This window comes from Panthera pardus, unplaced genomic scaffold (genome assembly GCF_024362965.1).
Source record: "Panthera pardus isolate Hobbes unplaced genomic scaffold, ASM2436296v1 HiC_scaffold_15, whole genome shotgun sequence".
NCBI classification, from domain to species: Eukaryota; Metazoa; Chordata; class Mammalia; order Carnivora; family Felidae; genus Panthera; species Panthera pardus.
The window spans coordinates 24504896-24576984 of record NW_026526710.1 but is presented as its reverse complement, the minus strand read 5'-3'; the positions used below and the strand labels follow the sequence as shown (position 1 = coordinate 24576984).

The 72089-nt window shown below is 46.5% G+C and overlaps 1 non-coding gene and 4 gene segments (V, D, J or C); all 5 read right to left on the bottom strand.

Annotated features, from left to right (window-relative positions):
- Positions 1 to 1448: 1448 nt before the first annotated feature.
- LOC109261432 (immunoglobulin lambda variable 1-40-like) lies at positions 1449 to 6446 on the bottom strand. The segment is given in 2 exon segments: positions 1449 to 1840; positions 6289 to 6446. Coding segments are annotated over 2 exon segments (438 nt in total).
- A 5452-nt stretch (positions 6447 to 11898) lies between these two features.
- On the bottom strand, positions 11899 to 12002 carry LOC128777137 (U6 spliceosomal RNA). Its single transcript, XR_008422336.1, has one exon. It is a non-coding gene; the product is annotated as a U6 spliceosomal RNA (small nuclear RNA).
- Positions 12003 to 39818: 27816 nt separating this feature from the next.
- On the bottom strand, positions 39819 to 40449 carry LOC128777050 (immunoglobulin lambda variable 1-40-like). The segment is given in 2 exon segments: positions 39819 to 40219; positions 40331 to 40449. Coding segments are annotated over 2 exon segments (444 nt in total).
- Positions 40450 to 51122: 10673 nt separating this feature from the next.
- LOC128777051 (immunoglobulin lambda variable 5-37-like) lies at positions 51123 to 51878 on the bottom strand. The segment is given in 2 exon segments: positions 51123 to 51626; positions 51748 to 51878. Coding segments are annotated over 2 exon segments (420 nt in total).
- Positions 51879 to 60947: 9069 nt separating this feature from the next.
- On the bottom strand, positions 60948 to 70381 carry LOC128777123 (immunoglobulin lambda variable 5-39-like). The segment is given in 2 exon segments: positions 60948 to 61300; positions 70318 to 70381. Coding segments are annotated over 2 exon segments (399 nt in total).
- Positions 70382 to 72089: the final 1708 nt, after the last annotated feature.

The window sequence follows — 72089 nt, the reverse complement described above, 5'->3', positions numbered from 1 at the left end:
AGTGAGATTCTTTCAGCATCATTGAGACCAAGTCAGATGAAAAATAAAGACAGAGAAAGCCTAGGACACATGCAGTTACACTTTACTGCTCTCACCCTGGTAATTACATCCGCAACAGTCTCATTTCCAAATAGGGTCTCATCCTGAAATATGGGAGTTTTTAGAACTCTTAATCACATGAATTGTTGGAGACACAGTTCAACGCATAACAATTAATATCCCCAGTTTATTCAGATTTTCTTAGTTTTTACCTAGTGTCCTTTTTCTGTTGTAAGATCCAGTTTATGATTCTTTGTGACATTGAGTTGTGAATTGTCTTTAAGCTTCTCTTACTGTGACACTTCTTCAGACTGTCCCTCTTTTGGTGATTTTGTGCATACTTACTGAGTGGGGGTTATGCCTGACTTCATTCAAGCCAAGGGATTACACCTGTTCCATGAAATCTCTGGATGGGAATGTGTCTCATCTGATTCCATTTATTTATACCATCAGTTAACAATATGGACGGCAGATACATGTGTAGACACTGAGTTACAACCCAATCCTTTTATGTTCTTGTGGTTGAAATCTTTCTTGTTTTGTCTCATGGGGGCCCTTTAAGTTGGCTCGTGAACCCCTAGACACACCCTGTCCTTGTGTGTGTGCTCACACGGGTATGTGTGGTGGTTGTGCGCTGATTTGCTGGCGTTTGTTTGGGAGACCATGACAGACAATGACAGAGTGTCATTTAAGTGCCATTAGTATCATATAGAATAATTCTGTGGCTCAGAATGTTTTCCTCTGTTCACATGATTAATTCTTTTTCAGCGTTTAGCAACCCCGCGACCTACAGATGTTTGCAGAGTTTTGCTTCTTCCAATGTTGGATATAATTATCAAATTATTTATAAAAGTGACACCTCCTTGGTGACTTCTTAGTTGGTTCCTGGTTTGGGTGATTATTTTAAACCTAGAATAAATATCCATGTGCCAAGTTTAGGTTGCTTTCAGGCTTTCGTGATTAGGAATCAGTTGTTATAAACATTGAAGTGCAGGGGTTTTCCTATGGACAAAGGTTTTGAAACTTATCTTCATAATTTTATAATTTTATATTGGCATTTTTTCACAAATAATAGATAAGAAGAAGAGACTAGCCACTGCCATGGAAATAATAGTACCAGATGCAGATAAGGCTGACTTATTCTTCAGTCACCACATGGGTAGACTTCAGAGAAAAAACAAAAATGCTTCATTTATTTTTACATCAGAAGGAAAAATTGATAAGATCTGGCCTAGAAGTAAAATACCTCAGCTGATAAAAGAAGAGATATCTCCTTCATGAACACTCTTTGTGTCGGAAGGGTTTTCTGAGAGTGACTTTGAGGACAGAAAGGACAGGAGGAACCTCACTCATGGGAGGTGCCCTTGCATGGACCTGCGCCCAAGTCATCAGCCATGGAAGGAGCAGAATCACAGGCTAAGCTGAGGAGGCAACTCCTGATGTGTTTCCCTCTTTACAGATGAGTAACTAGGTTTTTGTCTCACTTCCCCACAGGCCTGGACCACTGTGTCAGCACTGAGACTGCTGTCCCATGATGAGCAGTAATAATCAGCCTCATCCTCGGCCTGGAGCCCAGTGATGGTCAGGGTGCCTGTGCTGCCAGACTTGGAGCCAGAGAATCGATCTGGGACCCCTGACGGTCGATTGTTATTACCATCAATGATGGCTTTGGGGGCCATTCCTGGGATTTGTTGGTACCAGCCCACGTAACTACCAACTCCAGTGCAGGAGATAGTGACCCTCTGGCCCAGGGCCCCAGACACTGAGAATGGTTGATTCAGCCCCGACTGAGCCCAAGACCCTGGAAGGAGAAATAACAGAGAGGATATTCCTGGGGTCTAGAGACAAGAGGAGGAATCAGGCCCACACCTGTGCTTCCAGGGTCCCTTCCGTGTCCCCACATCAAGTCACCTGTGCAGTGAGCGAGGAGGGTGAGAAGGAGAGGGGACCAGGCCATGGCGGAGGTCAGCACCGATCCTGCCTTCTGTTGCCTCACAGCTGAGCAGAGACTCCCTTCACCTCTCCCTTCACCTCTTCAACTGTTGAGAGGGGGAGGGCCCAACCATGCAAATGTGACCCCCCTGTTTTCTGACTCCTCACCGACTTCTTTAGGTGCCTCTGTGTGAGTATGTCAGGGGGATGGGCAAGGGAGGGGCAATTTCAGGGCAGGGGTGGGGAGGTCACAGATGTGAGCCCTGAGCCAAGGGCACAGACAGTTGAGGGGGCACTTCTCAGCTCTGATCTACTGTGACCCCTCAGAAACAGGCCTTGAGTGCCCCTTAGTGTCCAGACACAGACATGCCATTATAGATGTGAGCAGAGCCCATCAGAGACCACTTCAGCCTCCCCACTGCTCTAGCCTCTGTCCCTGGCTAGGGCTAGGCCAGGTGTCCCCACTTGTGGCCCCCATCGCCTCAGGGCAGACTCTGTTTTACTCAGACTCCTGGGGGTGAGCCTGTCCATGGCTCCCTTGACTGTTCATGGGTCACGCCTGAGGAGGTGTCTCTACACACATTCCTCTAACAGTAACGGTGTACCGATAGGGGAAGGAGTGAACTGGATATGACAGCGGACGCAGGGCTCCAGGCGCCCGTGCCAGTGCTGAAAGCAGCAGAGAGCAGAGGGCAGCTCCCATGGGGGAATTTGGCAGATGGGACCTGACCCTGGTGAGATCGTTCTTAGATGTGCTTCTTACCCAGATGGAGTGTGTTGATTCACACTCTATCCCGGCATCTATGTCAATGTGCTCATTGTCAGACGTCTGAGTCATTCCAGTTTTCTCTCCCAAAGTGCATCAGGAAATATCAGTGAGATCCTAAGGATCCCATTTGGGGCATCTGCTCTAGGATTCATGTATATTCTTTCTGAATTCCTTCCCAAATCCATGGTAGCTCTGTTCCGGAGACCTTGCAAAGGACCGTTTTTAGCCTATGCCTTCCCTGGTGGTCAAGAGGAACTTGAATGACTTTCTGGTCCTTTTATTCTATGGCATTAATCTATGTGTCTCTTGAGAACAATACCACATTGGTTTTCATGACTACAGCTTAGTAATATAATTTGAAAGTACGAAGTTTGGTTTCTCAAGGTTTGTTCCTTCTCAAGATTGCTTTGGCAGTTTGGGGTCTTTTCTGGTTCTATACAAACTTCAGGGTTTTCTAAATTTCTGTGAAAAATGTCATTGAAATTTCCATGGGGATTGCATTGAATTTATAGAGTGCTTCGTGTTGTGTGGACATTTTTGCATTATATTTTGTGGAAATCCCTGGATTTAGGAATTACCTGGAGGCTGTGTGTGAGGCCTAAGGGTTTGTCTAAGATGACCTCCATCTCTATGCTTAAAAATGTGGATGGATTATGATGATTCAAATGAAAGGAGAGATACTAGTTTTGGCAATAAGGTAAAGAATGTGGATATGTGTATTTTTTCTTTTCTTTTTTTTCACTGATGTATTCTTTTTAATTCAAAACCTTTCCTGGCCACCAGCTAAGAACTGATATGCTGCAGATACATAGTGCTGCGAGGACAAATAAAACTGTCAAGGTCGTGGAGCATGTTGGGTTTTCATGTGAGTCATTATGACAGACAAGGAGGAGATGTTTCATGGGAGGTATTCAATGGGAAGCATTAAATATTTATAGGACTAGAGCACACGGTTCTATGTTAACTGAGTGTCGATAACTAGAAGTGCAAGTGTGTATAACTGTATCTTATGTTTTATTTATATGTAGTTTGTGTTATATTTATATATATATATATATATATATATATATATATATACACACGTGTGTGTGTGTGTGTGTGTGTGTGTGTGTGTGTGTGTGTGATATAACCCCCAGCAGGTATATCCTAGATGTATTGTCAAGAACAGCGCAGAGATGGATTACATAAACCACTGGGGAAAATAATTGTATGAATATTTACAGTAGGAGTAGAACCTAGTGTGACACAAAGAAGGACTGGAGACTGATCTGGTGTGAGTAATTATAAAACATTGCACACTGAGAAAGGAGGGCTTAGAGCACCAGGAACTTCTGGGTCATGGGACTGAGCCCTGTCGGATAGTAAGGTCTGTCTGGAAAATACCTGTTCGGGTATTTTCCTGCTGGCCTGCCTCACAGCCCTGTCCTCTCAGTGCCAGTGTGAACAGGCTACCGCTGACCCCAGTCCTGGTCACCCAGCTGCTCTGACAACACACAGCATCCCTAGAGGACACTCAGACCTTTCCTGATGGATATTTGAGCTTTCAGTGTCTAGGGAAGGAGCATGAGTGCATCCTCTCCTGGGTGCTTGGGATGGAGACATTAATTTTCTTCAGGTCCCTAACAGCATCCAGGCTGCTCACCATAGGCTTAGTTTACAGTGTTTATGTTCCTGGACATATTAGTGTTCCCTGATATTGGGTTTGCTTGCTGCAGGGCCCTAGCATCACTACCAGTCTCCAATCTGAATTTGTTTTAATGTTTATTTTTTTTAAGACATAGAGAGACAGAAAGACAGAGACAGAAAGAGCAGGGAGTTACAGAGAGAGAGCGGGAGACACAGAATCAGAAGCAGGCTCCAAGCTCTGATTTCGTAAGATCCACTTAAGATTCTTTCCAACATTGAGTTGTGAATTGTCCTTGAGCTTTTCTTACTGTGACACTTCTTCAGACTGTCCCTCTTGTTGGTGCCTTTGTCCATACTTACTGAGTGGGGGTTATGCCTGACGTCATCCAAGCCAAGGGTTTACACCTGTTCCATGAAATCTCTGCACGGGAACGTGTCTCATCTGATTCCATTTATTTATACCATCAGTTAACAATATGGACGACAGACATATGTGTAGACACTGAATTACAACCCAATCCTTTTATGTTCCTGTGGTTGAAATCTTTCCAGTTTTGCCTCCTGGGGGCCCTTTGGTTGGCACGTGAGCTAGACACACCCTGTCCTTGTGTGTGTGCTCACACAGGTATGTGAGGTGGTTGTGCGTTGATTTGCTTGCGTTTGTTTGGGGGACAATGACAGACAATGACAGAGTGTCATTTAAGTGCCATTAGTATCATATAGAATAATTCTGTGGCTCAGAATGTTTTACTCTGTTCACGTGATTAATTATTTTTCAGCGTTAGCACCCCCGTGACCTACAGATGTTTGCAGAGTTTTGCTTCTTCCAATGTTTGATATAATTATCAAATTATTCATAAAAGTGGCACCTCCTTGGTGACTTCTTAGTTGGTTCCTGGTTTGGGTATTTACATTTAAACCTAGAATAAATATCCATGGGTCAAGTTTAGGTTCCTTTCAGGCTTTAGTGATTAGGAATAAGTTGTTATAAACATTGAAGTGCAGGGTTTTACCTACAGACAAAGGTTTTGAAACTTGTCTTCATAATTTTATAATTTTAAATTAGCATTTTTTTCACAAATATTAGAAAATAAGAAGAAACTAGCCACTGCCATTGAGATAATAGTTCCAGATGCAGATAAGGCTAACTTATTCTTCAGTCACCACATGGATACACTTCAGAGGAAAAACAAAAATTCTTCACTTATTTTAATATCAGAAGGAAATATTGATATGATCTGGCCTAGAAGTAAAATACCTCAGCTGATAAAACAACAGATTTCTCTTTCATGACAACTTTGTGTCGGAAGGGTTTTCTGAGAGTGAGTTTGAGGACAGAAAGGACAGGAGGAACCTCACTCATGGGAGGTGCCCTTGCATGGACCTGCGCCCAAATCATCAGCCATAGAATGAGCAGAATCACAGGCTAAGCTGAGGAGGCAACTGCTGATGTGTTTCCCTCTTTACAGATGAGTAACTAGGTTTTTGTCTCACTTCCCCACAGGCCTAGAGCATTGTGTGAGCTTTTACACTATTGTCCCACGATGAGCAGTAATAATCAGCCTCGTCCTCAGCCTGGAGCCCAGTGATGGTCAGGGTGCCTGTGCTGCCAGACTTGGAGCCAGAGAATCGATCAGGTACCCCTGAGGGTCGGTTGCTATTATCATAGATGATGGCTTTGGGGGCCATTCCTGGGATTTGTTGGTACCAACCCACGTAACTACCAACTCCAGTGCAGGAGATGGTGACCCTCTGGCCCAGGGCCCCAGACACTGAGGATGGTTGATTCAGCCCCGACTGAGCCCAAATCCCTGGGAAGAGAAACAACAGAGAGGATATTCCTGGAGTCTAGAGACAAGAGGAGGAATCAGGCCCATGCCTGTGCTTCCAGAACCCCTTCCTGTGTCCCCACATCAAGTCACCTGTGCAGTGAGCAAGGAGGGTGAGGAGGAGAGGGGACCAGGCCATGGCGGAGGTCAGCACCGATCCTGTCTTCTGTTGCCTCACAGCTGAGCAGAGCCTCCCTTCACCTCTCCCTTCACCTCTTGATCTGTTGAGAGGGGGAGGGCCCAACCATGCAAATGCGACCCCCCTGTTTTCTGACTCCTCACCGACTTCTTTAGGTGCCTCTGTCTGAGGATGTCAGGGGGATGGGCAGGGTAGGGGCAATTTCAGGGCAGCGGGTGGGGAGGTCACAGATGTGAGGCCTGAGCAGAGGGCACAGACAGTGGCAGGTGGCAGTTCTCACATCTGATCTACCGTGACCCCTCAGAAACAGGCCTTGAGTGCCCCTTAGTGTCCAGACACAGACATGCCATTGTATGACATGAGCAGAGCCCATCAGAGACCACTTCTGCCTCCCCACTGCTCTAGCCACTCTCCTCTATCTAAGCATTAGACCAGGTCTCCCAACGTGGCCCCCCATCACCTCAGGGCAGACTCTCTGTTCTACTCAGACTCCTGGGGGTGAGCCTGTCCATGGCTCCTTTGACTGTTCATAGATCAGGACTGAAGAGTTGTCTCTACACACATTCCTCTAACATTAAATGTGTACCAATAGGGGAAGGAGTTAACTGGATATGACAGCAGAGGCAGGACTTCAGGCACCCATCCCAATGTAGGAAGCAGCAGAGAGCAGAGGGCAGCTCCCTTGGGGAACTTTGGCAGATGGGACCTGACCCTGATGAGATTATTCTTTACATGTGCTTCTTACCCAGATGGAGTGTGTTGATTCACACTCTATCCCGGCATCTATGTCAATGTGCTCATTGTCAGACGTCTGAGTGATTCCAGTTTTCTCTCCCAAAGTGTATCAGGAAATATCAGTGAGATCCTAAGGATCCCATTTGGGGCATCTTCTCTAGGATTCAAGTATATTCTTTCTGAAACCCTTCCCAAATCCATGGTAGCTCTGTTCCGCAGACCTCGCAAAGGACTGTTTTCAGCCTATGTCTTCCCTGGTGGTCAAGAGGAACTTGAATGACTTTCTGGTCTTTTTATCTATGGCATCAACCTATGTGTCTCTTGAGAACCATACCACGTTGGTTTTCATGACTACAGCTTTGTAATATAATTTGAAAGTACAAAAAATGGTGTCTCAAGGTTTGTTCCTTCTCAAGATTGCTTTGGCAATTTGGGGTCTTTTCTGGTTCTATACAAAATTTATTTTTTTTTATTTCTGTGCAAAACGTCATTGGATTTTTTATGGGGATTGCATTGAATTTATAGAGTGCTTTGGGTAGTGTGCACATTTTAGCATTATATTCATTGTGGAGATCCCAGGATTTAGGAATTACCTGGAGGCTGTGTGTGAGGTGTAAGGGTTTGTCTAAGATGACCTTCATCTCTGTGCTTAAAAATGTGGATGGATTATGATGATTCAAATGAAAGAAGAGTTACTAGTTTTGGCAATAAGGTAAAGAATGTGGATATGTGTATTTTTTCTTTTTTTATTCACTGATGTATTCTTTTTAATTCAAAAACCTTTCCTGGGCACCAGCTAAATACCGGTAGGCTGCAGACACTCAGTGCCTCAAGGACAAACAAAACTGTCAAGGTCGTGGAGCCTCTTAGGATTTCATCTGACTCACTATGACAGACAAGGAGGAGATGTTTCATGTTAGGTATTCAATGGGAAGCATTGAATATTTATAGAACTAGGGCACACGGTACTATGTTAACCGAGAGTCGATGACTAGAAGTGTGTGTGTGTATAACTGTATCTTATGTATTATTTATACGTAGTTTGTGTTATATATGTGATATAAATCCCAGGAGATATATCCTAGATGTATTGTCATGAACAGTGCAGAGATGGATTAGATAAACCACTGGGGAAAATAATTGCGTGAATATTTACAGTAGGAGTAGAACCTTGTGTGACACAGAGAAGGACTAGTGAGGGATCTGGTGTCAGTAATTATAATACATTGCACACTGAGAAAGGAGCGCTTAGAGCACCAGGATCTTCTGGGTCATGGGATGAGCTCTGTCCTTACAATTCCCAAGCTTCTGTAGGTTCCCAAATGGGCAATCCTGTCTGGATGGGGGCCCCATCTGGTGCAGGTGACCCAGTCACCTCCAGTGTCTCTCCTCAGCGCTGGGGCTCCCTGGCTGCATCTAGGGATGACTGTGTTGTTGACCATCGCCTATGGGTGCTCTTGGGAAAAGGCAACGTGAGAGGCACATGCCCCTTGTTTCTAATTACAGTCTGTCCTTGAAGAATCCCATGTGCATTTTTGTTAACAGACCCTGCCCCATGAAGTGTGAGGATGGAGGCAGGTGCAGAGGATTATGGGGACTGGCTTGCCTGGGTGGGAAGTGTCCTGACGTGACAAAGAGATGGGATGTCTCCTCAGGCCTTCCTGATACAGCCTGTGGAGTGGTGAGCCTGCCCTCTGCCCTTCTTATCCCTCAGTGCAGGACACAACTTCCCTGAGGGGGTCCCTCACCTGACGTCCCAACAACACAACTATCTAAGTGGTGTGGGGGGGGGGGGCACAGAGTGATTCATGCTGAGGAAGCCACAGCTCTGAAGTAAGGACTGAGGTGTGGTGGTGCCTGCGACACAGGAGGTCGCACTTGGGGGATCAGAAGCCCCCGACCCTGTGTAGGGATGGATGGGGTGCCAGGCAGGTTCAAGTCCAGAGGGTCCCTCTCTGCTCAACTCTAGTTCCTTCTCCCAGTCCTAAGTGAGTCTGAACTCTGAGACAGCAGGGGGCGCTGGAGGTCTGTCCCTGTGCATTGGGGGAGGTGCAGGGATGGCTGGGGGGTGTCTCAGCTGGGCACCCAGTCCTGGAACCTTGCCTTGTACCCTCTGCTCTATGCTCACCGGGGCCCACATTTGGCTCTGCAGCCCCACCCCCCCTCAGCTGTCACCATATTTAGTGACTAGGTTTAGGGACCCAGGAGGGGAGTGATTTGCATGAAGGATTCCTCTCTGCTCTCCAAAGTGGGGAGGAGATGAGAGAGGCTTTGTGCAGTTCTCTCACTGGTGGGCTCAGTCAGGGGCACAGCCTGGGCTCTCTCCACCTTGACCTGGACCCCTCTCCTCCTCTCCCCCCTTGTTCTCCGCTTAGGTGACTGGCTGTGGAAAGCAAGGCGAGTGATTTTGGGCTGGGGTGTGCTGGGCTCCTTCTTCCCCTCTTTTGAAGAACAAGCTGGAGGCATTCCCTCAGGACCTGCCTGTCCGTGTCTCCACTGCTCTGTTGCAGGGTCCTGGGCACAGTGTGCCCCGACACAGGAGGCCTCCCTGTCAGGGTTTCAGGGGCACAAGGTGACCCTCACCTGGACGGGAATTAGCAACAGTGTTGGAGCAAATTATGTGGGCTGCTTCCAAGAGATTTCTCTCAGCGTTACCACAACTGTGGTGCTCAGAAGAAATGGGCCCTCGGGGATCTCAGCTCGGTTCTCTGGCTCCCACTCTGGGAACAAGGCCTCTAGGACCTTCTCAGCCTGCAGCCTGAGGATGAGCCATATTGTTAGTGCTCAACATGGGGCAGAAGCATCAGTTCTGACATACTGCTGCAGGCCCATGGGGACCTGAGACAGAAAGCTGTCTCTGTCACCCCCAGGACTGCCGGTGAGAAACAGACAGGGAGGCCTTGGAGACCCTGGAGGGTCTGAGGGTCTGACTCTGAGCACAGAGGAAATTTAAAGGGTCAGTGACAGTAGTTGCCTCTCGTTTGTTTTTTCTTCCTTTCCTGTCTCCCTTTCCTGTCTCCCTTTCTTTCTTTCTTTCTTTCTTTCTTTCTTTCTTTCTTTCTTTCTTTCTTTCTTTCTTTCTTTTCTTCTCTCTCTTTCTCCCTCTATCTCTATCCCTTTCCTCTTTCCTTCCTTCCTCCCTTCCTTTCTTCCTTGGATAAAGAGCTTTATTTGGATTAAATGAGAGCTGGTGAAAGAGAAGGGCCCAAGACAGTGAGATTAGGTTCCAAAAGGGCAGGCAGAGCTTATCAACCCAATGGACTCCACCTCCCAGCAGCCTTCCAGGTAAGTAGGGTCAATAAAGGCCTGCTGGGAAATGTATTTGCCAGTAAATCACCAACGTTTGGGGCGCCTGGGTGGCTCAGTCGGTTAAGCGTCCGACTTCAGCTCAGGTCATGATCTCACGGTCCGTGAGTTCAAGCCCCGCGTTGGGCTCTGTGCTGACAGCTCAGAGCCTGGAGCCCGTTTCAGATTCTGTGCCTCCCTCTCTCTCTGACCCTCCCCCATTCATGCTCTGTCTCTCTCTGTCTCAAAAATAAATAAACGTTAAAAAAAATTTAAAAAAAAAATCACCAACGTTTGCCAACCATCACTACAATGGTAGAGTTTCTCTTTTCCATAATTAAATCTCCACAACGCCTCCCATGACACCACAAATATTACAAAAAATGTTTTAAAAAATCGCATTTGACAGATCTTATACTTGTCTTGAGTAGTTAGCTCCGAAGTCTCATCATCTGCCAAAAATAGTTCTACTAAACTCATCGGCTGAAACGTCCATCCATGTAGTGAGAAGACAGTCTTTGCTGGCCCATGGTCATTCTAATCCAATTTCCCCAGCCAGTAGGGCTGCATAGCAGAGTAAGGCTCAGATTGGGGGTGAAGGGGAAGGGACGGGGCTAATTTTCTCCAGTATAAGTTCACATCTAAAGCTTGGTGGGAGAGCAGAACCAGAAAGGCTTGAGGGAAGGGTCCAGGCCCTGTACTCGGTCTGAAGAGAAGGAGGAGGAGGAGGAGGTGGAGGAGGAATGCTTACCATGCTTGTTGTATTTGTATATCTGTAAGAACTTTCTTCATTTTCTTCCATGTCTTCTTTTCCATCTGTTTTCCATGCCAGGTGCCAAGGGATTCACAGGAGGGATGCCAGGAGCAGGTGGTGGGTAGGGAGCAGGTAGGGACCTAGGGGTTGGCCTCCCGGATGCCCTGGTTATGGTGTAGGATGGGGGTGCACTGGGGAGAAAGCTGGATTCCCCCAGGGAGCTGCTGCAGGAGATGGAGAGGGGCCTGGAGGGCAGGCAGCGTGGTCAGGTGGTGGATGGCAGGATGGGCACCTTCAGGGTACCTGACGTCAGTAGATCTGGATTTGGACCTGGCTGCTTGGCATTGGGATTCCACATGTTCAGGTGTTTCCTCCAGCCTTTACACACACCACCACCCGGGCTTGACTCACCCTGCCTCTCACCTCAAGTTCTTTTTCCTAAAAATAAAACAAATCTAGTGAGATAATTTGCATGTCACCGAGTTCACTCATTCAAGTATACAACCCAGCAGTCTGTAGTATATTTACGGAGTTGTGCAAACATCATCATGATCGAATCGACAACATTTCCATCACCTGCGGAAAAAGCGCTGACCCACTAGCAGTCACGCCATTGCCCCTCTCTGCACTCACCCCTTTGTCACCACCGGTTCCTTCCTGTCTGCAGTGACTTCCCTCTTGCGCACATTTCACAGGTGCTGAATCACAGAACAGGTGCCACTGTAAGCACTTCACTCACTGGCATTAAGAATGTGTGCATTGTGGCGGGAACATCAACACCACCATCTGTAAATATATGGATTGCTTCACTTGGTTGCTTGTCACTCTTGTGCAGCGACCATGCCGATCTATCTGTATGGTTCCAGTTTTAATGGCATCGGCTGTCAAAACAGTAATCACTTACTTTTCCTTAGTGGTTTATACAATAATTAAGGATTTCATTCTTTTTCAATTTTTATCTTCCAATATCAATTCACCCCTTCCATGATTTATGTTATATATTTGTACATACTTCTTTTTGTTCAACAATTTAGCCAGTAGTTGCTGTATTCTGTTATGAAAAATAATACTGTGTGTTATGAGACTGTTTTTCTGGTTTTGGTGTCATGCATTTTTGCTTTACCCTTGGAGAGGATGCAGGCTGTGTCTCCTTTCCCTGGTTCCTATTCCCTCGTGCCTGGTGGATGCCAAATGTTCTTGCCCCTCATTTCCCTTGACTGAGGTGTTTCCAGAGTCCCTTCCTGACTTTCTCACCCCCTGTGCCCACAGCTCTGCAACTGAGACCTCCTGTCTCCCTCTTGCTCTTCCTGGATGCATGTCCCGTGGTCAGGGCTCAGGTCTCCCCACATGCCGGCCTGTGTCTTCACATTCAAGGGACTTTCTCCTCTCATGCTGGTTCAGGCCACTAGTCGCCTTCCCTTTCTGTCTCCTACAGCTTTTTCTGGAACTCACTTTTCTTCCCACTGATGCTCCTGACTTGTAGTGTGAGCACGGGAGTGAAGCCGCCAGGGTTTCCAGTCTGAGCGCTTATTTATTTGCTGATTTTCACTTCCGGGTTGTGCGAAGTTGCCACTCGGTCCATCTCATGCTTTACGGAAGGTGTGAATTTTGTGTAGTTTCCTCTGTCTTCTTAATTGTTGGTGTGTTTTTAACAGCTGTCATGGGTATTTCCAATTTCTTTGTTGGATATTACCTGAGCACCAGAATTTTCCATATTTTTAATATAAAAAATAATAACAAAAGAATACCTCCTAAAATGGTTGATGCAGATGTAAAAAATAAATTATTTTATTTCATACTTTATCTAATATCTAACATTGACATAAAAGGAAAAGTTATCAGAGCTAAGTGCTATGACCAATACCTTCATATTTCTCTTCAACTTCTTACGAATACAAAAAGAATGTAACTAAAAACAGAAGTAAAGTGTAATAAGAAAGAATAAGGTTTTTATTTGAGAAATGATATATGTTATATAAAAGGCTCAGGGCATTTAAATTTAAAAATATTTTACTGAAAAAAACAATTCAGTAAAATCATCAGAAGTATGTAAAATAAAACATATTATTTTAATAAAATTTTAAATAAGAGTTTTACTTTTTTAAATCCCTCATTTTTTTTTTACTCATGTCTTTAATTATTTAAGCAATTACTGTTCACATTTGGACTTCTTTTAAGTTAATTCTTCTGTTCTCTTTTTTATGTGTACCATTTTTTTCTATATTCATTTAGTTTTTCGTAAGTTAAAAATATGAAAATAGTCCTAATAAGATTACCAAAAAAAGTTAAAGTGCTGAATAAACATGTTGAGATGTGTGCAATTTGTATTTTAAAGGAAATTGTAAAATTCCCTGAAGTATATGAAAGCACATTTGAAAAAACTGGCGAATGTTTACTTTTGTCTTCAATAAGAAAACTAACTATAAACATGTTAACCTTTTTAGCTGGTGATCTCATTTCTATCTTCTATGTTTTACTTTGGAGTCTGGATAGAAGATACTTTCTAACTTCAAGGAAGTTGAGGGCAATCTGACTATGTATTGAAGACAGGGCAAGACATACCAATGAGTTATGGAGAGAATGTGGCAAGTGAAGGGTCATGGGGCGTCTGAACTAGGGACACCCCGGAGGGAGTTTCATAAATCCATAGTGGGAGCCATCAGCATGGCGTGTGCACCTGCAGCCACAGTCAGCTGGCAGATTTAGGGGGAGAAGAAGCATCCTGGTGGATTCCATGGGCGTGGGGAGGGGGCTAGTGAGGTGAGGAGACTAATCCTTGGTGGGTGATGAGGGATGGAGTACGGGGATAATGGTGACCCATGACTTGATGTAAGTGAGGAGGGACAAGGGGTATAAGGAAGTGAAGAAATCAGCAGGGAAAGGGAAAGAGAAAATGCAGTTTCTTTCCTATTCCAAAAACCCTCCCACTCACCTTCACCCTGGACAGGAGGGGGTGCTATCTCTCCCCCCCGCCTCCTGCCTGGTCACCTTGACACCTTGGTTGTCATAATTGTCACAAAAAATTGGTTGTGATAAAAGTTGATCTATTAAAAACTAGATGACAGCAGGGCTCCCTCAGCCTCTCAGGAGGTGTGATTCTCTTCCAGAGACTTCCTGCAAACTTCAGAATATAGAATCATTTTTCTTATGCCCCAGAATCTGTTTCCCAAGAACTATCTGGACAGTAGATCCTCCAGAGAAACATTCTCCTCTTGTCACTTATGTTCTAGGCTTTAGCCTTTTCCACTGAAAGTCATCACGGTGGACACCTGGGGACACAGGGGACTGTGGGATGGCTGTGGTGTGGGGGCAGGAGGGCTCTCCTGGAACAAGGCCAATGACCAAGCATCCCAGGATGAGTCTCTGTCCCCGTGGGCAGCACAGTCCCCAACCATCTCTGGGCTCCAATCTGCAGCTGATACTGTTTGGTACATTGATTCTGGGAAAGCAGTCTCAGTGCTGCTCTCACAAGGCCAAGGCCCGTAAGAATGTGACATATAATCTCCCTCTGCTCTCAGGGCTGGGCTGTCACTCCCTTAGTGACACCCTCAGGCAGGGAAGGGGAACCTTTACAGAGAACTTTTTTATTCCAACCCAGAGCTACAAGGCTTGTGACCTCAGGGACACAGTCCCCCTTATCTCCAACTCTCTACCACTCATATGTGAGTTCTTTGATGGGAACTTCCGGGTCCAGGTGACCTTGGTAATATCATCTTGTGCAAAGTGTCTGGTAATGTTTTTGACTTATTTTCTATTCGGGTTGTTTGTTTTCCTGTACCTTGTTTGTTTGAAAAGTTCATTGTATGGTTCCTTCCTTCCTTCCTTCCTTCCTTCTTTCCTTCCTTCCTTCCTTCCTTCCTCCCTCCCTCCCTCCCTCCCTCCCATCTATCCTTCCTCATTTCTTTCCTCCCTTCCTTCCTTCCTTCCTTTTTTCCTTCCTTCCTTCCTTTTTTCCTTCCTTCCTTCCTTCCTTCATTCCTTCCTTCCTTCCTCCCTCCCTCCCTTCTTCCCTACTTCCTTCCATCCTTTTTTCTTTCTTTCCTTTCTCATACACATTTATTTGTGCATTTATTTTGTACTGCTCAACTGTACAGAAGTTTGACAATTGATCTGAAATAAATTCTGTTTCTGGTTTATTGGTTTTCACGATTAGATTTTATTTTTGTCATTACTCTGGAGAAATGGTACACATCTTCTCTTATAGTATAGACACTGAGTATCAGATTTTCCAGTCAGTCAGCTCATACTACATATGAGTCATGGGCCGGGTGCTCTCCATCTGCTACAATGCTCCTGAACCCTCTGTGATCTTCTCTCATAGTCATTGCCTTTGAAGTTGGCCAAATATGCCAGTGCTTCTAATAACTTGGGGAAAAGGAAAGAAACTTTGCTCTGGAGCGACTACCAGCATTGGTAGAAAAAGTCCTTGTGAAGATTCCATCTGGAGGCCTGAGGAACACATGCCCTGAGCCCACACATGCCGGAAACCAGCTGCCAAACGGGAGATTTTGTTCAGATACAAGGGATTCAGGACAGAACCAAGGCGTTCAGGTCTCATTCTTCCTGTCTACTTGTCACCTCTACAGATATTCCACATAATCTGGCAGTGAGTTGGCTTCTGGCAGGTGCCTTGGGTGATTAACAATCTAGGATTATCTAAAAACAGACATTAAGCATGTAATGACCCAGACTGACTTATAAGTTCACCCATCATTACAGCTGGCATGGGTTTCCCTTACAGATTCTTTTACATGTTACTGTTGTGCCAAATGTGTTGCAGCTGTTGTTTTGTGAGGGTCTCCTGATAGGTTCCCTCAATCCCAGGGGACAGGCCCTGGCCTCTAACATCGGTCTGTACATGAAAATACAATACTGGTGGGGAAAGTATTTTCTGCCCTTGCACCCTACTCTGGGTTTTAATGTACTTATTGGTATTTTCTTGGCAATTCGTAGTTTTCTTCTGATGCAGTGATGTATCTATTACCTTTAAGCCTATTTTAAAATTGCTCTGCACATTAGGACTGATATAAAAAGAACACTGTATATAAATAAAGTGTATCAATGGACCCTTGCCTTTATTACAGATTCTTCTTCCACTGCTGGATAAGGACCCCCATGGCCTGTTATCTCCAACAATCTGGGCCCCGATTCACTGTACTGGGAAATACCCTGCTTGCTTTTTTTCATTTCCTTAGACTCCCTGTTCCTCCTCACTTACTTTAAAATCACGGATCATCCTTATCATCATAATGTATTCTTTGTAACCACCGACATTAGTCTTGCCTGCCTCGCTAACAGCCCCCACAGAACCCACTATGCCACTTCCTCCCCAGCTGCCTGTGGCTGCAGGTGCACGTGGCCGTGCTGACTGTTCTCACTCTGAATTTATGAGACTCCCTCTAGGGAGACCCTAGCTCAGCCACTCTGTGATCCTCCATTTCTCCCATCCCTCTCTGTAATCCACTGTTACGTCTTTCCCCGTCCACAGTACATAGTCAGACTTTTCTCAATTTCCTTGAAGTTAGAATGTATCTCCCATCCAGACCCCAAATTGGAAACAGAAGCTAGAAGATAGTTGCAGGAGCTCACCTGTGAACTGGTACAATGCTTATATTTTGTTTTCTTCTTAAAGACAACAACAATATGTTCACCACTTTTTTCAAACGTGCCTTCACATTCTTCAGGGAGTTTTACAATTCCCTGTAATATACAGATTGCACACATGTCAGGATATTTGCTCTTATTGTAATAGCGCTCCCACTGGTCTTTTTTTAAGATTTAAAAACAATTTTTTACATTTATTTTCAGAGGCGGGGGAGGGGCAGAGAGAGGGAGAGAGAATCCGAAGCAGGCTCCACCCTGTCAGAACAGAGCCCAATGTGAAAACCATGAGATCACAAACCATGAGATCATGACCCGAGCCGAAATAAAGAGCCAGACGCTTAACCGAGCCACCCATGCGCTCCAGCACTCCCACTATTCTTAAAATAAAACTTGCTTCAAGCTTATGCATTCTTCATTTGCTGACCAAAGTTTTTTGGCCTATAGCAGAACTATCCTACTTTCCTTCAGATTTGCAGACCACTGGCCTGAGGAGTGAAGGACCAAACGCTCCCAGAGGATAAGTCAAACAGCAGATGTCAGTAAGTGTATGCAGAGTCATGTCTTCATATGGTTTATGGTCTGGGCACCTGCTTCTCCTGCACAGAGCCCCTACCATTTTGACACCTTCCCGTGGTGAACCCTCTGGCTTCACCTGGACAAGAAAGATGGGTTTTGAGACATCTGTCCATAGTCTTCCCAGGTTGCCGGCTTCCTTTCTCACCATCACTCGTCTCTCCAGCACTGATTTTTCAGTGACTATAGCAGAACCCGACTTTGGAACTGGTTCTTTGTCCAGTAACATTAGCACTTTTATTTTGTTCGTAATAACATTAAAATCATTTTCATTATTATTTTTTTGAGAGAGAGGAATGGAGAGAGAGAGAGCGACTGCAGGGGAGGGGCAGAGGGAGAAGGAGAGGGAGCATCTCAAGCAGGCTCCATGCCTGGCAACAGGCTGACCTGGGGCTCGATCTCACGACCGTGATCCTAACCTAAGATGAAATAAGCAGTCAGTCACTTAACAGATGAGTGACCCAGGCATCCCTTCATTATTTTTTTAAAAGTGTTAATGTTTATTGGGGCGCCTGGGTGGCTCAGTCGGTTGAGCGTCCGACCTCGGCTCAGGTCATGATCTCATGTTCTGTGAGTTCGAGCCCCTTGTCGGGCTCTGTGCTGACAGCTCAGAGCCTGGAGATTGCTTTGGATTCTGTGTCTCCCTCTCTCTCTGCCCCTCCCCTGCTCATTCTCTCTCTCTCTCTCTCTCTCTCTCTCTCTCTCTCTCAAAAACAAATAAACATTAAAAAAAATTTTAAAAAGGTTTTAATGTTTATTTTTGAGAGAGAGAGACAAACAGATACAGACACAGAGAGACAGAGTGCAAGTGGGGGAGGGGCATAGAGAGGTAGAGAGGTGCTGAGCTGTCAGCACAGAGCCCAAGGCAGGGTTCAAACTTGGGAATGATGAGATCATGACCTGAGCCAAAGTCGAATGTTTAATAACTGACTGAGCCACCTAGGAGCCCCATCCCTTCATTATTTTTAACTTATGAAAAAGTATCATTATTTAAAGATTATTGAAATAATTAATAGAAACTTTAATTTATATTTCTGATGACTTCACTGAATTTTCTTATCAGTGCAATATTTTTAATCTAAATACCTTGAGCTTTCTATAAGCAGAAAGTTTGGAGGTCCCTAGAACAAAACCAAAACAAAAGAAATATAAACACAGAAAAAGAGGAGACAGCTTTCCTGACCCAAAAGCAATAATTTCAGCCCCCAGCTGTTTTCTGGAATCCATACCCTGCAGGCTCTACTTGCCCAGTACACATCTTGCAGAACCTTCTAGGAAGCATTGGAACAAATAAATACAACAACCTGGTCATAGAAGATTTTAAGGAAACAAAGGGAATGCGAAAACTAAGTCTCTACGAGGTCAGGAAACAGTCTGACCACATCAGAGACAAAAACTCAGTGGTGTAACACCCAGTGTTGTTTCAAAAGTAAAGCTGACCTAAAGCACATTCTTGAGTTGTTTTTGCAGGGTTCAAACCGCACCCCAAAGGGTTAATGAGGTTAGAACTGTCCCCAGCAGGACCTGCACTGACACCCCTTCTTTTTTCAGAGGAAAGTCAACCTTCTGTTTCAGAGGCAAACAGCAGGACGGGCTTGGCAGCCTAGACCAGTTACATCCTCCACCAACTCCACCTGCTCAGATGGACCCCGGCGTGTCCTCCAGGGACCTCCGCCTCAGGATGATGTTCAATCTCCGCTCTCGGAGGAGCACAAGCTTCAGCTAACACCTCACAGGATACACACACAGGCCCGTGCTCTCAGGACCCCTGCACAACCTGGTGCCACCTTACGTGGGATGACAAAACTCCCTCTTCTGGGTCTCCATCCTAACCCTGAATCAAAGGAACCCACTCCCCTCCACTCAGGGAGTCACAGCTTTGGAAGTTACTCCCCTGATCTCCTTATTGGCTGCAGATCAAGATTCCTTTGTGTGACGTCTAGTGCAGCCTCTCCCCCTGTGACTCACCAAGGAGTGAACTCATGGTGGTTCTGTGACACTTGGACCTGATACATTTCATCCCTTAACAAGAAAACCTGGCTTATTCTCCCTACTCTACCTGTGGTTTTAGTCACATTTATTGAATGTATTAATAAGAAATTGCCAATACATATAAACTAAATATATTTGATCGTTTTTACTCCTTATATCAATGTTAGAATCCAGTAAAAAATAAAAACAGTAATTAACTTAAGAAGTATTCTTTAAAGGAGGTTCCCTTTTGATATGATTTTTTCACATTTAAACAAAATTTTCATGAGAATTTCCGGATAGCTGAGGTGAAATATCCATGACAGCTCTTAAAAACACCTGCATAATTAAGAAGGCAGAAGAAACTACACAGACTCACACTCTTTTAACACATGAGACAGACCGTGCATCATCTTCACACAACATGGAAGTGAAATAAATGAGGAAGTAAATGCAAATGCAAAAGTAAATGCAGGGACCCTGGTGGCCTTGCTCGCACGCTCACACCACAAGTCATGAGCTTTAGTGGAAAGAGAAGTCAGTTCCAGAAACATCTGTGAAGAGAGAAGGAGAAAGTTAGCGGCGGCCTGAACCACCCTCAGAAGAGAAAGTCCCCTGAGTGTGAAGACACAGGACAGAGTGCGGGGAGACCTGACCCTGACCACAGGATGGGCATTCAGGGCGAGCAGGAGGGAGATAGGAGGTCTCAGATGCACTGTTGTGAGCAGATGGGCAAGAAAGTTGGGAGAGCAGCTCTGGAAACACCTCAGTGATGGGAAAAGAGGGGGAAGGAGACAGTAAGCACCTGCCAGCCACGAGGGATAAGAAAGAAGAGAAAAGAGAAATAGCCCACCTCCCTACCACAAGGAAAGCAAAAATGTATGATACAAAAACTAGAAAAATTGTCTAATAATCACATAATAATTTTCATAACAGAATGGAAGAGTCACTGGCTAAAGTTTTGAACAAAAATGGAATCTTCAAAAGTATACACAGTTTAAAAATGACAAGGGGATAACAGATATTGGAAAATAAAAATTAAAAAAATGAAATCTGTAATTACTTCATAGAGCGCTAAAGAAAAATACATTATGTTTATTTAGACAGCCTCTTATTAAAATGGGAATCTTCCAGATCAGTTAGCACGGCATCCATACAAGGGTGGTTTGCAAATAAGTGAAGAGGGGTCCATGCCATGGAGGATAGGCACCAGGTTCTGCTTCTGAGCACACAAGTGAGACACCTGCACAAACCTCTTGCTCCCCTCCTGGGACAGCAGAGTGGAACACTTCATGCAAGTCATTCCATCCCCTGGGGTGCCGGAACTGAATTTGGGGAAAGCTGGATGTGAGTTGGGGCTGGGAGGCCTCTCCTGGGCTGCAGTGAGCACAGAGCAGAGGGCACAACGTAGGGCCCCAGGCCTGGGTTTCGAGCTTAGATCCCCACAGACTATCAGGGAGAATGTGACCTGAGCACAAGGGCAGAGGGCACATACGCCCCTCCACAGCATCTATGTGGGAGGCCTGAGGGGAAAGCCAATCTCTCTCTCAACTCAAGACATTTCCCACTCTTGCAGTTCATTCCCTATAACCCTGTGCCCTGACCTTCCTTGTGTGTGTGTATGTATGATTTAAGTATATATATATGTGTGTGTGTGTGTGTGTGTGTGTGTGTGTGTGTGGTCATACATATGAAACACAAATTACTTACATGAAATATTAGATATGGATATACATAGATACACACTTCTAGCCAACCACTCTCACTTAACATAGAACTGTATGTCCTATTCCTACAAATGCTTACTGTTTCTCTCTGAACTTCACATAAAACATCTGATCACTGTCTTTCATAGTGAGTTAGATGAAAACCCAACAGATGTCCATGACCTCACAATTCTGTTTGTTCCTTATAGCACAGTATGTGGAGCTTGTTGATACTTAGCTGGTGCTCAGTCAATATTTTTAAATTAAAAAATAAATCAGTGAATAAAAAAAGAAAAAATATACACATATCACTTTCTTTAACTTATGGCTAAAACATATATCTCCATTTTATTTTGGACCATCATTATCCACCCAGATTCTTACCCCCAGGCATGGGTGTCATCTTAGACACATCCTTATACCTCACTCATAACCTCCAGGTAATTCCTAAATCCAGTGCTTTTCACAGCAAAAGTAACTTTAAAATGTCCATGCTACCCAAATCAATCTATAGATTAAATACAATTTCTATGAAAAGTCCAATGACATTTTTTCACAGAAATAGAAAAAAGTCCCGAAGTTTGTATCGAGTCAGAAAAGCCTCCAGGGGCCAAAGCAATCTTGAGAACGAACTGTTGCAGGGTGTATGGCCAGAGTCACAAAAGATGAGTCCGCAAACGAAGTGCCGTTAAGTGAAGGTCCTCATACTCGAGTCGGGATGAGGCCCCAACTCTAGAATGAAGCTTCTTTTTATTAGGATAATTGCTAAAGACTATGTACATAAAGTCAGCTAAGCAAGTGTGTTACTCAACCTAACGGTCTAGCTTTTCAAGGTTGAATTTCCAGTTAACTGGTTTCTGTATCACTAGGAAGGGTCAGATGTGAAGGAGGATCCACCTTGGACACGTTCAGCTATGTAAACATGTCCTAAAGCCTTGCACCTTCTCCAGCCCTTCCCTTTTGAAGTCTTTTCCTCGGAGGCTTCTCTCCTGCATCTCCCACAAAGAACAAAGCTGGAGTCATCATACTTTCTGCTTTCAAATTTTGTAGTCATGAAACCAGTGTGGTACTGGTGTAGAATGAGACACATAGATAGATGCCACAGGAAAAAAAGAGACCAGAAATAAATGCAAGTTCCCCTTGACCACCAGGGAGGATGTAGGCTGAAAACAAGGACTTTGCACGGTCTCTGGAAGAGAGCTAACGTGGATTTTGAAGGGGATTCAGCCAGGAATGTGCGTGAATCATACCGCAGATGCCCCAAATGAGATCCTCAGGTTCTCACTGGTGTTTCCTGACACATTTTGGGAGAGACAGCTGGAAATGCCGGACCCCGTGCAATGGGACACATTGATACTCATGCCATGGTGGGCAGCGTGCATCCACATGGTCAATCTGGGGTAAGAAACGCAGCCCAAAGGACGCTTTCAGCTGGGTCAGGGCACACCTGCCAAGAGCCGCTGCAGGAGCTGCCCTCTTTTCTCTGCTGCTTCCTACGTTGGCACGGGGTCCTGAGCCCTGGTTCCGCTGCCATTCCAGGTTACCCATTCCCCTGCTGGAGCACTGTTACTTTGGGGAATGATGAAAAGGTCCTAGAAATGGATAGTTGTGACGGTTACATAACACTGCACATACACTTAGCGTCTCTGAGAATGATTAAACTAGTAAATTTACCGTTGAAAGGGCGAGCCTACGCCGGCCGACTCCATCTTGTTCTGTGTTCTCCACCTTGAGTGACTATGTCCCCGACATGACCCCTTTTCCGGGAAATTCACAGAAACCTCAGACTGCGCCTCCTCCCCTTGAGTAACCTCCCGCTCACCCGTTCAAACTTTCTGATCAAAACACGCCCAGCGACCTGCATAACAGGACTCTGACCCTTCCCCAACCAATCGGCTGAGGCCACGACCCTTCCCCAGCCAATCGGCTGAGGCCACAGCCATTACCTCACCAACTGCCCCTAGACCCCTATAAAACCTTTGTGCTTTTGAAACTCGCTCTCTCTCCCTGGTATCTCACCGCTGCGTCGTTGCAGGTAGGGGATTGAGCTCGAGCTAGCTCGAATAAAGGTTCTTTTGCTTTTGCATCGGACTCGGCTCCCTAGTGGTCTTTGGGGATCATGAATTCTGGGCATAACACCGTTATGTGTATTTTCGTAATTATTAACTAAAAGTTGAAAATCAAAATTATATTTAAGAAGCTATAGTCAAACAAATACCCTTGCCACCCTTATATGTGCTCCCCTATTGTAACTCACCCCAGCACTAACAAGTTACAGCAATTAAAAAATTTGTTTTCTTGCTGCAGATTCCACACGTAAAGGAGATGGCACAGTATTTATCTTTCTCCGCTGGGCTTATTTCACGTAGGGCAATGTCCTGCAGATTCGTCCAAGCTGTCACTAATGACAGGACTTCCTCCTGGAAAGACCCATGGGGTTGACTTCCTTTGTGCACACATGGGGGAGATCCTGCTCCTGGTACCCCACCGCCTTCCTACTACTGGGATCACTGATGAGGAGAGGAGAATAGGACACAGTCAGTGCCTTGGGGGCTCAGGGCGCCAGCCACAGGGGTGCCCATTGGGCCCTGGTGGTGGCAGCTGTGGGAAACTCACATCTGAGGGGTCTACTTCACCCACCTTCCCGAGAGCAGGCTCAGCATTTTGGAGCAATGGTGGCACTTCCTCTTCACCCTCATAAGCCCCACTGGGAGGTTTGCTAACCTGACACCAAAGTTCCTCCCAGGGCTAATCGCCATCTCCTGACTTCACACCTGAAGGGCAGGTACCCAGCCAGTGCGCCAGGCCAGCGGAAACACACAGAGACTCAGTCAGCCCTGAGCACAGGAGCCTGGAGGGAAGGGAGGGCCTCGGCTCTGACCCCTGGAGATACAGAGTACATATTGTGGAGGACTGTCCACCAGCCAGGATGGTGCCTCTGCACTCTGAAAACTAATTTGATGTGCCTTTGTGAAGAGAACAAAAGCCAGCTCAATAGGCTCTGATATTTACACGTGGCTGACCAGACAAAGTGTCTGTGTTATCATCGTTATTTTGTTGCCTTTTCTGTTTTTAATTTCCCTGAGAGTTCTGATACATTGCATAAGAAACTGGGAAGAAGTCATTCAGATCCAGAAGCCACTGACAGGTACAGTCAGTGTGTATGCAAGTTATTTCAAACTTCAGGAGAGTCAGAATGCAAGGGTCTGACAATTAATGAAATGGGTATAGGACATTGGGCAGGTGTCATTATGGCTGGTGGTCACAGCGGAGGGTCCAGCTCCTCCCAGGCAAAGGCTGCCATAAATGCTCGTGCAATACAGGGTCCTTAGGAAGGTTTAGCCTGCACCCCAAGATATCTCAGGAGAACATGGTGTGTGCCTGAGACCCCTGTGGCTGGATAGTATGGAGAAAGGGAGGGAGAGGAGAGGTCATCCGGGGTGCTCTGGGCCCCATGGAGGGAAGAACTCTTTTAACAAATGTGAATTTATCCATTCTTCTTAAGCTGGTAGATACAGGGGCTGAGACCCAAAGCCGCTACTCCTCAGCTCCTTCCCTCGCCTTCCTGTCCCCAGGCCTAGAGGTCTATCAGTGACAGCCAAGGCCAGTCCAGGGGTCCTGGGTCACAGAAGCATGGACTGCATGGTGGTCTTGGGAAAGGAGGGGATGAGGTCACTGGAGAGGGAGCTGCAGGTCAGGAATATGACCTCAGGGAAAAGGATCTGGAAGGATAGACAAAATCTGAGCGAACCATTGATTAGAGAAGTCTTCCTCCTTCCTGCTTTCCTTCCTTCTCCTGTGAGAACTGGGCATGGACATCCTCTTGTGTATTTCCTTATTTTTAATGAGAATTTCATTCTCCACAGGGATCACTGCTGGGATCCCTACTATTCCCTCCATTTGTCTCAGACCTTTAATCCCAGCTGTGCCTCTGGTCAATGCCACTCATTAGAGATTTAGCTCCACAGCAAATCCTAGGACAGAACTTGGGACAAGGAGACCTGGAAGATGTCACTGGGGGTCAGCTGGACAAAGATGACAACAGAGGAAACAGGGAAGGGGGAATGACACATGTCCCCGGGTGGGACACAGGGAGGTGACAGAGTGGACCCTCAGCTATGGGAGATGGAAGGATGTTCCAGAGGGTCTTGTGGAAGGAGGCTGATGCCCAGAGAGACAGAGATGCCCTGACTGACACAGGTGAGGTCAGGTGGGAGGGCAGGTGAGGGGTCTGCTGTCCCCGCGTCACATGGCAACCATGATTTAGATAGGTGTGGAAACATCACAGACGACCAGGGCTGAAGGATGCCTTTCCTCCCCCATAGGAAGGATGGGGGTGTTACTGTAACTCCTTGACTGAGGGCTTAGTCTGCACCATTCATTCGTTCATTCATTCATTCAATTCATTCATTCATTCTTTCATTCAACCCACATTAAAGTAATTTCCGCAAGTGTAAGATCAGTGCTCATCACACTGTGAAATAAAATATGATTTTTATTCATTTCAGAGTTGTGGTACACTGTCTGTTTCATATGATGTGCATGGTTGCTGTTTGCCTTTCTCCTTCTCTGTATTTGACAGCCCAACTTATATTACCCAAAGGTTCCTACCCAATCGATTTGTGTCTATTTATCAAAGGAATCCTTGATACACTGGGAAAAAAAGGATACAATTGTATATGCACCAAATGTAAAATATAAGGAGGATCTAAAACTTAAGACAAAAGGAAGAATCAAAAAGAGTAATCGACACATCTGAAAAATACAATGTCAGCTTCCATAAGTCACCATGAAATATAGAAATAATTGACGAATATCATATTGCTTAGAAATAGCAACTGAAATCGTAGCAGTTTGAAAACTAATGAATTTATTCTTTATTTATCATAATAAACTGGGGAGTCACACTAATCAGCCGGGATCCCTGACCTTGAAGGGAGCCCTGAGCCAACCCAAGAAACTCTCAGATATTCTTAAGGCACCCCAAGTCAGAAAATCCTTCCCTGCTGGGAAGGCCTGTGTTTCAGGAAGGATTGGAAAACTGGATGTGGGAGAAGAACCCAGGTCCCTGGAGTCCCTCACGAAGTTGGAAGGGATAGAAAGATCCAGCTAACCCCTAGTGGCTTTTAGCATGAGTCAGAATTACAAACAAATGCAACAACACATCAGTAATTAAGGGTTTTTAAGGGAACAAAGGGAATACAAAGGTTAACAATCTCCACCAGGCCAGGAAAGTGCTTCACCACATCAGAGACAACACAGCAGAGGGCAAACTCCCAGCGCTGTGTCAGAGAAAGCAAGGCCCTGCATTCCTTTCCCCAGGTCAGGAGCCCAAACCTCCTCCAGTTTATACTGGCTCTGGGAGCAGACCCCTGGCCCCTTCCCCTTGCGGACGGTTACTTCTGCTTCGTTATAATGTCAGTCTCCACACGAGGAGGAGCGCAAGCTGCACGGACATAACCTAGGATGCAGGTAGGGTCCTGTTTTCTAAGTGTGCCCGTGCGACACGATGGCCACCTTTCGCAGGGTGACAAAGTCCCCTTTCTGAATATCGATCCCGATGACTAAATAAGAAGAACCCGCTCACTCCTGCTCTGAGACTCAAGGCTTTGCAAGTTATTCCTCGTGATCTCATTATTTTGCTGCAAATCCAGTTTCCTCTGTGAGACCACACACCTGGCAGTCTCTAAATTTCACTCTGGGTGGAAAGAACTCAGCTTAGTTCCAAGACAGCAACTTCATTTTCCTCTCCCTGTCTCTCTAAGTTCTATTACTTAAATATATAAATTATAATATATGATATGTAAATTGCAACATGGAACATACATATAATGTGTATATGCAATCTGTAGTGTTTTATATTATACAAGATACTTATATTTAATAGTTATATAATACAGTTACATATGTAATAATTCAACATAACATATTACACATATTTAAAATATGTGTTTATATATTGCTTATATATTATACATACTTTTGTAATATGTAATATTTATTTATAATAAATATCATATATATATATATATTTTTTTTTTTTTCTTTTTGCCCCTATCAAGGACCCAGGTGCCCTGGATGACAAAGTAGCACAGTCTGACAGAGACCCTTGAAGGAAAGCTAGAAGTTATAAGGTGACAGAAAGAATGGGTGTGATGACTGCCATACAGAGATGACGGGAACAAAAGAGTGCAAATGCCCCCCCACCCCCACCCTCCACCACCCCAGCATCTTTTCTCTTCAGCCCTAAAGGGATCTCCTTGTCTGTGAGGCAGGAGGTGAGGAGAGGACTCAGGACAGGACAGAGAAGTCCCATCCTCCCCTCCCCAAGGGTCTTTTACCCTAGACGCAGGTAGCATGGCAGGTGATTTGTTCATTGTGCGAACTTCTCCAGGTGTGGGATTGTCTGTCCCTACCTGAACACCACCTGGGCATTGACTCCATGGGGTTGGAGGATGAAACATGGAGCGAGGGAGTGAGTCAGAGCTGAGGGCTCATGTGGCTCCAGGGGCACAGGGGCTGCAGAGTCACACTGCCATGGGGACACTGCCTGATGAGTGTGAGGGAATTATTAGAGTAGTTCCCTAGTCGGTCAGCTCTAGAAGCTTGTCCTCACAGGACCGGTCCCACAGTGCCACCTGCTGGGCTTAGACACCAAATCGTCCAGTCATTCTGAAACTTCCTAGCACTCTTGGAATGATGTCCAGACTTTTGCAATTGGATCTAGAATGCCTTCATTCCCAAATGCAGTAGGATGAAGAGATGCCCTCTGTCTATTTTAGGAATGGTTGCAATTTTTCTGGGTCACCGATGACCTCCGTGTGGTTAAATACATGGTGTATTGATTGCACAGTGCTAACGCTACCAGGTATTACCTGACATTGGGGTTTGCCCTTCCAGGTGCCTAGGGTCAAAACCAGTCTAGTGTCATCTTAAACTTAATGAAAGCCTTAAAGTTCTCAGAGTACCAAGATGGTTCAAACTCATAATAGTTCTCTTGGACGCGTCCTCTAGTTTAACCTTTGTTGCGGTGGGGGGTTTAGATTCTCCTGACAGATCCCTTCAGCCCACACTGCAAGGACTTTTGATGCCTGTCTTTGCCATGAGGACAGGATGCTGTCAGGGAAATGCGTCTTTTGCTCCTTATTTTTCAGCATTCACGTTTTCCCTTGAAGTTTAGCCTGGCAAGTGCTTATATATTTGACACTCTGATATACTTCATATATCAGTTTTGTAATTAAATTTTTTAAAATATTTATTTATTTTTGAGAGAGAGAGAGAGAGAGAGAGAGAGAGAGAGAGAGAGAGAGGCAGAGAGACAGAGAGGCAGAGAGAGAGAGAGAGACTCAGAATCCAAAGTAGCTTCAGGCTCTGAGCTGTCAACACAGAGCCCAATGTGGGGCTTGAACTCACAGACTGCTAGATCATGACCTAAGTTGCAGTCAGACGTTTAACCGACTGAGTCACCCAGGCACCCCCATTTTGTAATTTTCATCAGTATGAGGATAGGTATAAACAGAACATTACTATAAATGGAGGCCTGCTCCCTTCTGAGGGGTTTTTCTATCTCTCTTGGACCGCAAACACTCATGACCTATTACTCTATGTAATTCATGGCGGTTGGGTGTCTAAGATCTGGGTCCGCAGAACAGATGTATATTCAACATCTTCCCAACAAAGGAACCAGAAGGAGTGAGCAGTAGATATTGAGGGATTAAACTGGGGGCAGCAAGCTCATGGCAGGATGGCACTGAATATCGACATGGATTTGGACCTTGTTGGTTACACCTTCACATATTAAGTCACCCAATCCACGGTCACAGTGTTCTCTCACGTATTTAATCTTTTTAATGTTTTCAGCAATCTTTTGCAGGTTTCAGTTTGCAAGTCTTTTGCTACTTGTTTATTTTGCCTCCTAAAATTATTATTATTCTTTTTGATGCTATCCTACATGGAATTGGTTTTAAATGTCCTTTGGGGCTTCTTGTAGGCATAGAGAAAACCACCCAAGTGTTGTAGGGAATTACTATGTGAACTCCTGTAGGAGATCTTAGACAGACCCAGGTTTGGGGTGATGATAGAGTCTGCTCCCCATTTTGGAGCAGGAGGGAGTATGAGCGGGGAGCTCTGCGTGCCTGACCATGAAATGAGCGATCTCACAGGGCAGACTCTGAGCATAGGATGGCTTTAAGAACTAAGTGGATCCTGTGCTGCCTCCATTTCTTATAGGGAAACAGAAAAGCATAAAGATTTTTTTTCGTTTGGGAAATAATAACTCATTTATATATTTCAGAACTTGTATAGTTATTTGTGAAACATATATTTCATAAGCACCAACTAATCTCTGACTGGTACAATGAGGGAGTAACACGAAGGGTCAGGAAGGAGCCGTCTCTGTGTTCCTGCCCCAGTGGTTCCGTCAGGACTGAGAGGAGAGCTCTGTTTCCAGAACTCTGATTCTTCAGGGTTTGGCCCCTGGGAGAGGACACCAGACCTCCCAGCACCCAGCGCCTCTCTGCTGGCTGGCCAGTTCTCACTCCTTCCTCCAGCCTCCAGCATCTCTCCACACCTCCTCTCTGAACCCTTATTCCTCTTCTCTTAGATCAACATCATCTAAAAGAAGCCCTCTAGCTTTGACACCCACCTTGGACTGTTGGATTATTTGAAGGTGGAGACAAAAAACGTATTCCACTCCAATTATTCGTCTTTTCTTTTATATTTACACAGGGATTGTGCAGTTAGTAACCTATAAGTTTCTGATTATAAATTATTCCCTGGTAATTATACTTTTATTTTATCGATTCATTGCTACATTACTGAGGCATTTTTCAATACCCTTTAACAAGTTATAGAAATCATTAAGTATTTGTCCTCTATAGTAAAAGACCAGTAACCATAAAGTGCATATTTTCAAATACAAGATAGTATTTGACATGTGTGTTAATGTCAAGTGTACATAGGTATCAGTAGCATATGACACATACACGGACAAACGTTCAAGGATGTTCACCAGAGGGTAATTTATGTTCAGGTTCATGGGGACCATCTATATGAATCCGTAGGGAAGGAGGTTGCCAAAAACCATCAGTCCTTCCTATGATGTGTGGGCCTATCCCACCTCTGGGAATGACAGGTGATGAGAGTGAGGGGAAATGAGTCAATCATGAGATGGGAAGGAGCTCAAAGATTTGGTGGATGCCCTGGAGAGGAGAGAAGGTGAAGCAAGGAAGTGAAGGGGGGGATTAGGAGAATATCTAAAGCAGAGAGAAAGGACCCCCTCTGCCTGGTTCATTGCAGTTTCCCCACGCAGAGCCCCTGCCCCTCCACAGAGGAGTGTCTGAGGAACCTGCAGAATGTAGCGGAATGAATGTCTGAGGGCATAAGGAAGATGGACAGGCACAGAGAACCTGTAGGAAGATTGATCCAGTCACAGCTCAGGCCACTCTCAGGTCAGAGACGCCCCTGTGAGCTGAACAAGCTGTCATCGGTCACTCACCTGTGTCTCCCATTTTGGGAGATTTCCACCTCCTGACTCCTCTCAGGACAACCTACAGCCTCTCTTCCCATCGGAAGAGTCCCGCCCTCACCTGCCCTCCCTGACATTTGGTCACCTGGGCAGGGACCGTAATTTTGCTGACTTTGCAGCTCCTGCTGCTCTGGATTCCAGAGTAGGAGCAGATGGCAGTTCTGGAATCCTGCATGGGGTGGGGCTGGGGGGGTGGGGAAACCACGTTCTGCAAGTGAGGGCAGGAACTTCTCTCTGAGCTGCACTTGGGTAGCAAGTAATGTTCTCATATGCATTGTATTTTGCAAATTAACATGGAGCCATACAGGAAATATGACAGTAGAGCCTCCTGAGGGCCACCATGGGGACTGAGGACAGGATTTCTCTCCTTCTTTCCCTTCGTTCTTGGGAATGGAGTCATTCATGCAGATATGGGGCATGTCTGGCCCCTGCATCACTCTGGGCTGATGATGGTTCTAGTCAAGGGAAAGGAAGAGATGATCTGGGTTTCCTATGGGCTGAAGGAAGATCAGCACCCGGTTTTCCCATGGGATTAGATGGGTCACAGTGCAGGAGAATCATACTTGGGGAAAGGGTCATTGCTCCCATTCCTATTGAAGCAGGCTCGGGCTCTTCCCATGTGTAAGAGAGGGGGGCATCAGTCTCTGCTCTCTTGTCAGGCCACAGCGCCCCCTGGTGTCCACAGAATCATAACGTGTATTTGAATCTAATTAGTACTTCAGAATCAGGTTTTTAAATGCAGAACAACCCACTTACTAGCTTTTGCATGGAAGTGAATAATACACAAGTATGCAAATGGGAAATGGCATGTGCACAAAAATAAAAAGTGGAAAAATCATACTGTCAACCTCTTTTAATAATAAATTAAAAACATACTTTAAGAAGAAGTAAGAATGGTTCCATTAAAAAATGAATAAACAGACCAATTTCCTTAGGAAAAAAAGACAATATTATTAGGAACTATTCCATAAAAAGGCATAAGATGTGGTTAACTGCACAAAATACACTAACAACTTTCAGAGTTCATAGTTTCATAGTTTCATTTGTTTGCACTTCTCTCTCTCTCTCTCTCTCTATATATATATATATATAGTATAATAATATATATATTATTATAGAAAGAAATATATATATTCTTATAGAAAGAAATACATACACTTGATATATAAAATACAGAAAAAGGGGGGTGCCTGGGTGGCTCACTTTGTTGAGTGTCTGACTTTGGCTGAGGTCATGATCTCAAGGCTTGGCTCTTGGGTTTGAGCCCCACATCCCACTCTGACCTGACAGGTCAGAGCCTGGAGCCTGCTTCAGACTCTGTCTCCCTCTATCTTTGCCCCTCTCGTGCTCACGCTCTGTGTCTCCCTCTGTCATAAAGTAAGATTAAAATTTGTTTTAAAAGTACAGAAAAAGGAAAATTGTAGAATATTATGAAATATTGATGCAAATGTTCTAAATATAAAATATCAATAGTGAGAATCCATTATCAGACTAAAATAGTCATATAAAGTGACTATACGTGATTTATTGCAAATATAGAGTGGGATTCCGTATTAATAAATCTTCTAAGATAAGGCATCATATTAGTAAATAAACAGATGAAAATCCCATGATCTCAGTAGACCTTGAAAGATTCTTTGAAAAATTGAAAGCAAAGTCCTAATAAAAACCACATAAAATGGAAACAGAAGCCTTTATATTGTGATAGCACATTCTCTCCTACACGTATAGAACTCACTCCCACAACCAGGGAATTAAATAATGGGGTGGTGGAGGGGAGGACATTTCTACAAGGTGAACAGGCTAATGTGACCTAAACACCATTATCATTCAATATCCTTCTGCAAGTAAGTATTAACAAAGTGAATAACAAATAGCAAGTGGATACCAAAAATCACTGGTTGGATCTCAGCACGGATGGGAACGGACAGGGACTCATTTCAAAACACCCAAATGTACGAATCAGCCATAGATACTCTGGATTTTGTGACCCTGTTTCTGCCCTAACGTGACATGGTCACTGTCCTCAGGGTGGCCTGTTTCTGGCACCCAGGAATTTGCGCTCAGTTTGAGAAAATCAGAAAATATCTTGCTCCCCAGGACAGGCTTCAAGGAGAAATTTAAGAGGATGTGGAAAGATTTGTAGACAAATTCTTTGAGGCGGGTGACAGACCTCAGCTGATATCAAACAAAGAAACAGCCGATGGGGCCAAAATGTCATGGCTACACAGCAAGTCCCATTTCTGTGGGGACAGCAGGTTTTTGTCTCACTTGCCCACGGGCCTGGAGCTCTGTGTGAGCTCTTAGACTATCATCCCATGCTGAGCAGTAATAATCAGCCTCGTCCTCAGCTTGGAGCCTGGTGATGGTCAGGGTGCCTGTGCTGCCAGACTTGGAGCCAGAGAATCGTTCAGGAACCCCCGAGGGTCTGCTATCATCCCAAAGGATTATGGTTTTGGGGGTTTTGCCTAGGAGTTTTTGGTACCAGCTCACAAAATTGCTACTGATGTGGGAGCTGCTTCCAGTGCAGGAGATGGTGACCCTCTGGCCCAAGGAACCTGACACCGAGGATGGCTGAGTCAGTACAGACTGGGCCCAGGACCCTGGAAAATGGAGAGACACAGACAGGGTGAAGCAGGGGTCTGGACACAAGAGGGTGGAAGCAGGGCCCACGTGTCCTCCCAGAGCCTCTTTGCCTGTCCCCACATCCAATCACCTGTGCAGTGAGTGAAGAGGATGAAAAGGACAGGAGATCAGGACATGGTGGAGACCATCACCAGTCCTGTCTGCTGTGCCCCACAGCTGAGCAGACTTCCCCTAATCTCTCCCTTTTTTATCCACTGAGAGAGGGAAGGCCTGTCCATGCAAATGATTCCCCAGCTCTCTGAGCCCTCACTGGACCCGAGTCAGGTGCCTCTGCCCGTGGATGTCAGGGGGTGGGCAGAGGAATGGCTGTGTGGGGCCAGACTGTGCAGAAGTCACAGTTATGAGTCTCGAGCAGAAGGCACAGGCAGTGCAAGTGACAGGTCTCAGTTCTCATCACCCCTGAACCCTCAGAAATGGGCCCTGTGACCCTCCTTGTGTCCAGACTCAGAAACATCATTGTGCAAAATGGTAACCAGAACCCATAAAAGGAGCTCCTGTCCCCCATTGCTTTGTCCACTGCCCCTTTCCTAGGGCCAGGCCAGGTATCCTTCTGGGTAGCCTCCCATATCCTCAAACCAGACTTTCTGCTCTACTCAGACTCCTCCGGAAAAGCCAGGCCATGTTTCCCTGTATGTTTCATGGGTCAGGACTGAGGTGGTATTTCTACAAAATGCCACTTAGATCAGAATCATGTCCGGAGCTGTGATGAGTACCAAAGGACACGTGGCCCCTTCTGTGTAGGATTCTGTGTTCTTTCCTATTATGTGCTTCCTCCCTGGTTTCCAGATCTCTCCTGCTCTGAGGTTCCCACAGGCTGAACAGAAGCTCTCCTTCTGTCCTCAGTGCTGTGGGAAGGAACAACTGTGTGTATTCCTAGGGGCACTGTCCACTAAAAATCTTTGCCATCTGTCACTATGTCTGCTTATTTGAAACAACAGTTCTCCACACAATGTGGTTAGTGATTCCCTCCCAGGATCTGTCCCCCCAGCACACAGACACAAGTCTGCAGGGGTCCTGTGTGTGGCACTGAACCCAGAGCCCAAGGACAAACCTGCAGGAAGTTCCAAGAGGGAAGGAGTGACCACAGCAGGTGCTCTGACAGGGATCAAATGACACAGTTTATGTATTAGTCACCACTTAGCCAAGTGTGTACTTTAGAAATGGACAGAAAACATGAACAGACACTTCTCTAACGAAGACATCCAGATGGCCAACAGGCACATGGAAAGATGCTCAACGTCGTTCCTCATCAGGGAAATACACATCAAAACCACACTGAGATACCACCTCACACCAGTCAGAGTGGCTGAAATGAACCAATCAGGAGATTATAGATGCTGGAGAGGATGTGGAGACATGGGAACCGTCTTTCACTGAGGGTTGCAAACTGGTGCAGCCACTCTGGAAAACAGTGTGGAGGTTCCTCAAAAAATTAAAAATAGATCTACCTATGACCCAGCAATAGCACTGCTAAGAATTTACCAAAGGGATACAGGAGTGCTGAGGCATAGGGGCACTTGTACCCCAATGTTTATAGCAGCGATTTCAACAATGGCCAAATTACGGAAAGAGCCTAAATATCCACCAAGTACTGAATGGATAAGAAGATGTGGTTTAAGTATACAATGGAATATTACTTGGCAATGAGAAAGAAAGAAATCTGGCCATTTGCAGCAATGTGGATGGAACTGGAGGGTATTAGGCAAAGTGAAATAGGTCAGTCAGAGAAAGACTGATATCATATGTTTTCACTCTTATGTGGATCCTGAGAAACTTAACAGAAGACCATGAGGGAGGAGAAGAAAAAAAAAGTTTGAGGGAGAGAACTCGAGGGAGAGAGCCAAACCATAAGAGACTCTGAAACACTGAGAATATACTGAGGGTTGATGGGGGGGGGGTGGGAGGAAGGGGAGGGTGGGTGATGGGTATTGAGAAGGGCACCTGCTGGGATGAGCACTGGGTGTTGTATGGAAACCAATTTGACAGTAAATTTCATATTGAAAAAAATACAACAAAATAATTTTAAAAAATAAATGGGTGTATGCTTTTGTGTAAAAAAATTCTCTCAGTGACATGATTGAAACTCAATGACAATGTTCTTATGAATATGCAGATACAATCACTAGGATACTTTTCACAGATCTGTATTTACTACAGAGAAAAATAGATAGAAATTGTGGGAACAATGTAGAAGGGATGCATTCTCTTGGAGGTTGAATAGGAGTCGATAAAGTTTTTCAAAAATCATGTTTTCTTTGTCATTAGTATAGCATGGTGGAATTTTTCTGCAGGTAGGAGAGCCCAACATGATGTCCAGTGAAATCCCATGAGGGACCTATTTCTATGAATTCCAGAACCATCTCTGTGATGCAATTACCAAGCACTGAGGGAGCTTCCAGGAAAAGCGATTTGGGGTCAGACTTGTCTCTGGGGTGAACACAGCTCTACCTCTGTTCTTTGTGTCCAGCATATTCAGGATAGAAAAAAAGCTCATTCAGAAATCCATGAGTAGAGGAATGAATTTTTATTATCTGAGGCCAAGTGGGCTGAAAACTTTCTGTCAAAGATTCCATATGTGACTGGTGGAGAGATGGCGATAAGGGGAACTGTGTCCCTGAGGTCACTGTCACTGTGGCCCTTGGTTGGGACAGAAGAATTTTCAGCAGAGATCCAGATTGGTGCAGGTGTCGCTGGAAAGACTGAAGCAGTGACCCCCACATGTCCTCATGTACCTTGAGCTCCGTGGGAGCATCAATGAAGCTGCTGTTCCAGAATCAATGAACTGATCAGCCTTGGGGGCTGGCTGGATCACAGAGAGTGTCGGGGACTGAGCTACCCATGGAACAGAGAGTCTCCTTGGGATTCCCGAGAATCAACCTTGTCCCAGGAGAGGAGGTGTTCAGAGCATGTGCTTGTTGCCCTTGTGACAGGACCCCAGTCACACTGGATGTTGCTGGTGTTTCTGATGATGGGGATTCTGCCTCCTGGGATTCTGACCCTGGTGGTACTGTTTGAGTACATGTTGACTATGATTTCTGGAGAGAAAGAGAAGCTGGGAAACTGAAGCATCTAGGACACTATACATTCAGAGGAGAGATGTGTGTGTGTGTGTGTGTGTGTGTGTGTGTGTGTGAGTGTGTGCATCTGTGTGTGTGTCTGTGTGTGTGTAAGACAGACAGAGAAAGAGAGAGAGAGGAGAGAGAGAGAGAATATGCTCCATGTATCCTCAGGAAGTCTTTCCTTCAGAGGCCAACTACGTAGACAAGTGTACCCCTGTCCCTCTAATGTCCTCTCTCCACTCCCTGAGTGTTGTTCTCCATGCAAATCCATCGCTGGGGCTGGCTCTCTAAAGAGCCTCCTGTGTTCTGGAGCTTGGAGCTAAAGAAGGCTAGTGTCTTGAAGGTCACTTCCCTTGCACAAGGATGGAATGTACACAAGGAAGAGGAATTTGGTGCAGATTAGTTCTGATAGGAATTCCATTGAATCATGAATTTGGATTGGATCTTGGGGATGGGTCTTCAGTCCATTTTCACCCCAACAGATACATATCCCACATTTGTGGTTCAGGTCTCAGGAAGCACAAGACAGGAGTGACAACACAGTCCCTTCCTCCTGCCCTTCACAGCACAGCCACACCCCACTATGCCCCCAAGGTCCCCGGATGCCTCCTTGGAGGTGACCATGAAAGAGTGCCTTTTTTATTTTGGAAAAAGGCTAATACGTGAGACCTCAATGATTGGAACAAAATTGTGTGGCTGCGTTAGTCTCCTGATGGCCTCGGAAACAAATATTCTCAAAAACAGGAAAATTTGTCATGTCTGGAACTATGTAGCCCATCCTTCCTTTGTTGGCTAGGTCAACAGTTACCTTTTGTGGAACCTCAGTAAGTTTGAAGGGGGAAAAGTCATTGTACTAATGGCTTTTGTGGGCAAATACTCAAAGGCTGAATGAACCTTCATTTGTCACAAACACAATAATGTTGTTGTCAAATTACAGAGATTTACTGAGGCTGGTGGGCATGGAAACTATAAGCAGAGATGAGAGCGAAAATCAGATGATGAGGGGATTTCCTGCCAGTCCAATATCTGTGACTTCTCCTCCCTAGAGATGAACCCTAGAGAGAGGAAATTACTGTAAGATTTTACTTCTCTCTGAAATCCTAACATAGAGATGGGGTTGAGACCTGAAGAGCCATGCGGAGAGACTGAAGGCCTGAGGGAGGCAGGAGCAGAAGGGAGAAGAGGAGCCTGTGTCGGGAGGGGGAGGGGATGAGGTGAGTCTGAAGACGTTGTGACTCACTTTTTGTCAGATGGGTGAAAGAGAAAATTGTGTCTATGACCAAGGTGCTTATTAACATATCGAGTATAGATGTGTCGTCAGTAACACAAGAGTCACAGTTTCTGGCCTGAGATTTGTGGATGAACATGACTGTCTAGTTCACCTTGTCCAGTTGAGACAATCAAACTGTGTGATCTTAGAAACTATATAAGAGTCCCTGCGCCCTGGATCCTGACACAGTTTCTGAAATTCTTGTCATTTCCTAAGTGACAAGAGCATTAGAAGCATCTTAGTTCTAATGACATGACTCTGGGTGGGCTTCTGGATGGCTCCTGGATGGGGCTGGTCCCCAGAAAGACCAAGCCTTGATCAGAGCCTGCAATTATTCACCCCCTCATACTTGAGACAGGGAGGGAAGACTGACAGTGCAGTTAATGTCCAATCACGTCTACCCAATTTCTCAATAAAATCCCAAAGTAAAGTGTTTGAAGAGTGTCCGGTTTGGTGAACACATCCACTCCCAGAACAGATGCACCTCAACTCCACAGGGACTGAAGCTCTGGTGTTCGAGACGCTCCCAGACCTAGCACTAGGTGTCTCTTCATTACTTGTTCACCTGTCCCCTTCATATCTTTAATGAGCTGACAAAAGGAGTCAGTGTCTCCCTGAGTTCTGTGAGTTGATCTGGCACCTTAATGGACCTGAGGAGGGAGTCGTGGAAACCTTCGACGTGTAGCCACGTTGGACAGAGGGTACAGGCCATCTACTAGTTGTTGTTGGCATCAAAATGGGGAGCAACCTCCGGGTGCTGAGCCCTTCACCTGTGGATCTGACACTATCTCCCCGCAGATAAACTAAGCGTTAAATTCAGTTAAACTGTAGGACACTCACTGTGTATCCCAAAGAATTTCTAGATGTGGGAAAACAGATACAAAACATATAATTGATGAACATGAGTGTGTGAAGTGAATATTCTGCGAGTAGTAAAGGAGATATGACTAGAGGGAGAGCCAGAGATTTTGGTCGTAAAATAGTTGTTCTTGCTAAGTTTCTCCAGACCCAGGGGCATGTGCAGTTGGGCTCCATTCCCTGATTCATGTGGGCTCCTGGGACACGTGTGCTGTCTCAGGCAAGAGCATCATCTGTGTGTCAGTCCTTCCTCCTCAAGGACAGCTCTCACCATAGAGGTGTCTCCCCCACAGGAGCCTCACAGAAGCTTCCCAATAACAGAGGCTCAGACACAAGGTCTGTGGACCCAGGGGTTTTTGACTCACTTTCTCCATATCTGAGTCACTGTGAGTAGCCAAAGCTTCTCCCACTGCCATGAGCTGTAGCACAGGAAGAGTCAGCCTCGTCCTCAGGCTGCGGCCCAGAGAGGAGCAGAAGCCCTGCATTGGCCGAGGCATCTTTGGACCCAGAGAAGCGGCTGGAAACCCCAGGGCCCTGGTGCTTATCTGAGTCTGAGTAGAATCTCAGTAGATACGTGGGAAAGGTCCCTAGTTTCTGCTGGTACCAGTATATATGGTAGCCGCCAACACTGTAGCCACTGCTCAGGGTGCAGGTGAGTCTGGCTGTTGTTCCCAGAGATGCAGAGAGGGAGGGTGGCTGAGTGAGCACAGGCTGGGACAGGGAACCGGCAAACACGGACACCCTTTGCGGATTCGGCTAGAAATGGAAACCAAAATTCAGGATTCTGAGCAGAGGGAGGGTGTTGTGGGGAGCACCCTGTGTCCATATGGCTTGTCCCTACCTGTGCAGTGAAGGAGGAGTAGGAGGAGGAGCAGCGCCCAGGCCAAGGTGACAGAACCCTGGTCCCCACACTGGGCTGGGCCGCCCCAGGCCTCCTTTCTCCTCCACCCTCTGCCGCAGGAGGGGCTGTGCATGCAAATGAGGTCCATCCAGTGACTGCCCAGCCCCACCCTGAGCCCTGGTGCTGAAGCTCAGCTCACACCACACACTGGGGAGGATGGGGGTGGAACTCCTGCCCGGGGAGCCCTGGGAGGTAGCACCTGCTGCGACATGGAGCAGCATGGAGCTAGACATGGAGCTAAGGAGGGAATCAGGATCCACAATGCATCCAACTATCATAATAGATGAGGATTTAGGGGCAATTAGTGGGAGCTTTTGTTACCAGGACACATAGCGGACATTCCCGATGTGTCCTGACTCAGACAGAGCTGGATTTGTGTTCCTGTTTCTGCTGTGACCTGTCATGGACCCTGTCCTCAGGGCAGCCTGCCCCTGGCACCCAGGAATTTGTGCTCAGTTTGAGAAAATCACACAGTATATTGATCCGAAAGACAGGCTTCAGGGAGGAATTGCAAAGAATGTGGAAAGACTTTGTAGACATATGGTTTGTGGAGTGTCTCAGACCCTAGTTTGTACGAAACAAACAAAGAAGCACTTGACTTGGCCAAAAGGTCAGGGCTGCACAGGAAGTCCCATTGCTGTGGGAACAGCAGATTTTTGTCTCACTTCCCCACAGGCCTGGAGCACTGTGTCAGCACCTTGAGTAATGTCAAGAGGCTGGCAGTAATAATCAGCCTCGTCCTCAGCCTGGAGCCCAGTGATGGTCAAGGAGCCTGTGTTGCCAGACTTGGAGCCAGAAAATCTGTCAGGAACACTTGAGGGTCGTCTGTTATTAGCATAGATGAGGAGTTTGGGGGCCTTTCCTGGAATCTGCTGGTACCAGTTCACACCAACAATACCAATGTTGTTGGCACTTGCAGCGCAGGAGATGGTGACCGTCTGGCCCAGGGCCCCAGACACTGAGGGCGGCTGAGTCAGCACAGACTGAGCCCAGGAACCTGGAAGGGGAGAGACAAAGAGAGCATAATGCTGGGTTCTAGAAACCAGAGGAGAATCCAAGGTCCACGTGTCCTCCCTTGACAACTTCCTCTGTTCCCTCATCTAGTCACCTGTGCAGTGGATGAGAAGGGTGAGGAGAAGAGGGAACCAGGCCATGGTGGAGGTCATCACCGACCCTGCCTTCTGTGGATCCACAGCTGAGCAGATCTCCTCTAATCCCTTCCTTCCCCTTTTCATCCTCTGAGAGAGGGAGGGCCCATCCATGCAAATCAGACCAGCAGCTCTCTGACACTTCACTGACCCTGGGTCAAGTCCCTCTGCCTGAGGATGTCAGGTGGGTTGGACGGGGAGGTGGTCTCTGGGGCCATGCCAGGAGAGGGGAGGTCACAGTTTGGAGTCCTGAGCAGAGGGCACAGGCATTGTCCAGGTGCAGGTCCCGGCTCTAATCATGGCCAACCCTCAGAAGCAGGTGACGACAACCCCCTGGTGGTCACACACAGCATATGTGACATGGTGAGCAGATCTCATCAGAGTTCCTGCCTTCCCACTGCTCTGTCCACCATCCCCTTCCTTCGGGACAGGCCAGGTGTCCCCTGTGTGGCCTCCGATCCCCTGAGGACACACTGTGCTCTCCTCTGGCTCTGCATAGTGAGCCTGCCACAGCGCACTTGGCTATTATTGATGGGGCAGCACTGACGTGGTGACTCTTGTACAACCACACAGATGAGGATCAGGGCCACAGAGCGATGGGTCCACATTGACACATGGCCAGTTCTGTGCAGGAGGCCGACTTCTTCCCCCTTCCTTGCTTCCTCTCTGGTCTGAGAGTTTTCCTTTCCCAGAAGCTCCCTCAGCACTGAGGACACAGGGACACCGTTTCTCCAGGTTGTGGGTAGAAGCCCACCTCCCTCGTGTGCATTCCTACAGGGTTCCACACTGAATATCTTTGTCAGCTGTCACTCTTGCCACCTCACATCACATACTGGGGACGATGGAGGTTGGCTTCACCACTGGGGAGACCCCTGCAAGGAAGCACCTGTTGAGACAACACGCATGTCCTTGCTTAAGTGGGGACTCTGCCACACCAGAAGGGTCACAGCTGCTGAGTCTCCCTCAGGAAGTACAGGCCCAGTCCCCAGTCCCAGGTTCCTTTTTGTGTATGGTCCTCACTGAGCCCCTGTGTAGGGACACCATGGCAGTCCCACAGCGCCCCCTCCTGGCTGAAGGGCACACACCCCACTGTGTTTTCACAGCCCTGAGAGCCCAGCGGGTTTCCTCACTTCTGTTTATTCACACATCATTGAGCTGAATCTTGGATAAAGATCCTCTAGTGTTGCCCGTGATCAATGTAGCATTTTTCAGTCTCCAAAGAAGCCCTAGTCCATAGGATGTGGAGGCATTTACCTCAATTAAATGGTAAATTGCCAGTTCATTGCAGAAGATATTCCAGACCTCATGTCCCTCCTCTGGCCTACAATTGAGAATATGTCTATCTCGTGAATATTTGAAAACTCCTGTGCTTTACAGCAATGGATTCCAACTACTTTCCAATAAATTGAGTATTATGTTAATCTTCTATATTTTTAGGTAATTTCCTTGGCTTACTACCTTAAGAAGAAAAGGAAATACAATGCATTTATATTTGATGAAGTTGTATTTAACAAGTGTCATTTTTTGTTTTTCTTTTATTGTTTTTTCATGGGTTATCCTGACAGTGTCTTGCCTAAACTTTTTTATAGAAACCCTAGATCCTGAATATTTTCTCCTTTTATTTTACAGCTTTAGGTTTATAGTTTTTTTCTATAATCCTTTTAGTAATTTTTAATACATATAAAGTGAGTTTTAAGTATGATTCATTTCTCGCTCAGGATATCCAACTGTTTTGTGGCCATTTGTCCAAAAGTCCATCCTTTCTCCTCTGAAAGGCTTCTCCAACTTTGTAAAAGAAAAAAATTGTTTATCCTTCATTCTGTGGGTCCGTTTCTGGGTTTTATGTTCTGTTATCTTGGCCAATGTGTCTATCCTCTATCCATACCACCCTGACTTGCTAGGATAAGAACTCAAGCACACTTTTATCCAATTTGGGAAGAACTGGCATATTTACTATAATGAGTCTTCTAATCCATGAACGGAACTTATCTTTCCTTGTTTTAGATCCACTTTGATTACATTTACCAGCATTGTCCAGATTTCAGCACCTGTGGCCTGTACTTGTTTTGTGAAATATGCCCCTAAATAGTTCATCGAGTGGTTTTAAGTTTTTTTTTAATTATTTTCACCTGTTTATTGCTAGTATGGATACATCTATATGATCTTTCTATATTGATCTTTATTCTAAAATGTTTCCAAAATTATTTATGACTCTTTGAATTTATATATTTGCATACCTAATTGTAGGTTCCTTTGTAGTTTTCCTGTAGGTCATTCTCTCACCTGAAATGGGACAATTGTCTCTTGTTCTTCTTCATCTGAATGCCTCTCATTGTTTGTCTTGCCTTATGGTTCTGACAGACACATCCAGTCCTATGTGGAACAGCAGTGTTGAGATAGGACATGGTGGCCTTGCTCCCTACCCGAGGTGGGAAAGCTTTCAGTGCTTCATCTCTGTGTGTGTTCACCGAAAGGAAGGTGTTTCATAGTTTTCTTTACCAAACTGAAGATGTACTCTTCTATATTGTGTTCTCTGAAAACTTTTATCACTCTCATTCATATACTCATTCATTCTTTTCCATGAGCACAAATAGGTCTTGAGCTGTGCAGGAAGTAGAAGAGAATCATCCTACCTGAGAGAGTGAGGGAGACTCTTTCATCGGTCTTTCTTTTTTAATTTTTTAAAAGTTTATACATATTTGAGAGACAGAGAGACGGAACACAAGTGGGGGAAGGGCAGAGAGAGAGGGAGACAGAATGGGACGCAGGCTGGAGGCTCTGAGTTGTCACCAGAGAGCCCGACATGGCACTTGAACTCAGTAGCCATGAGATCATGACCTGAACCGAAGTCAGATATTTAACTGATGGAGCCACCCAGGGGCCCCTCAGCTGTCATTTAATACTTTGGCTATTATCACAACTGATTTCTTTCTACTTCTACTCTGGTGTCAAGGAGACAAGGCAGGAGGCCTGGTGAGACAGATACCACTCCCTCTTGTCCAATATGAGGGTGGGCGAGAGGATACTTAAGACATGGAAGAAATGGCATTTTCTCTCTCCCTTTTCCTGCTGGTTTCTTCACTTCCTTAGACTCCCTATCCCTCCTCACTTTCTTAAAATCCTGGGTGATCATTAGCATGATCACAATCCATCCCACATACCCCTCGAGGTTTAGTCCCACCCGCCTCACTGACCACCCACCCCCTCAAATCCACATACTGCTCCCTCTCCAGCTGAGTCCCCCAGCTGACTGGCTGCAGGGGCACATGGCCGTGATGACTGTTCCCACTGAGAATGTATGAGACTCTCTTTAGGGCCTCCCAAGTCAGACACCCTGTGATCCTTCATTTCTCACATTCCTCGCTGTAGTCCATTGTTAGGGCTGTCCCTATCTACAGTGCACAGTCAGACTTCTTCAATCTCCTTGAATTGAGAAAGTATTTTCCACCCAGACTCCACACTGGAAAATAGAAGCTAGAATGTAAGTTTCATGGCGTCACCCACTAATTGTTAACAGGCTTATGTTTTGTTTTCTTTTTGACGACAAAAGAAGATGTTCACTGTGGGGGATGAGCTTAGGAGTCCCCCGGGCCTACACCAAGGGGCTAATACGACATAAAGAAATATAAAGCCATAGGATGCTCACAACTGAATTTGGGCAAACCAGACTGGCACCCCAAGACTAGGCGGATGTACAGGCACCCAGATAGAAAGGGGTGCAGAGCCCCCACAATAGAGAGGGAAGGGAAAAGGCCTAAAATAAGAACAGGCACAAAGGCTCCCCATACAAAGGTATATGAGGTAAGCAAGATTAAGCATTCAGGGCAAGCACTCTCCAACTTAGTACTATAGCAGAAAAGCTGCTTTCACTGGAGGAAAGGACCAAGTTAGGTAAAGAGGTAAATTGAGCTACAGACCGCTGCACTGCAGGCAAAGCAGCCCAGAGCAGAGATGGTTAACTAAAGAAAAGGTGCCTTGTTAACCCTGAGGTTGTTCCCCCTGTCTGCCTTAGCCCTTAGGCAGGCTCAGATAAACAGACAGGGTGCCATTAACAACCATGGTAACAACCATCTGCCCATCTGCCCCGTGCCAGGATTTTGTTGTCTATTGGCCCAAACCCCAAACACTGTATATCTTCAAAAACCCTTTTTGTTCACATCCGCAAGTCAATGCTCACAATTTCCTTGTCTCTTTGTGCACACCCATCAAATCTGTAAGCCTTCTGATCTTAATAAATACAGAGCAAGGACCCTTATTTGGGGCTCTTGTCTTTTCCTGCTCATTAGCCATCTCTCGCTTTTCATCCAGTGTCCCCCTCTCTTGCTAGACAAGAGAGAACGCTAGACTTAGAGTCTTCGACAGTTCACTACTTCAAATATGCTTTCACATTCTTCGGGACAGTTTACAGTTCCCTTCATATATAGATTTCACACATCTCAATGTAACAGCTCTCCCTCTGGTCTCTCGGGGGAAGTTGTTTCAAGGACAGACACTCTTTGTGCGCTGACCTAAGACCCTTGATCTGCAACAGAACTACCCTACTTTCTTGCGATTTGCAGGCCACTCTCCCTGAGGAAGGAGTGAAGGACTGACCTTTCCCAGAGGCGAAGGCCTGACCGCATTTGGAGCAGCTGCCAATGATGCCAACAGATCTGGCACTGCCAGGCTCATGTCCACATAGAACTAGCCACGTTCTATGTGAACACTTGCTTCTCCCCCATGGAGAGCCGCCACGATTCCCTGCACCTTCCCGTACGAAAGTATAGGACTTCTCCTAGACAGAGAACATGATCTTTGAGACATTTGTCCACATCTCCCCAGGTTGCTGGCTTCCTGAGGAAGCACCCATTCCTTTCCCATCATCCCTTGTCTCTCAAGTATTGACTGAATTTCTAGTGGCAAACAGCAGAGCCTGAATTCGGAACCAGCTCTCTGTTCAATAATATTAGCATCTTGACATTGTTCGCAATATGATAAGAATCCTTTTCGTTATTTTTAGAATGTAACAAGGTCTCGTTATTACTGAAATTATTATTGAAATAATTAATACAAACTTTATTTTATACATTCTCATGAGTTTACTGAATTATCTTATTAGGGCCATATTTTTTTAATGTTTATTTATTTTTGAGAGAGAGAGCACGACAGGGCAGGGTTGAGGCAGAGAGAGATGGGATGAAGGATCCAAAGCAGGCTCCTTGCTGACAGCAGACAGGTGGACTTGGGAATTGAAATCACAAACTAGGAGATCATGACTTGAGCTGAGGTCAGACATTTAAATGACTAAACCGCCCAAGGCTGCTTGTTAGCACAGTGTTTTTAAACTAAATACCCTGAGCCATCTGAAAGCAGAACTGAAGGGGTCCCCAGGTGGGAAAAAATCTCTGTATATAAAGAGGAGACAGCTTTCCTGCCCCAAGAGCACTCATTTGAGGCCCCCAGCTATTTTCTGTGGTCTGTGCCCTGCAGGTTCTACTTGCCCAGCACCCATACTGAGCACTTTCCTGGGAGGAAAAGAAAAAAGAAATGCAACAAGGTCAGCAGTTCAGGGTTTGAGGGGACCGAAGGGGATGCCAACCTACCAGTCTCCACTAGGCCAGGAAATACCCTGAGTGCTTCAGAGACAATGACCAGAGGAAAAGTCCCAGTGCAGGAACAAAAGTAAACTTTGACCTAAAACACATGCTTGAGTTGTTTTTGCAGGATTGAAACCTTGCCTCACAGGTTAATGAGGGTAAAACAGTCACCAGCAGGACCCCCACTGACACCCCTTCTTTTCACAGGAATGTTCATCTATTTCAGAGGCAAACAGCAGACAGAGCCTGGGAGCCTAGACCAGTTTTATCTCCTGCAACAGCTCCACCAGTGCAGATGGACCAGGGAGTGTCCTCCAGGGACCTCTGCCTCTTTATAATGTTAAGTCTCTGCCCTAGGAGGAGGACAAGCTTCATTGACCTACCACATGATGGGGACACGAGCTCCTGTTCTCCATATTCCTGCACAACCTCAGGCCCACTCTTGCATAAGATGACAAAACTCCCTTTTCTGGGTATCCATCCTAACCCTGAAGAAAAGGAACCCACTCGCCTCCACTCAGGGAGTCACAGCTTTGATAATTCTTGTCCCTGATCCCCTTATCTGTGGCAAATAAAGTTTCCTTTGGGTGACAGCATCTGCTGAAGCCTCTGCCTGTACCTCACCAAGGAGTGAACTCAAAGTAGCTCCAACACTTCTAAGTAATATATTTCATCCCTTAACTTGGAAACCTGTCTTCTTCTCTCTACTCTCTACCTGTGGTTTTAGTGACATTTAAGTCTATTAATAAGAAATTTCAGAGAAATATTAAGTAGCAGTTTTCTTAAAATTATCTTTGTCTGCTCATTTTCACCCTTTATATCAAAGTAAGTTAGAAAAAAATGAAATAATTTTAAAGGTATCTGTTGTTAAGAATCCCTGGTGGCTTCGTGCCCAGGCTCACACCACAAATCATGAGCGTCAGTGGAAAGAGAAGTCAGTTCCCGAAAAGGCTGCGGGTGACAAAAGGGGAAAGCTAGCCGTGGATCTGAACCACCATCACTGGAAAAAGCCCCTGAGAGTGAAGACACAGGACAGCAAGTGGAGAGACCCAAGCCCTGACCCCAGGACGGGCATCCAGGGCGAGCAATAGTGAAACGGGAGGTCTCAGATACAGTGCTGTGGGCAGATGGGTGCGAAAGTTAAGTCAGGAGGGATGCTCTGGAAACATCTCACGAAGGAAAAAGAGGGCGGAGGTGACATGTAGAGTCTGCCGGGCATGAGGGAATGGGAAAAAGAGAAAGGCCACAGAGCCCACCTCCCCACCACAAGGAAAGGAAAAAGGTATGAGACAAAAACTTGAAATATGGACTGTAACACATAATATTATTTTTCATAATAATAAACAACACCGGCTAAATTATTGAACAAAACTGCAGTATGCAGAAATGTAGAAAATAAAAAATGACAATGGGGGACAATAGCCATCGGAAAATAAACTTTTAAAAAAGAATCTGTGATTACACACCATCATGGAAAATAATTATGTTATTTCGACAGTCTCTATTAAAATTGCAGCCATCTAGATAGATCCGCGTGTCCCCTGCACAAGATGAACCCGTCTCTAGAGGAAACGATGAAACATTCCCTGTATTTAAATATGGTGCCTGTGATGTTCCTAGGACAATGCACACGCTGATGCCACTGAAAGGTGCGCTTCCGGGGGCAGGTGGTCTGTGATTCGGCACCTGTGAAATGTGCACAACAGGAAAATCACTGCAGACAGAAAGGAATTTTTGGCTCCAAAGGGCTGATGCAGGGGGGCCATGGACTCATTGCTGGGGGGTCAGGGATTTTTTCTGCAGGTGATGGAAATGTCGTCAGTTTGATCCTGATGATGTTCGCCAAACTCAGGAAACATACTACAGACCACTGAATCATACCATTTAAATGACTGCACTTTATGCCTGTAAATTATCTTAAGAGATTTGTCTTATTTTTAGAAGAAAACAACATGAGGTGAAGCTACTGTCACTGACTCTTCATAGTTGTTCTGTGCTCAGAGAGTCAGACCCCCAGACCCTCCGGGGTGTCCTCGGTCTCCCCGTTTATTTGTCACTGGCAGTGACCATGGGAAACTGGGGCACGTTGCTGTATCATTTGCCCACAGGCTTAGAGCACTGTGTCAGTAATGAGCAGCCTGGTCCTCAGGCCGCAGGCCCGAGATGATCAGAGAGGCCCTGTTCTCGAGAACCCAGCTGGGATCCCGGAGGGCCCGGTACTTCTGAGCATCTGAGTTTTGGGGACACGGTGGGGAATCTGTGGGTACCAGCCCACATAATACGACCCAACATTGTTGCTGATTCCAGTACAGGTGAGGGTGACCTTCTAGCCCACAGACCCTGATGAAGAGGCTTCCTGTGTCAACACAGACAGTGTCCAGGACCCAGCAACACAGCAGTGGAGACACAGGTCAGTGTCAGGTTATTACTCACAGTGTGTTCCCAAAATGGGGGAAACAAGCAACTTAGGGGTCCCCCGAAAGCAATTCTTCCGCTTTCCACAGCCAGTAACCTGAGCAGAGAGCAAGGAAGGTGAGGAGGGGAGGGGTCCAGGCCAGGGTGGAGATACCCCAGGCTGTGGTCCTGAGCCCTCAAGGGAGAGACCTGCACAAAGCCTCTCTTATCCTCTCCCTTCCTGGAAGAGAGAGAGGAAGCCTTCATGCAAATCTCTCCCTCCCCTGGGACTGAATGTGGTGACAGCTGAGTGTGGGGTGGGTGGGCCTAAGGAAACTCCTCTAGGCGCAATTTGGTAGAGGGCACAAGGCAGGGCTCCAGGCCTGGGTGCTCAGCTGGGACCCCTGCCCCCACACACACCCCTCAGGAACAGGCCCACAGCGCCCCCTGCTGTCTCAGTGTCCAGCTGCACCCATGACTGGAAGGGACATCCTGGAGCTGTGAGAGAGTGACCAGGGCAGTAAGGACTTCAGTCTGCCTGGCATACTGTCCACCCCCACACAGGGCCAGATCTTCTCCTCCCTCAGGGCTTCTTCCTGTGCTGCAGGTGCCACCACACCTCAGTCCTTGCTGCAGACACAGGGCCTCCTCAGCATGAATCACCCTGGGCTCCTCCCACTACTTAGAGACTTGTGTTGTTGGGGCCAAGAGTCATCGACAGCTCGGGGATGATGTTTCCGCCCAGTGAGTCAAGATTGGAGAGCATGCACGCCCCTCAACAGCCTTTTTCGGGAGCCCTGAGGGGACAGCCCAGTCTTCTCATCTCACTTCCCATTCTGGCGGGCCAGTCCCCATTACCCTCTGCACTGACCTCGATGAGGTAGATCAATGATGGTGCATGGCTATAGATCACGTGAGTATATTCTATCTCTCTATCATCTATCAAACTTTGAATTTTCTACATTACCTATAATTGGTATGGTATCAGCCCCAAAAGAGACACATATATCAATGCTCCAGATTCAAAAGGCCAGAAATAGGGTGGCTCAGTCGGTTGGGTGTCAGACTCTTGATTTCATTTCAGGTCATGACCTCAACTTCTATAATTGAGCTCTGAGCCGATTTCTGAGCCTGCTTGGGATTCTCTCTCCCTCTCTCTCTGCTCCTTCCTCCCTCTCTCTCTCTTAAAATAAATAAATAAAGCTGAAAGTACCCAAATAATATAAATAAAAAGACCAGAAATAAGTGCAAGTTCCCCTTGACAAGCACAGAGAATGTAGACTGAAAATGAGGCCTTTCCTCAGTCTCTGGAGGAGAGCACACATGGATTTTGCAGGGAATTCAGACAAGAATAAGCATGAATCATATAGCAGATGCCTCATAGGAGTAACTCAGGTCTCACGGATGTTCCCTGACACACTTTGGGAAATAAAAGTGGAGTTTCTGGACCCCCTTCAGTGGGCACGGATCCCCGTGCCATGGGCTGCAGCGTGCACCCACGTGGTCATTCTGGGGTAAGAAGCACAGCCTAACGAACGATCCCACCTGGGTCAGGCCACATCCGCAAAGAGCCCCATGGGAGCTGCTCTGTGCCCTCTGCTGCTTCCTGCATTGGCATGGGCTCCTGGGGCTCTGGCTTCTCTGTACACCCAGCTGACCCATTCCCTTCCTGGGTGCACAGTTACTGTTTGGGATGATAAAAAGCTTTGAGAAATGGAGAGTCGTGATGGTCACCCAACATGGCGAATATATTTCATACCTCTGAATTGCACAAGAAAGTGATGAAAAGAGTAAATTTCCTGTTGTGTGTATTTTCATAATTAAAAATTACTAGATAAAAATCCAACTTATGTTAAGGAAGTTGCACTCACACCAATCTCTTTCCCATCTTTATATGTGTTACCCTATTCTAACTCATCCTCATCACTAAAAATTGACAGGGATTTTATTATCTTTTTCCTGTAGGTTCCACACATAAATGAGATAAAAAAGCATTTGCCTTTCTGTGTAGGCCTTATTTCTCTCAGGGTCATGTCCCACAGGTTCATCCATGTTGTCACAAATGACAAGACTTTCTCCTGGAAAGGCTCAGTGGATCGACTTCCTTTATGCAACATGGTGCCCCGCAGCCCCTCTACTGCATGGATCATGGACAACCCCGATGTGGCAGGAGAGGAGAGGAGGACACAGTCCGTTCTTCTGGGCTCCAGAAACCAGCCACAAGGCTGCCCGTGGGCCCTGATGGTGTCAGCTGTAGGAACCTCACGACTGTGAAATCTCCCAAGCCGACTGAGAATTTTGCTGCAATGGTGGCACTCCCCCCTTTCCCTCACAAGCCCCACGGAGAAATTTGCTGACTTGCACACACAGGTTCTCCCAGGGGCAGTCACCCTCTCCCGACATCACAAATGAGGGGCAGGTACCCAGCCAGTGGGCCAGGCCAGCTCTGTGTCTGTGATTCCGTAGTGTCTCCACGCTGGGACACAGAGCTACTCAGTCAGCCTGAGGACAGGAGCCGGGAGGGAAGGGAGGGCCTCTGCTCTGACTCCTAGAGGAACATAGGCCATGCAGTGGAGGACTGTCTGCCTGGGGGATGGTCTGTAGACTCTGACCAGAAATCTAAGGCAAGTTGATGTACCCTTGTGAAGAAAAAAAAAGCGAAATCCACAGGCTCTAATTTTTACATGTGAATCACAAGGCGAAATTTCTGCATCATTATCACTTTTTTGTTGTCTTTGGTTTGCTTTATTATTGTTATTCTTTGTCTTTCTTTGTTTTCCTATTTTCCAGAGAGTTCACACAGGTTTGATAGGAAACTGGGAAGAAGGGCAGTCAGATCCAGTAGCTACACCCAAGTATAGTAACTGTGCATTCAATTTACATTAGACTTGAGAGACTCAGACTACAGTGGCCTAAGCAGACTGGGTATTTGTCCCACTTCCCCATGTGTCTGTATCACTGTGACTAGCACTACTGGGCCAGATTGCACAGTAATAGTCAGCCTCGTCCTCAGGCTGCAGCCCAGAGATGAGCAGAAGCCCTGCATTGGCCGAGGCATCTTTGGATCCGGAGAAGCGGCTGGGGACCCCAGGTCCCAACTGTGTACTGGAGTCTGAGTAGTAGTACAGGAGATACCGGGGAGGGCTCCCTGCCATCTGCTGGAACCAGTATATGTTATAGCTTCCAACATTGATGTCCCTGCTCAGAGTGCAGGTGAGTCTGGCTGTTGTTCCCAGAGATGCAGAGAGGGAGGCTGGCTGAGTCACGACAGGCTGGGACAGGGAACCTGCAAACACAGACACAGCAGAGGGAAGAGAAGGAACAGCGCACATGGGATTAGGGAGCTGAGCCACAGGGGTTTCACTCTGGCTGCAGGCCCACCCTGGGACACTGGGTCCTGTCCCTACCTGTGCAGTGGCAGAGGAGCACGAGGAGGACGGGGATCCAGGCCATGGTGACACACGCCCTTCCTAGACCACAGAGCCGGGGCTGGGCTGCCCTGGGCCTCTCTTATCCCCAGTCCACAGAGCTCAAAAGGAGGGGCTGCTCATGCAAATGGGACCCACCCCTGCTGCTCGCTCCTGTGCACTTAGAGGCCTGCAGCCCGCTAACAGGAAGACTGTGTGATGCACTAGTTTCCCCCTGGGTGAGCCTGGAAGAAGCAGCTGCTGGGACCACATACAGGCCCAGGTTCAGGGACTCCTCCAGGAACAGCGAAGACACACCTGCCCTGTCCCCACTGGAAACAAGGGGTCCAGTCCTGGGGCTTTCTGTCCTGGAGGGCTACTCAGCAGGGAGCCCCCATCCTGTAGAAAGCCCCAGACCTTGTCACCGTGCCCCCTGCTGGTGTCTGGGTGAACCTCTCCTTTCCCAGTGCAGGCTTCCCTGGTGCCTGTGTTTCCACCACCTGAGAGTGACCCTCCAGGGAAAGAGAAAGGTCTTGCTGTACATCAGGTATCGTCCATGGATGGGGTCTGATGAGAGGGACACATGCAGTCCTAACTCAGTACAACCTGTGAACCACTATGGAGCTGAGGACAAGACACACGGAAGAGGGAATAGAAACCATCTGTCCCAATGGTACAGATCAGACGATGCATGCTGGCTCTGGGTGCTGGATGTGGACAGGAGCTCACCTAAGGGACACACACTCACACAGGAGGACATGTAATGAGGGCATGCCGGGTCCCTCCAGAGCAGGGGAGACAAGACACAGCAAACCCTGATGAGGGTGCTGCAGGTGTGGGGACAGAGCAGGGCTGGGCATGCAGCAGGGACCACTGCAAGGCCATCTTGCGACCTCACCTCCGTGTTCTGGGAGACTTGCAATCCTGTCTGTGCAAATCGTCAAGAGCACCTGCTAGACACAAGGAGAGGGAACCTGCCAGCTGAGGGATTGGGGGAGCACCAGTGCCGTCTGGTGGACACGGGATGCACAGTGACCCAGGGCCTGGAGCTGGGGCCTGGGTCCCTGCCCCTCATCCCCCCTGCTCACTGTTGCAGACTCTTCACAGTGGATTCTGATACTAACACATATGCATGGAAGTTTCACCCATGTGTTTTGTGGCCTGATAACTCATGTCTTTCTCCTGGTCCTATTCCATGTGTGGACATACAGATACTGTTTACCCATTCTAAGGGTGCGTTGATCACTTTCGAGTCTTGGCAATCATAAATAAGACAGCAACAAACATTTAGGTGCATATTCTCGTTTGCACACAAGAACCTCATTTAGAGTCAGCTGTAGGACTCTTCTTTTTGCATTATATCGTTAAGGCTTTGTTTGCCGTAGAAAACACTGCCAAGGAATCTTCCCAAGTGATGGGGCTTTTCGCACTCCCACCAGCAGTGAATGAGCGTTCCTGCTGCCCCACATCCTCGGTAGTATTGGTGCTGTCACTGTATTGAACTTTAGCCATAGTCATGGGAGGCCTCTGGTACATCATTGTTCAATTTGTAGTACCACAATGACATATGAAGTTGGAAATCACTTTGCATGTGTAATAGTCATTTTGTCTATCTTCCTTGTTAAGGGATCTGTTCAGATCTACCCATTGGGGAGGCACTGCCCAGCACCAGGGAATTCAGGAGCTCAGCAAGAGCTCTATGTCAGCAAAAAGGGAGAAAGTGAGTGCGGAGTCTGACACAGGACTCGATCCCAACACCCTGGGATCATGACCTGAGCTGAAATCAAAGAGTTGGACACTCAACCAACTGAGCCACCCAGTTGACCCTCAACAGCTTATTTTTAAGTAACGTCTGTACCTAAAGTGGGGCTTGAACTCACGAACCCAAGGTCAAGAGTTGCATGCTCTAACCACTGAGACAGCCAGGCTCTCCTCCACTGAGTCATTTGTAACTCTGAACAAGCTAGTTTTGCCTTTGAAAATATGAACACAGGACAGACAAAAATCAATCTGAAGACATAACTGAAGGAAGGGATATGGCACTCTCAGATCATCTTATTCCCAGACAACAAATAATATTTTGGAAGATCTGACAACAAAAGTCACTCCTGGAACCTCTTGACAGGGGATGCCACCAGGTCTGGAGAGTGGAGGGAGATTTTCTCTCACTTCCCTATGGATCTAAAGTACTGTGTAAGCATTGGTACTATCTTGGCATATATGACACTAAGAGTCACTTCCTTGCACACTGGATCCCAGAGATGTCAGAACATATGGATTGGTCAAAACATCTTTGGATCCAGAAAACGACAGGGCACTGGGATCTCTGGTGTGGTATTTGACCCTGCCTTGAATCGCAGGAGATACCGCCGAGGGTTCCATGGCTTCTACTGGCACCATTATGCATATTTCTTAAAACAACAATGATGTCACATCTCAGGGTGAAAATGAGTCTATTAGATTCTTCAGAGATGTGGACAAGGAGGGTGTCTGAGCCAGCACGGGCTAGCAGAAAGAACTTGCAAACACAGACACTCATGGGTGATGGGGCAGGGATGGAGGTGAAGCTGCTTGGAGGTCTGATCCAAAGGTGTGGACATAGGCTCAGAGGCTGCTTTGGGTCACCGAGGACCGTCCTTACCTGTGCAGTAAGGAGAGAACACAGGAGAAGAGGTTACACCATGGTGGTCACAGTCCTACTGAGAACCCATGGCTGGAGCTGGGCTGTCCCAGGCATTTCTTATCTCCTTCAGTGGCCTCTGGGAGATGGGGTTGTACTTAGGGTTGCATTTTCTTTCTTGATAGTATCTTTGGGTGTACAAAAATAGTAACTTTTGAGAAGCCCAATTGATGATCACCACCCCCCCCCCTTTTTTTTGGTGTTTCTTATGATATCCTACGTGAAGAATCTCTTCCCAAGCTCAAAAATCATGGGGATTTCCCTCTTGCTTTCTTCTATAATCTTTATAGTTTTAGCTCTAAAATTTAGATCTTTGATCCATTTTACATCCATTTTTGTTTATAGTATGTGGTAAGGGTCTAACTTCATACTTTTGTGTGTGGATATCTAGTTGGTCCAGCACCATTGGTTGGAGTGACCTTTTTTTCAGACTACATTCTCTGAGAACCCTTTTGAAAATCAATTGACCATAGATGAATGATTTCTTTATGGCCTCTGGGATATGTTTAATTTATCTCTATGTCTGTCCATAGGCCGGTACCACATTGGTCTTGACTGTAGCTTCGTAAGTTAGTTTTGTGACTTTTGAAATCTAAAAAAAATTTTTTTTAATGTTTATATATTTTTGAGAGAGAGACAGATGGACACAGAGTGTGAGCTGAGGAGGAGCAGAAAGAGAGGGAGACACAGAATCCGAAGCAGGCTCCAGGCTCCGAGCTTTCAGCACAGAGCCCAATGCGGGGCTCAAACCACCAGCTGTGAGAACATGACCTGAGTAGAAGTTGGACGCCCAACCAACCGAGCCACCCAGGTGCCCCAGTGAGTTTTGAAATCTAGAGTTGTCAGTCCTGAAAATGTGTTCTTCTTCAGGATTTTTTGCATGTTCTGAGTCCCTGCAATTCCACAGAAATTTTAAGATCATCTTTTCTTAGAGTGCAAAATAGACATTTGGACATTTGATAGGGATTGCATGTAATCTACCAATTGCTACGGAGAGTATAGCTTCCTAACAATTGTAGTTCTTTATTTGTTTTGCAAGGTAAATACGATAAAATAATAAAACATTCATACTAACCATGTCTTTATCTACTTTTGTCTTAGTACAGAAAAACTATAAAGATAAATATGGGCCCATTAGTAAACTTGGGTTGTTCTTTATTTAAATATTTTATTATGTTTCTAGAAATTGTGAAATGTACTCATAAAGTTGCTAATATAAAGAATACTGGCATAGCAAACAGTTCACAGTTGCTTCCTATTTAATTTTCACTAGAAAACTGAGGTATCTAGAGTTAGGAATTCTAACAAATATAATTTAGACTACTAACAATAATAAGGAAAACGACTATGTGTTCCAGGAAAGTAAGACATGTGGTTTTGGGGGGAAAAAGTATGAAGAAGGGGAATACATTTTGTGTTGAAGGAGAAGAAAAGTAATTTTGTCCTAACATTGACTTTATGGATACAATGCAGCTTCTTGGAAGTATCAGCCTGCCACCTGCTTACAGAGTTCCCAACAACTCTTCCAGTGCGTCAAGCAGGACATTTTCTGGAAGGTTCAGGAAAGTTGGGATATACTGGGACCCTGAGCACAGAGAAATTACCCACTTCTGTAGGCGTTGCAGGCTAAGTCTGATGGCAGGTTTTTGGCACCAGTTTGGCTGGACTTTTGACCTGCAGGGGCTGCTAAATGTTCACCGTAGAGCTTTCTTATAAAAGTCCCAGCAAAGCAGGTTTTAAAGAGTGTATACGGTCAACAGTTATTTTGCTGTAGTTAGGTAAATAATAATCACACCAAGTTCTTTTTGAAACCACACTTATTTTGCAAACAAATGAATGTCCATTTGGCTGTAAGGAGTAAAAACAAGGGTGGTTGTAGAGGAAAAAAATGTTTTCGATAAACACATGGGTAAATACTTGATTCTAACCCTGTTCATTAAAACCTGGACTAGAACCTGATTTCCATAGCTTCTTACAAAGTCTGGCTATTAGTCTCAAACCTAACATTTTGACTTTTGTCCCACCAACTGAGCTGGACTAACACTGCCCTTTTCCCAGGATTCGTGCAAAGTAAATCTGAACAACTTCAGAGAAAGCTGATGTAACTCCACAGCAGCTCACACAGAGGCAGTCTTCATGTTCTTCCTCTCTTTCCCCTCACCATCTTCAGCCCCTGATTCCTTCCCGTCCTGAGGCCCCTGACCTTCCCCAACCCTCCACCTCTCATCCGGAGCCCCAAACCTGACTATGGCTCAGTCCACTGCCCCTGCCAAGTCACACCTTCTTGCTCCCCTGCTAATCCTTCCTTATCTGTGCACAACTGGGATGTCATTTCTGGGCATCGGGTCTGGGGTTCCCTATCAAACTCTACAGTACTCCAGCTCTAACCTCAAAGACCTCACCCCTCCTCAAGATCCTGGGACACAACCTTCCTTTACAACACGTTTAGGTTCTGTGTCCTCTCTCTTCTCCCAGACACTGTCAACTCCCTGAACATGGGGACCCTTCCTGTCACGTCCACATGGGTTCCACATCCCTAGAGTCATTTGTGGCACACACTAGGTGTTCAGGAAGTGCTATGGATGCACATTATCTGGGCAGCACTGTATCAACACTCAGACACACCTGGACTCTTTGTTCCTGGCTCTGTCCTGACCTGTCACAGACTCTGTCCCCAGGACAGCTGGCCCCTGACACCCAGGAATTTCTCCTCGGAAGGAGAATCTCCTACAATGTATTCCTGCCGAGGACAGGCTTGGGGACCTGAAGTTAACAGAACATGGATGATTTGGTAACCAAAGTTCCTTGAAATTGTTCTCAGACTACAGTTTACACCAAAAGAAGGAAGCAGCTGACTCGGCCAAGAGGGGAGGCTGCAAGAGGACCCCCGTTGCTGGGGAAACAGCAGATTTTTGTCTCACTTCCCCAAAGGACTGGGCATTGCATAAGCAATGAGTTTCTTGTCCCACACTGAGCCGTGATCATCAGCCTCGTCGTCTGCCTGGAGCCCAGTGATGGTCAAGGAGCCTGTGTTGCCAGACCCGGAGCCAGAGAACCGGTCTGGAACCCCCACAGGCCAAGTGTGCTCATGGAGAATGGCTTTAGGGGTCATTCCTGGGAGCTGTTGGTACCAAAACACACAATAACTGGCCCCAATGTTGGCTGGGCTTCCAGTGCAGGAAATGGTGAGTGGCCCAGGGACCTAGACACTGAAGATGGCTGAATCAGCACAGACTGGGCCAAGGACCCTGGAAGAAGAAGAGACAGAGAGGATGAGGCTGGGGTCTAGAGACAAGAGGAGGAAGCAGGGCCCCTTCCCCTGTCTCTGCATCCAGTCACCTGTGCAGCGAGCAAGTAAGATGAGGAGGAGAGAGAACCAGGCCATGATGGAAGTAATCACCTTTCCTGCCCTGTGTGACCCCACAGCTGAGCAGATCTTCCCTAACCCCTCCTTCCCCTCTTCATCCTCTGAGAGAGGGAGGGCCCATCCATGCATGAGACCCCCAGCTCTCTGACCCTTCACAGGCCCCGGTTGGTCCCTCATCCTGAGGAGGTCAGGGGTGGGCAGGGCAGGGGCTGTGTGGGGCCAGGGGGTGGGGAGGTCCCAGATGGGAGCCCTGAGCAGAAGGCAAAGGCAGTGCCAGGTGGCAGATCCCAAGAGTCAATAACCCTGACCCCTCAGAACCAGGCCCTGAGTGACCCCTAGTGTCCAGTCACAGACACACCATTGTGTGACATGGTGACCAGAGCCCATCAGAGAGACAGCTCCAGCCTCCCCACTGCTCCCTTGCTCGTTCATGGGTCAAGACTTAGCTGGTATCTCTGGGATACACTCCTTTGAGATCATGATCAAGTTCAGAACAGTGACAGGTCTCCATGGACAGGTGTTCCCTTCTGTCCAGGAGGCTGGCCGTTCCTCTTATGGGATTCCTCCCTGGTTTCCGGAACTCCCCTTCCACTCGTGTTCACACAGCCCTGAGGACTTGGGGAGCACTCCTTTCCGGGTTGTGTAGAAGCCCTCGTTTGTTCCTAGAAGGGTTAAGCCCTAAAAAACTCAGTCATCTGTCACCATTTCCACCAGCTTAGAAACAGTCCTCCCCACACTGTGGGCACGGATTCCCTCCTATTATCTGTTCTGCAAGCACATAGACCCAACTCTGCAAGAGCCCTGCCAAGTGAGGCTGTGTGTGGCATTGACCTCAGAGCACAAAGGGCAAACCTGCAGGGAGTTGTAGGAGGGAAGGAGTGACAGCTGCAGGTGTTCTGACAGGGATCTCCTTGCAGACTTTATGTGTTAATCACCTATTAGACAACTGTTGCCTTAAAATGAATGTGTGTCATTTTTTCCAAAAACTCAGCTCCGAAAGAGTGATTTAAACTCAGTGACAGTTTCAATGGGAAGGTACAGGTTCAATCGCAAGTGTGTTTCCCCGGGCCCATGTTTATTGCAGACAGAATATGATTTAAAATAGTGGTTGCCAAATGCATGAAAACATAATGGAAAATACGTGACATTTAGTTCTTGGTTGAATAGGGGCTAATACCTTGCTTAAATCACTTGATTCATTTTTGTTATTATTATTATTTTAATAACAATTCTGCATATTAGGGCTGGTCTAACAGGTAAAGTAGGAAAGCCCAACATGGTGCCCTGGGAAACACCATGAGGAGCCTGTTCCATTGAACTTCACACTGATCTCGCTGGTGGAATGAACAAACACAGAGTTTGCTGCATGGAACGATAAGGGGTCAGACTCCTCTCAGGATGGGTAAAGCAATAGTCACTGTGTCTTGTGTTCACCATGTTCAGGATAGAAAAATTGCCCAGTCAGCCACCGCTGATTAGAAGAATGATTCCACTAGCTAAGGCCAATTTGACCCAGAAAATTCTTTCAAAGATCCCATATTGACGCCAGCTGAGGTGGGGATAAGGGGCACTGTGTCTCTGAGGTCACAGGCCCTGTAGCCCTGACTTGAGACAGACATTTCAGCAGAGGCCTATCCTGGCTGGAAGCGTCACTGGAGTGTCTGGGGGTGACAGTCCAGCCCTGAGAGGATGCAGAGTGTGCCTCGGGTCCCTGTGGGCCTTGAGCTCCAAGGGAGCAACACTGAGGCTGCTGTCCCAGAATCAATGCGCTGATCAGCTTCAGGTGCTACCTGGAGCCCAGACATGGTTGGGGCTCAACCGCCCATGGGGACAGAGACTCACCCACGGATTCCTGAGCATCAGCCTCATCCTAGGAGAGCAGGTGTTCAAAGCAAGTCCTGCCCTGCTGATGGGACTCCAGTGACACTCGCTGTTACTGGGTTTCCTGCTCATGGGGATTCTGTTTCCTCGATTGTGACGCTGATGGATGCTGGGTGAGCACAGGTTGACAATGACTCCTGGGGAGACAGAGGAACCTGGAAAGTGTCAAGTCCAGGACACTATACACTAGCTCATGCTGGACAAAGCAGGAAAGAACATCCAATGGGAAGAAGACAGTGTCTTCAACAAATGGTGTGGAGTAAATTGGACAGCAACGTGCAGAAGAGCGACTGCACCACTTTCTTACACCATAATCAAAAATGAACTCAACATGGAAGAAAGACCCACGGGTGAGACAGGGAACCGTCAAAATCCAAGAGAAGCGCGCAGACAGCAAACTTTGACCTCGGCCATAGCAAATTCTTACTGGAACTGCAGGACACAAGGGTGGGCCTCCCCTCAATGAGCCACTGGGCATGAAGTTTTTTTATTTATTATTTTTTAAAAATGTTCGTGTGTTTATTTACTTTTGAGACAGAGAGCAACAGAGCATGAGTGGGGGAGGGGCAGAGAGAGAGGGAAACACAGAATCTGAAGCAGCTTCCAGCCTCTGAGCTGTCAGCACAAAGCCCCATGCAGGGCTCGATCCCACGAACAGGGAGACCATGACCCGAACAGATAGACAATGACTGAGCCACCCAGGCTCCCTGGGATGAAGATTATTTTGAGTTAAAAAGCAGTCAAGGTCCACACACACAGGAAAAGCTCTTCATGTCTCTTCAACTGACTAAAAAATTCAGTGCGAGCACCTGCTCTGGGAAGCCAGCTGGCACCACAGACAACTGCACGAGATATGGACATGGTGGGGGAGATCCTGGGGGGGGAGGGGCAGCCAGCAAGGCCTGTTTGGTCACAGTCCTCTGTGTCCCATCATTTCCCAGGGGCCCTGCACACATTGTTTTCCCAACATCTACTCTATTCTTCTTCAGTCTGTGATGTGCATTTCTTTGCATTGAATACTAGACCCCTACCTCCTTCCATGTAATTCAGAAAAACATAGATCTCATTTTGTCTGCATGTCTTTTGACTTTCTAGGTCTCTGTTGATTCCCATATGTTCTCTATTAAATTTCTTGTGTGTCACTTCAAACTCCTCAAGGACAGGTCTCACCATAGAGGACTCTCCCCTACAGGAGCCTCCACAGAAGCTTCTCAATAAAAGAGGCTCGGAGGCAAGGTCTGTGGACCCAGGGGTTTTGGTCTCACTTCCTTGTTATCTGAGACACTGTGAGTAACCAGAGCTGCTCCCACTGCCATGATATATAGCACAGTAATAGTCAGCTTCGTCCTCAGGCTGCGGCCCAGAGATGAGCAGAAGCCCTGCATTGGCCGAGGCATCTTTGGACCCAGAGAAGCGGCTGGGGACCCCAGGGCCCTGGTGCTTATTTGAGTCTGAGTAGAACCTCAGTAGATACTGGGGAGAGGTCCCTTGTTTCTGCTGGTACCAGTATATGTGGTAGCCGCCAACGTTGTAGCCACTGCTCAGGGTGCAGGTGAGTCTGGCTGTTGTTCCCGGAGATGCAGACAGGGAGGACGGCTGGGTCAGCACAGGCTGGGACAGGGAACCTGCAAACACAGACACTCGTCAGTGATAGAACCTGAAATGCAGGCAAAATGTCCCAGGATGCTGAACATGGCAAGCATCCTTTGAGATCCCCCTGTGTCCCTGAAGCCAGCCCCTACCTGTCCATTGAGACAGAAGCATGAGGAGTAGAAGAGTCCAAGCCATGGTGACATAGACCCTAGTACCCACACTGGGCTGGGCTGCCCCGGGCCTCCTTTTCTCCTCCACCCTCTGCCACAGGAGGAGCTGTCCATGCAAATGAAGTCCATCTAGTGACTGCCCAGCCCCTCCCTGAGCCCTGGTGCTTCAGCCCAGATGAAGGACACACCCTGGGGACGATGGAGGTTGGTTTCACCACTGGGGAGAACCCTGGGAAGAAGCACCTGCATGCACAACGCACAGGTCCCTGCTCGGGGGACCTTGCCACACCAGAAGGGACACACGTGCCGACTTCCCATGAGGGAGCCCCGAGCCCAGTCCCCAGGCCCAGGTTCTGAGCAGTTGTGAAGACAACACAGGGTACTCCCAAAGCGCCCCCTCTTGACTGACAGGCACATACTCACTGTGTCCAACAGCCCTGAGAGCCCAGCTGGCTTCCTCAGCTCCTTTTGTTCACACATCCTTGAGCTGAATCATGGCCAACGTGATCCCATAATACTGCCCTTGATGACTGCAGTGTTTTTCATGCTCAGAAGGAGTCCTGGTCTCTGTGAGTTGCAAACATTACCTCCCGTTAGTGGTAAGTTGTTGACATCTGGCAGAAGATACTGCAGACATCATTTCCCTGCACTGGTGTGCGAGGTAGCATCTGTAAACCTTGGGAATGTTTTTCGGCTCCTATGCATTGTAGCGATGGATGCCAACGAGTGTCCAATAAATTGGGTTTTGTTTTAATCTGCGATTTTTTAGCTCATTTATTGGCTAAGTGATTTATCAAGGAAAGGGAAAACAATGAATTTATCTTTGATGAAGTCCAATGTATCAGTTTTTTTATGGCTTGTGCTAATGGGGTCTTATCTAAACATGTTTATACAAACCTTAGAGCCTGATGACTTTTTCCATTTTTATGTTTACAACTGTATACTTTACAGTATGTCAATAAGCCTTTTAGTGAATTTTTTTATGAGGTCAGAGTTTTCGGTGAGATTCATTTCTCTCGATGGATATCCAGTGGTTCTGTGGACATTTGTTCAAAGGCCATCCTTCCTCCTCTGAAAGCCTTCTGCAACCTTGTCAATAAGGTTTTCTTATCCATAAGTATCCATAAGTATTTCTTATCCATGCTTTTGTGAGTTTGGTTCTGAGTTTTCTGTTCTGTTACATTGGCCACTGTGTCTACCTTCCATCCACACCACTCTGTCTTGTGATAGGAATTGAATTACACTTCTCTACAAGTTGGAAAGAATTGTCATCTCTACTATATTGACTCTTCTAATCCTTTTTTTTTAATTTTTTTTAAACGTTTATTTATTTTTGAGACAGAGAGAGACAGAGCATGAACGGAGAGAGGGAGACACAGCATCTGAAACAGGCTCCAGGCTCTGAGCTGTCAGCACAGAGCCCGACGCGGGGCTTGAACTCACGGACCGAGAGATCATGACCTGAGCCGAAGTCGGCCGCTTTACCGACTGAGCCACCCAGGCACCCCGACTCTTCTAATCCTTAAACACCACATATCCCTCCACGGTTTTGGATCCCCTTTGATCACATTTCCCAGCATTGTCGAGATTTCAGCATCCATGTCCTGTACATGTTTTGTTAAATATTCACCCAAATACTTCATCATGGAGTGGTTTGAAGTGTTATTCTTACATTGTTTTTCACAAGTTTATTGCTCATACAGACGCAACTAAATGATCTTTCTACATTGATCTTGTGCTCTGCTACCTTCCCGAAATTGCTTATTACCCTTTGAATTCATATATTTACATACATATTCATAGGTCCCTTTGTATTTTTCCCATATATCATCCTCTGGCCTGAGAATAGGGACAATTGGCTCTTGTTCTCCTTAGTCTGTATGCCTCTCATTGTTTGACTTGCCTTATGGTTTGGTCAGGCACATCCAGCCCTATGGCTAACAGCAGTGTTGAGACTGGACATGATGACCTTGGTTGCCACCCTGGGGGAAAAGCTTTCAGAGCTTTACTTCAGTGTGTGTTAGCTGTGGTGTTTCATCATTTTCTTTATCAAGCTGAGGATGTGCTCTTCTATTTTCATTCTCTGAGAAATGTTGTCTTTTTCATTCATTCATTCATTCATTCATTCAATCATTCTCATTCTTTGTCATGAATAGGTTTTGCATTGTGTGAAATGCTCTTTCTGTATTGATTGATAAGACCAGGTTTTTTTAAAATAATTTTTAAAATTCAGTGTATTCATTTATTTATTTAGAGAGAGAATGATAGCTTGAGCTGGGGAGGGGGAGAGAGAAGAGGAGAGAAAGGATCTCAAGCAGGTTCCATGTTGTCAGCGTGGAGCCCCATGGAGCATTGACCTCAGGAACCCTGAGATCATGACCTGAGCTGAAATCAAGAGTCCTATGCTTAACTGAGCCAAATTGGTGCCCCAGGGTTTTTTCTTATTTAGCCTGTTAATATTGGAGATTACATTGACTGATTTTTTAATATAAAACTGGCCTTGCATCCCCACAATACACCCCATTTCATCATTGTGTGTATTTCTTGTGATACATGTATATAACTGAATACTGTTTTTTTAATATTTTCTTTGAAATAGTTTTCTTGTTATTTGCGTGACATATTCCATTTTTTGTCTGTTTTGTACTAGGGTGCTATTGACACCAGCTACTGAATGACAATTTTAGAAAGAATGATTTCTGGGGCACCAGGGTGGCACAGCGTACTATTCATGATTTCTGCACACGTTATGGTCTCACGGTTCATGGCATCGAGCCCATCAGAGGGTTCTGTGCTGACAGTGCAGAGTCTGCTTGGGTTTCTCTCTCTCTTTCCCTCTTTCTTTCTTTCTCTCTCTCTCTCTCTGAAAAACAAACAAACTTAAAAGAAAAGAAAGAATTCTTACCTTAACCCAATTCAGCATATTGATCCACAAGCAAGGAATATCTATTCATTCATCCCAGTTTTCTCTAATTTCTCTTACGATGCTTTGTAGTTTTCCATATACAAGGCTTTCAATTTTTCCAAAATACTTCCTTAAGAATTGCATAATCATATCACTATAAATGGAACTGCTTTTATTTTTATATATTGATGGTTTATTGCCTCTATGTAGACTGCCATTTATCTCCTCATTCTGTTTTTGCAACCTGAAGCCCAGAATTGAAGCAATCAGACCCAAACCATCTGCGACTGAGCCCTAGAGCTGATTGGGAATCAACACCTTTTGTTCTCGGACATCTCCACTGAATATTTTTTTTACCTCTGAACAACAAAGTTTGCCTTTGAAAACATGAACACGGTGAGAATGGGTTGTCAGTGTAAAAATATAACTGAAGGAAAGGATATGACAGTGTCACATCATCTGTCTCTGAGACAACGGAGGGTCTGTTGAAGATCTGAGCACAGAAGTTACCCCCTGAGCCACCTGAAAGGTAACGTCACCAGACCCAGAGAGTGAAGGGAGATTTTGTCTCACTTCCCAATGGGACTGATGCACTACATAAGCATTAGCACTATCCTGGCATATGAGACAGTAATAGTCAGCTTCTCCTCATGCTGGAGTCCAGAGATATCAGAAAACCTGAACTGGTCAAAGCATCTTCAGATCTGGAAAATGATAGGAGGCCCAAGATCCCTGGAGTGCATCTGACTCTGATTTGAATCTCAGCAGAAACCAGGAATGGCTCTTTGCCTTCTGCCAGTGCCTATATATGGTGTCACTTCTCAGGGTGCAGATGTGGGTCAGCACAGGCTGGGAGAGGTTTGCTTCTTCCAAACACAGACACTCCTGTGTAATGGGGCAGGGATGGAGGTGAAGCTGCTTGGGGGTCTGATCCAAAGGGGTTGACAGAGGGGCAGGGGACTCCCCAGTTGTCCGAGAACCAGAAGGGAATGTGAGGGGACTACATGCAGCTGTATGTTCTGTCCATTTTCCTCCCGAGGGATGGACCCTGGAGATAGGAAACTACAGCAAGATCACTTCTAGTTTCCTCTGAAATCCTAACGTGGAGATGGAGGTCAGACCTGAAGAGCCAGAGGTAGAGACTGAGCGTCTGAGGGACACGGGAACAGATGGGAAAAGAGGAAGGAGGGTTTGGGGGGTGTTGGCAGGGAGAGTCTGCAGGATCTGGTCCAGATTCACAATAGCTGGTTCAGACAGAGGGCACTTTGACTAAGACTAGGGTTATTGTCCATATATCACCTGTGGGTACATCAGTAGTGACACAAAGCCCTTTAAGGACCACATGGTGACACTGATGTGTAGATGAATGTTTGCTGGGCAGCACGTTCAGGTGCAGACACAGTATTTATTCCTGCGCATCTTCTCCAGACTCCGTGGGGACGTGCGGTTGGCCTCTGTTATGTCAACTGACAGTGTCTTCCCGGGATGCCCAATTTTTTCTCACATTACATTCAAACATGAGCATTTCTATTTTCCCTGTTCAAGGAAAGATCTTTCTGCAGAAGAATCCCATCTGCATGTGTCTCCAGGTAAGTTTCATACTGAAAAGATGCTGGGAATCATGATCTTTGTGCGCAGGTATTTTCTCTCGCTTGCTCACTATCTGAGACGCTGTGAGCAATGAAAGCCGCTCCCACTGCCATGAGCTGTAGCACAGTAATAGTCAGCCTCATCCCCAGGCTGCGACCCAGAGAGGAGCAGAAGCCCTGCTTTGGCCAAGGCATCTTTGGATCCAGTGAAGAGGCTGGGAACCCTGGAGTCTTCTCCTTCAGAGTCTCCCCCTTAAAATTTCTTGCAGGATTTGTTTAGTGGTCACAAATTCCTTTAGTTTCTGTTTCCCTGTTAACTCTTTATCTCTCCTTACATTCTGAATGACAGCCTTCCTGGAGGAAAGATTCTTGGCTACATATTTTTCCCATTCAGCCCATTGAGTATATCCTGACACTCCTTTCTGGCCTTCCAAATTTCTGTGGACAGATCTGCTGCGACCTTGATCTGTCTTCCCTTAGAGGTTAAGGACCTTTTCCCCCATGCTTCTTTCACGACTCTTAGTTTTTCTGTGTATTTTGTGAATTTAGCTATGATATGCCTTGGTAATGGTCATTATTTGTTGAATCTAATTTGTGCTCTCTGTCCTTTTGGATTTTGATGTCTGTACCTTCCCTAGATTAAGGAACTTTTCAGCCATAATTTGCTCACATATATGTTCTCCCCCTTTTTCTCTCTCTTCATCTTCTGGGATACCCATGATATGAACGTATTCCTCTTAGTAAGTCCCTGAGTTCTCTAAATCCTGTATTGTGATCTTTTGCCTTTGTTTTTCTCTTTTTTTCGGCATCATTATTTTCCATAATTTTATCTTCCGTAACACTGATTGTGCTCTGTTTCATTCATCCTCACTGTCATGGCATCCATTCAAGATTGCATCTCAGTTACAGCATTTACATCTTGGGCTTGACTAGATTTTAGTTCTTTTGTCTCTGCATAAAGGGATTCTCAGGGGTCTACTTTTTTTTTCAATCTCAGCTAGAATTCTTATAATCATGGTTTTAAATTCTAATTTAGATATCTTACTTATATCTGTGTTGATTATATCCCTGCACATCATTTCTCCTTTTACATTCTTTTGGGGTGAATTTCTCCATCTTGTCACTTTGGGGAAAAAATAATAATAAATTAAAATTAAAAATTAAAATTAAACAAATGTTTAAAAATAAGCAAAGAAAGGAAGCTGGATGCTAGATGTGTCTTGGTCTGCTTGAGGAGAGATCTTTGATGGAAAAGAGAAAAAAGAGAAAAGAAAAACAGTTTACAAATTTACAATATTTTTTAAAAAATAAAATTATACAAAATGAAGAAAATAAAACAGAGTAAAAAGTTTTGCTCTTTTTTTATCCAAGAAAGAAAAGAAATAAAAACAACAACAAAAACTGGAGCAAACAAAAGAACAAACGAACAAGCAAACAAAATGAAATTGAAAGAAGCTAGATCCAGTTTCTCCTAGAGCTGAAACTTTGTAGCACAATATGGTCCCCAGATTCAGCGCGTGGAAGGGGTTTGCCTTGTTCTGGGGGATGTGCCCAGAGGTTGCAGATGGATAGGGCTCTGTGTAATGGCTCCATTCTCCATTTGGTGGTGCTACTTCGCTCACTGGGGTGGGTAAGTGTGGGTCTGCTACAGGCTAAAATGGCTGCATCCTGCTCTCTAGTCTCCTGAGCAGAAAAATGTCACACCCTCTTGGATGCGCACCCTGTCACCTCTCCTTTGTCTCAGGCTTCTGTGCATTCCCCACCTTTACACTGTCTGTGTTTATTTATTTATTTTGAGAGAGAGAGACAGAGTGTGAGCGGGGGAAGGGCAGAGAGAGAGATGGAGACACAGAATTGGAAGCAGGTACCAGGCTCTCAGCTGTCAGTACAGAGCCCGATATGGGATCGAACCCATGAACCATGAGATCATCACCTGAGCCAACGTGGGAATGCTTAACCAACTGAGCCATCTAGTTCCCCAGAGCTTAGGTCTTCAAAGCATTTAGAGCACTCAGCACTTCAAGAACACACATGTGTTAGTATAAATTGGTCGCGGAATAAATTAGATTGATACTAGGTAATCTGTCAATCTCAGGAAAACTTCCATGAAACAAGGTATACTGTAAAGCACCCCTCAGTTCCCAACCCCGTGCCACATCCCTCCTAGGGATTAGTGTGGCTGCAAGAAACCAAGGCCTAGCCAGAATAAACGAATAATAATAATAATAATTATTATTATTATTATTATAAACAGATGTGGATTTCTCTTTCATCTTGTATGACCTTAATATCTTGGCTTTATGACTAGTGAGCATATTCTGCCTGGTGTTCACAATCTGGAAAATGTACCTGTTTGGGTGCAACTCTTTGGCCAACCAAACAGACTGGAGAACATTCTCCCTCTGTCTGTCTATGCCTCTGTCTCTCTCTTGGTCCAGATGGGCCTGCTGTTGGGGGAGTTAGTCATGAGAGTTTCCAGACCCTAGGAAACATTTGTCACCTCAACCTTCAAGTTTGTTTGTGCTGGAAAGTCTATTCCAGGAGCACCAGCCCAGTGTCCCAGTTTAGTGGGCCTGTGGCACCGTTGTGTCATAACTACCCGTGAGACTGGGGATGCCATTTTCACTACAGCCTCCTTACCACCTGTGCAACAAAGGTTTTTGCTTTCTTAGACTAATTTAGGAGTAAACTTTGGATTGTTGGGCAACCCAATCAGGTGTAGGCCAGCAGCATGGTAGGTGAAAGAATTCACCCAAGCAGAGCAAAGGAGATAGAAGTTTAGGGAATACACTGTAAGGGAGCAGCAGGCAGGACAGCAAAGCAGAGATGGTCTCCCAGGAGGCAGTGGTGGGGGCTGTGGTCAAGAGTGGAAGGTAAGGAGGTGTGAAATATTTGGCTTTTTTTTTTTTTTTTCCTTTTTTGGTACCTGTGTCTGGGTAGGAGTCAGCTAGGGCTTATAGATATTTTGAGGTGACTTGTCTAACGGGCCTGTTTGCATCCAGCCCACTTGTAACTGTGGGACCTTCTACCATACTCAGGTGACCATTGCTCAAGCCTGTCGCCTAAAACTGGCGTCTATGTTCCCGCTTGCTAGATCAACAATGACAAATCATTGCCATTTGGGCAGAGGTCTCATCTTCAGTAGCGGCTCATGTTGAACAGTGGGGGTGTGCTGTCCATACATAAACTTGTCTGTCCGTCTGGGGTTCTGTACAGTTATAGACCAGAGCATGGTATTATACTAACATGCTGACAGGTGATTTGAGTGAAATTCCTTGGTGGCCTGGTCCATGGGATTTAGGAGGAGCGGATCCTCTGGTGCTCCGGGCTAGAATCCTTGTTGAACCATCATTCGTATATGGAATTGTTGCATTCTGGAGGACACAAAGTTCAAAAGTGGATTAAATTGGCGGGGGGAGGGGGCAACAATTAGGCATATGAGTATTGAAGCCAGAGGTCCTAAGAGAGAATGAAGGCAGAGTAGCCATGACCAGGTTTCTTTCCAGGAAAACCATCCTTATGTTGCCCAGTGCCAGGGGGAGGAAGGTCGTTCAATCAAACCGTAGACTTTTTTTTATGTTCCCTGATTGACCCTTTAGCAAGACACAGATACCCTTTGGGCTTCAGCTACGAGATCTAAACTCAGTCATTTCTGCAAACCGAATGTGACTAAAACCTCCAACTGGGTTTGTATAATCATAAAGGGTCTACCTATTGTAGACCCTGGGGCATGTGTACTGGGCTCTATTCCCTCACCAGTGTGCACTCCTAGGATGCCTGTGCTGTCTCAGGCAATAGCACTGTGTCACTCCTTCCTCCTCAAAGACAGGTGTTCCCACAGTGGAGTGTCCCATACACAAGCCTCCACTGAAGCTTCTCAATAAAAGAGATGCAGGGGTTTTTGTCTCACTTCCTGCTTATCTGATTCACTGTGAGTAACGATAGCTGCTCCCACTGCCATGATATATAGCACAGTAATAGTCAGCCTCGTCCTCAGGTTGCAGCCCAGAGATGAGCAGAAACCCTGCATTGGCCGAGGCATCTTTGGACCCAGAGAAGCGGCTGGGGACCCCAGGTCCCAACTGTGTACTGGAGTAGTGGTACAGGAGATACCGGGGAGGGCTCCCTGGATTCTGTTGGTACCAGTATATGTTATAGCTTCCAATATTGATGTCCCTGCTCAGGGTGCAGGTGAGTCTGGCTGTGGCTCCCAGAGATGCAGAGAGGGAGGCTGGCTGAGTCACAACAGGCTGGGACAGGGAACCTGCAAACACAGACACAGCAGATGGAAGAGAAGGGACAGGGTACATGAGATTAGGGAGCTGAGCCACAGGGATTTGACTCTGGCTGTGGGCCCACCCTGGTGCCCTGCATTCTGTCCCTACCTGTGCAGTGATAGAGGAGCACGAGGAGGACGGGGATCCAGGTCATGGTGACACACCCCCTTCTTAGGCCCAGAGCTAGGGTTTGTCTGCCCCGGGCTTCTCTTATCCCCTGTGCACAGGCCTCAGAGAGGAGGAGCTGCTCGTGCAAATGGGACCCACCCCTGCCTCTTCTCCATGTGCACACACAGGGTCTGTGGCCCTTGGACACGGAGACTTCCTGATGCACTGCGTTCCCCCTGGGTGGGCCAGGAGGCAGCAGCTGCGGGGATCACACACAGGCCAAAGTCCAGGGGATTCCACCAGGCCCTGATGGGACACACCTGCCCTGTCCCCACAGGAAACACGGGGGCCCAGACCTGGGGCCTCCTGTCAGTGCAGGACTGCCAGCTGGATCCTCCGTCCTGCAGAAACCCTTAGACATGATCTCACAGCAACCCCTGCTGCTCTCCGGGCAAACGTCTCATTCTTTCCACTTTCTCATTCTTTCCCACTGCTCCCAATGCTCTCCTTTACCTGCGTCCCTGATGTTTGTGCTTCCGCCACGTGAGACAGACCCTTCAGAGAAGGATGGAGGTGCAGTCCTGGTGTTCTCTCCCTGAACCGGGTTTTTCCTTGGGCAGGGCTATTGTGGGAAGAACAGGAGCAATCTTGACCCAGGACAGTCTAGGAATCCCGGTGGAGCTGATGACAAGATGCAGGGAACAGAGAGCAGGGGATCTGCCCCCACAGGGGGCTCCTAGGGGGCAGGCTGACTCTGGGTGATGAGTGAACAGGAACTTGGTGAGCGGTCACAAACCTTCACAGAGAAGAACACAGATTATGGAAATTTGTGCCTTTCTTGAGCATGGCAGAAAGGACTCCACAAACTCTGATGAGGCTGCTGAGGGTATGGGGACTGAGCAGGGCCCGGGAGTCCAGTAGGACCACTGTGGGGCCATCCTGCAACCTCCCATCTCTGTGCTGGGAGTCTTTTCATTCCAGCTGGGCTTCTCCTGGTCAGTGCTGCTCATTAGAGATTTAGTTCTGCAGGAAGTTCTAAGACAGATTTTGGGGCAAGGAGAAGTAGAAGGCAACCCCGGGGGATGGTTGGAGGAAGATGACAGCAGAGAAAACAGGAAGGGTAAATTGGGTTGTGTCCCCAAGTGGAACAGAGGGAGGTAACTGAATGGACCCCAAGATGTGGGAGAGGGAGGGATGGTCCAGAGAGTTAGGTGGCTAGAGGGTGATGACCACAGAGACAGGAATGCCTTGACTGACACAGGGGAAGTCAGGTGGGAGAGCAGATGGAGGGCAGATGATGGGTCTGTTGTCCCCGTGTCAAACTGAGACCACGGTGTGACATGTTGAGAGGCCTGGAAACATCACAGACAACCAGGGCTGCAGCGACGCCTTCTGTCCCCCATAGGAAGGATGTGGGTGTTACAGTATTTGCCTGACTGACGGCTGGGCCTGCATAACTTATTCAGTTGGTCTCCATCAGCAGATTAGTGAATGACAACATGGCTCTTAATGTCATTTGAATAAGCATCTCACAGGGAGCAGGTTGCTGAGGTTGCTGACTCTGACCATTTGTTGATATATTTAGGTGCTGAACCCCCTCCCCTTCATTATATGTGCAGATATAGAAAGGAAGCCCAGTCTTGGGGTCACACTGGTGAGATGGACACACACTGGGAGAGATGGGATGGGCACATCGGGATGAACCACTGCACAGCAGAATCAGGCTAGGGAGCCTCCCTTCCCATGGTGGTGTTGACCATCCTCCCCCTCGC